General features: G+C 51.5%; 1 protein-coding gene across 1 annotated transcript; it reads left to right on the forward strand.

Moving 5' to 3' along the window:
- Nucleotides 1-3,135: 3,135 nt before the first annotated feature.
- Nucleotides 3,136-34,464, forward strand: ASS1 (argininosuccinate synthase 1). Its single transcript, XM_049774054.1, has 15 exons — nucleotides 3,136-3,197; nucleotides 4,504-4,610; nucleotides 5,180-5,248; nucleotides 6,316-6,504; nucleotides 9,548-9,604; nucleotides 10,852-10,926; nucleotides 13,443-13,513; nucleotides 13,821-13,851; nucleotides 17,920-18,010; nucleotides 20,260-20,344; nucleotides 20,796-20,860; nucleotides 24,752-24,883; nucleotides 28,902-29,058; nucleotides 32,655-32,720; nucleotides 34,183-34,464. Exons 2-15 carry the CDS (start codon nucleotides 4,506-4,508, stop codon nucleotides 34,220-34,222), a joined length of 1,233 nt encoding a protein of 410 aa, XP_049630011.1. The 5' UTR covers nucleotides 3,136-3,197; nucleotides 4,504-4,505; the 3' UTR covers nucleotides 34,223-34,464.
- The last annotated feature ends 36,202 nt before the right edge of the window (nucleotides 34,465-70,666 follow it).

Genomic DNA, 70,666 nt, shown 5'->3' on the forward strand with positions numbered 1-70,666 from the left:
GCAGGCTGGGCAGGAAATGGCCCAGGCAGAGCCGTTGCCTCTGGAGAGGCACCTCAATGCTCCCATCCACGAAGTGGGGCGTCGCCCAGCTCCACAATCTGGCGGCACATCTCCTGCACGAACAAACCTGTTCTTCTCCCCCTACCCCCATTAGATCAAATAGGCCTTTGATCCCTCCACCTGCCCAGGTGACAGGAAGGAGGGGTCGGAGTCCAGCAGACACGGGGTTCCCCCCACAACCCCCCCACATCCGCCTCCCAAATCTCAGTTTCTCCACTCAGCAACTAGTACAGCTCAGGGCTCAGCAAGAGTGTGGAAAGTCTGTGGACAGAGACCTGGGGGTCCATTCACCCCTGTCTAGGACCATCCAACCCATCTTGGGGTACCGGGAGCTGGGGAGACCCACTGCCCTGTCCTATCTGGAGAGGTGGAGGTAGTAAATGCCCCAAATGAGGGATTTTTTTTTTGGTGATTGTTTTGGGGCCACATCTGCAACTACTCTAGGCTCAGTATTGGGGGGCCATGTGGTTTAGGAGGGGTCAAACTCAGGAGTGCAGAACATGCATCTCCCATTGGCGCTTTGACCATGGATGAGAGCCCACAGTTTCTCTTCTAAGTTACTATGAGGGTACAGTACAGGAGCAAAGGAGGTGCTTGATCCAGGGTTGACCCCCAGCATTGTATATGGTCCCCTGAATACCAACAGGCATGGACCCCTGAGCTCCAAGCCAGTAGTCCCTGAGTATCACCATGTGTGGCACGAACCTCCTTCTCCAAAAAATAACTAGGTGAGGGATCCACTCCAGGCAGTATCCCCAATTGTAAGATCCATCCTACCTTCTCATCTATCCTCAGCCCCAACCCCCTCCTCACACACTCCCCTTCTCAGAGCAGAGAGCAGAGAATGTGGTGGGGAAGAACTGGGGTTACCTGTGCCCCCCCCCCCCACTGCTGAGGAGTGTTTGACGTCTGCAGACATCAGGGATGAATCCCAGGCATGACAAGCATTGGGGTGAAGGAGTTCTCCACTCAGAGCCTGGTCCCCCTCCTCCCATGTGCCTTGTTCTTGGGCTTGGGGGTTTAAGGGGTTCTGGCGGTAGGCATTTCCCACAGCTTGGGGTGGGGTCACACATGAGCTCCCTGGGATCCACAGCCCTATGGGCCACACTCTCATCGCCTCTTCCTTCTCTGGCTTCTGGGGGCTTCTTTGATCTCAGGGAAAGAACCGTGGGAACTGGAAAGGGAGGCCCCTCCCATGCCACAGTCCCTGGGGAATAAACCAGTTCCAAGGATATGACACACACAGGGGCCCAGTCATGGTTTGAAGCCCCCCAGGAATGATCCCTGAGCATAGAACCAAGAATAAGTCCTTAGCACTGCCAGGTGTAGCCCCCTACACTACCTGGCTCAGCTTACTGGCTTACTCTGGTTTACTCCTGGCTCTGCATTCGGGGATCTCTCCTGGAGAGGCTCAGGGGACCTATCGGGATGCAAGATATCGAACCCAGGTCTTCTGTGTGCAAGGCAAGTGCCCTGCCCATTGTAGTATCCCTCCAGCCCCCACCTTGACATTTTCATGCCAACCAGACACAACCTTGAGGGGGCCGGAGAGATAGCATAGTGATAAAGGCATTTGCCTTGCACACCGCCAATCCAAGACAAACATGGGTTCGATTCCCAGCATCCTATATGGTCCCCCGAGCCTGCCAGGAGCGATTTCTGAGCACCGCCCCGTGTGACCCCAAAACCAAAAACAAACAAACAAAAATTAAGACACAACCTTTAGCCAAGGCAGCTCCCTTGCATCTAGTCACCCACCACAGAGACTGCTGGAGTGCTGGTGTGTGTGTTCCTGACTTGAATCCGAGCTCAGGAGTGAGGCTGTGGGGGGGGGGGACTTGTCCTCTGGGAAGGAAGTCCCACCCATCAGTCTCCCCCAGCCCCAGATTCTGAAATGAGGGGATTTCTAGAGCATTAGTTCTGGAAGAGTCTTGACAGCGGCACCTCCTGGTCAATTCTGGAACTGCAACCATGCTGTATTGGACGGAAATCAGGGTTTTTGCAAGTACGTCACAAGTATTCTTAGGGCTCAAGAGGGGCCAGTGAGGGTTGATAAAAGTGAATATGAACAGAAGAGACTGTTAGGGAGGAGTCCCAGAGGAGCCTTGGTGTGGTTCTAGCCCTGATAGAGAGCTGGAATGGAGATGATACTGATTTATGGGGGGTATTTTGATTTCTGGAAGGACCAATAAAATAAGGAGCTTTCCCCTCACTCCATACCCACCTACACCAAGAGACAAGCAGCTCAGACTTGTTAAAAGCACATGGTCTTCAGTTAGCCCAAGTTGCTTGCACCAGCTCATGGCCTGGGCATGTCCTTCACTGCTCTGGGCCCCTAGCCACCCTGCCCAGAGGTGGCAATGGCCGCCCCGGGAAGTGGTGAGTCCCTTGTTATCATTTCCAGCAGATGCTCCCCTTTGTGCCCAGGTTGGATGGGCACATTAGCTGCAGCTGGGGACTCTGCTTCCTTTCTTGCCAACCATGACCAGCCACCTGTCTGGGTATCAAGCATCTGCCCACTGTCCCTGGCATTTCTCCTCTGCTGAAGAATGGCAGGACCTGTCCCAGGAGCTGCAGGCACTGTCCTAGCTGTGGACAGCATGGGTGGCCCCAGAATCTGCTCAGTGACCTGGTCCTTCCCCTAGCAGGACAGGTTCTAGGGTAGTAGAATCAGAAGGGTCCCCTCATGTGGGGTTGAAGGGGCGCTGGGTGGGGCAAGCGTAGGGTCCACTGGGCCAAGAGCAGGACGCAGGTTGGTGGACACAGGCAAGGAGTCGTGGAAACAGACTGAGCCCCCACATTTTGCAGGTGAACCTGAAGAATGCCTCATCCAGCCTGCTTTGTCCCAGCAGGTGTTTCTGTTGTTCTCCTCACCCCCTGCAAATTCCTCAGCCTCCTTCCATCTTTGTTGGCTGCATCAGGTCCTTGAAACTTCCCATGGCAGATGCCTGGTTTTCCAGGAATACACCCACATGCTTGTGCATGGCACATGTACACACAACTGCACACATGTACACAGCAGTGAAGCTGAGTTCTGGCTCCCCCTGTGGTGTGCAGGTCACTGAGTAGCTTCCCTTTTGCAGGGTTGGCTGAGTTGTGAAGACTAAGTCCAGGCACCTGATCATCTCCTGTCGCAGGTACCGGAGTTCCCCAGGGTCAGGAAGCTAGGGGGCCCAGTGGGTGGGCCTGTGGGGAGGGCATCAGCCTCCTGGTTCAATTAGTGCTCCCCTGAGTGCTCCCTGCCTGGTGGCAAGTGGGCTCTGACACAACCCTGGGCACAAGGGTGGCAGCTCGTCCTTGCAGGGCTCGGAGCTGGTCATTGAGTGGAAGGGCACTTTTGGATCTGTGGAGGGGTCTATTGAGCTCTTGTCCCTCTCTGTCTCAGTTTCCCCAGAAGTGCTCTGGGGAGGGGCAATCTCTTTTTGGGGGGGGGTTTGGGTCACACCCGGCAGCGCTCAGGGGTTACACCTGGCTCTACACTCAGAAATCGTTCCTGGCAGGCTCGGGGGACCATATGGGATGCCGGGATTCAAACCACTGTCCTGCATGCAAGGCAAATGCTTTACCTCCATGCTATCTCCCCGGCCCCGAGGGACAATCTCTTGACTGAAGGTTTTGTGGTTCTCTCAGAGCTATTGGCATATGCACATCTAGACACCCCACCCCATGTGGGGTGATCTAGGTTCTTCCTCTGACCCCCCCAGTGCAGAACTGGGGGGCTACATGCTAGGAAGGATCCCAGCCTGGAATCAAATAGACATAGATCCTCACAAACGCAAACAAATACATGGCCCCCTCGATACACTCCTGCAGACAAACACCTCTCTAAACGCATAAACCAGAGACCCATACCTGCCCATAGAACCCCAAGGCCCAAACACACAAACATAACACAAGGGCCCCACAGGCCCCCACAAATTACCACAGATGCACACAGACCTGCATACACTCCTGCAGACAAACACCTCTCTAAACGCATAAACCAGAGACCCATACCTGCCCATAGAACCCCAAGGCCCAAACACACAAACATAACACAAGGGCCCCACAGGCCCCCACAAATTACCACAGATGCACACAGACCCACCTAGGCATAGTCTCTGCCCTGTCCCCAGCTCATTCAGGCACACTCTATGGGTTCCCCTGAGTCCTGGGTGGGGGTGAGGGGCAGCCATCTGATTGGCTCTGGACCCATCACTCACTCAGCCTGCGTGACCTTGGAGGGCTGCAGGTGGGGGTTGGACCTGCGCTTCCCCTATAACCCTAAACTCCAGCTTTCTGGAGGCACCCATGGGGCATGGGTGTATGCTTGTGCAAGTTGGGTGCAAGCTGGGGGTGGAGGGCTAGGGGAATGGCAGCTGGAAGAAGTGGTTCTGCTGACCCTGACTTTGATCCTGGCCTGGAATCCCACTGACAGCGCCCCTCACCTTCCTCTGCCCGCAGACATGTCTGGCAAAGGCTCTGTGGTCCTGGCCTACAGCGGTGGCTTGGACACGTCCTGCATCCTCGTGTGGCTGAAGGAGCAAGGCTATGATGTCATCGCCTACCTGGTAGGCCTGGGTGGGGCCCTGCTAATCTCCATTGGGCACCCTGTGCCTCCTTCCTCCCTCCTCCTGAGCTGACCCCCAGGCCTCTGACCTGTCCTCATGTCAACCTGAGTGTCTCCAGAGACACACCTGTACTTGGGTTCTGGAAGGTCCTAGAATTGCTAGAGAACAGCCAGCAGCCAACACGCTCTGGGGACCTGAAGGGCTGGCTGGGTGCCAAGTCAGCCAGGGCACAGGGCAGGCTGGGCCAACTACTCACAGATCATCATTGTCCTAGCTTTGGGGGAGTTGGTGGGGAGAGACAGAGGAGGGAGAAGCTGGAGATGCCAGAATGTAGGCCTGGGAAGGCCAGTGTGGGGTTCACCAGGCAGTGGGGCCAAGGCCGGCCCATAGAAACTGCTTCCCTCTCAGGAAGCTCCCCTGGCTACTCCTATGCCCTTTCTCCTCTTTCTGTGCCCTCGTGCTGAGTGAGAGCTCGTTGGGCATGTGGCTGCCAAGTCCATCCCTGGGGGAGCCTCTTCCCCACCCCTCTATCCCCACAAACCGATGACTGAGCTCTGTTCTGCTTTTAGGCCAACATAGGCCAGAAGGAAGACTTCGAAGAAGCCAGGAAAAAAGCCCTGAAGCTTGGAGCCAAAAAGGTGACACATAGAGGGCAGGGCTGGGCAGAAGTGATTGTGTTATGTTGTTTGGTAGCAACCAGTCAGGGCTCCGTGTGAGGGAACAGGGGCTCAGGATATTCCAGCTAGGGGCTTCTCCAGCTGTACCCAGGGATGCATCGATGCCAGTATAGTGCCAGGTATTGATTTGGGGTCAGCTACATGCAAGGTACATGCCTTCACCTCCCTGGATTATCTTTCCAGTCCCCTGCAATGAGTTCCTTGTTTGGTGGGGGACAGGGGTCAGCATTTCTGCTCCAGAGCTGGTTCTCTGCCTCACTTCAATAAGTCTGGAGTTCATGACCTCCTGCCAGGGATGTGGGTGTCATCTTCCCCCACCACAAACTGGCTTTATCTACCCCATCCCTCATCATCCATCTTGACCCTGCCCAGTTCTTACTCTGTCCATCTTTCCACCTGTTCATTCATCCAAATTTTCACATATGCTCCCATCATTCATCTCCCCACACACCCCTGCACCCTTTATTTCTCTGTCACTATACCCAGGCTTTTATCCAACCTTTCAACAGGACCAGAAAATGCCAGTTTTGCCCACTGCATTGGTTGCATCTAATCTAATGCCACAGTGAAGCTCTGGTGTGGAGGTGGGGTCAACAGTGTGAGCAGCTACCACAGGAAAGTCCTAGAGGCAGTGGACAAGGTCACTCAAAGGCAGTGATCCATTTCCTTCTCTGGGACAGTTTTTTGCCAGATTTCTAAAACATGACCGAGCTTAATAAACAACATGAGGGAGGAAGGGTGGGTGGTCTGTCGAGGCCCAGAGACGAGGGGGATTATCAAAATAGGATCCCCAGAAGTGGGCTGAGAAGAGAGAACAGTGCTAGAAGGGATTTAGAACCAGGTTGGGAGGACAGTGGGCTTGGATTGATTAGCAATGTCTGCTAAGAATGCAGGAATGGGCACCGTGGTACGTGTTGGGTTGATTAGTGTTGTCTGCAACAGACACAGAAGGAAGCAGGAGGGGCAGCCTGCCAGCACTGGTCAGGCTCACCTTGCTGAGGGCCCTGGATTCCCCCATCTATCCACAGGTGTTCATTGAGGATGTCAGTAAGGAGTTCGTGGAGGAGTTCATCTGGCCAGCTGTGCAGTCTAGCGCCCTGTATGAGGACCGCTATCTCCTGGGCACCTCTCTTGCCAGGCCCTGCATCGCCCGTAAGCAAGTAGAGATCGCCAAGCGGGAGGGAGCCAAGTTTGTGTCCCATGGAGCCACGGGAAAGGTGGGTATGGAAAGGAGGGTATGGTCAACTGTGGGTCCCTCAGAACACAGATAGGTGTAAACTGGGGCAGGAGCAGGAGCTGGGAAGAGCAACCCCATGGCTGTGAGCTTGGAGGCATGTCTGCTGCATGTCAGCCATGGAAGGGTTCACCCCAATCAGGACTTGGCAATTAGGACTGAGCAGGCCCGGTCAAGGTCACAGTGGGAAGGTCAGGCAGCGGAATTGAGGCCCAGCTGCATGGCCTTGGGGACATTCTGTCCCTTAGCCAACGCATCCTTTGTCCAAGGGCCAAGTGGGGGTTGGGGGCACCCCAGAGTGAGTGGTCTGCAGTGAGTGGGGGTTCCACATGGGTTTGAGTGGTGTCCCTACTTTAGGCTTCCTGAGTTAGGGGTGTGTGTGTGTGTGTGTGTGTGTGTGTGTGTGTGTGTGTGTGTGTGTGTGTGTGTGTATGTGTGTCTCCTTGGCTTGTGGATGCAGATTTCCAAACTCTGCTATCCCCTGTGTGTGTGTGTGTGTGTGTGTGTATGTGTGTGTGTCTCCTTGGCTTGTGGATGCAGATGTGTGTGTGTGTGTGTCTCTCTCCTTGGCTGTGGATGCAGATTTCCAAACTCTGCTATTCCCTCTTTGTGTGTGTGTGTGTGTGTGTGTGTGTGTGTGTGTCCTTGGCTTGTGGTTGCAGATTTCCAAACTCTGCTATTCTGTGTGTGTGTGTGTCTCCTTGGCTTGTGGATGCAGATTTCCAAACTCTGCTATCCCCTGTGTGTGTGTGTGTGTGTGTGTGTCTCCTTGGCTTGTGGATGCAGATTTCCAAACTCTACTATTCTCTGTCACCAGTCCCTGGACCCCTCCTTTCAGCTAGGGACAACAGGGCAAGGTCTCCCCCCCACAAACCCCAGGACCTGGGGAGTCCCCTGAAAACCCAGGTCCCACTAAGCTCTCAGGAACTGGGGTTCCTCCTCGTGTTTGTAAAACAGGAGTCACCATAGCTGGGGCCTACCCATCCCGAGCCAGCACCGAGGCCCTGTGGGACATGAGGCAGAAAGAACAAGAGACCAGGTCCTAGAGTGCCGGTCCCCCTCACAGATAGTGTCTTGGGAAGCAGAATAGATGAAACCCAAGCCTGTGTCTTCATTGGCCCTTCCCTCGCTGTAGTTTGGTGGGGAACATGGTAATGGACAGGGATGTGGGCGTGGCTAAGTGTGACCATGCCCACATTGGTATCTGTGCATATCCATCCTCAGCTGTGCCCTTATATATTGAGGAGCTGTGGTGGGCTCACCTCGGGGGGAATTTTCTGCACCCCACTGCCCCAGGGAACCTGTACCCTCAGACAGAGAGGAAGAGACATGCCTAGGAAACCATAAGGTGTCAGAAAGCGAAGTCCTAGGTAGCAGGAAGGGTGTATGGGGCAGATGGGCAGATCAGGAGCTGGGCTTAGGCTAAAGGGGGGGTCAATTTTTCCTGAAGATTTCTTGAAGGCCAGCAATCCTCCCACTCTGGGGGTCCATGGGGAACTGTTGTCCATCCTCATGGGCTTAGGCTAGATGTTAATGAATATGCTGACATTGAGAGCAAGGTGTGAGGACACCCCCCCACTCCATGATGGGGTACCCCTACCCTGTGCTGGGGGGATCAGAAAGCTAAGTTGCTGTTGAGCTCCTGGGTTCTAATCCTGCTCTTCATACCAAATCCTGCCCCGCTGTCTCCCACAAATCTCCACTCCCTCTGCTGATGGACTTGATCATGGCTGAGCTGCCCTGCCCTGAAGCAGGAAGCCAGGTGCCTAAACTGTGCACTTCCTAACCTTGGCAACGTGTATGGGCAGTGAGCTCTCCATCTCTGGAGGGGTCCAGGCTGAGGCCCAGAGATCTTGATTGTGCAGGATCTCCTGAGCCTGCTGGCATGGAAGGCGGATGGGTGTGCTCTTGGTTTGGGAGTGCAGGGGGAGCCCAGACAGATGTGCTCCCTTCATAGCTCTCTGGAGTAGCTGCATGTGTGGCTCATAAGCCACCAGAGGGCACCAGAGGTCTGGGTTTGAGCCCTTAGTGGGGGACTGATGGCTAGGGAAGGTGGTGGTTGCTCTCCCTCAGGCGCCCCTACATTTGTTCAATGTCCCACCCTGAGGAGAGCCCTTACATCAGTGATTCTATGATCACTTGGGTCTTGGGGGTGTCACTGTGGCCATACTTAGTTTGGGGGGGGTTCATACTTGCCTGGGGTTCAATGGACAAGCCTTACTCCAGTGCCTCAGTTTCCCTTGTGCAGCCCATCATTCATCCTTAACAAACTCTAGGGACAATTTCTGGCTGGGGAGAGCCAGACCAGGGTGAAGTGGTGGAGGACAATTTGGGGTGTGGATAGGGAAGGGGGTGATAGTATCACAGAACCACTGAGAACTGCCCAGAACTCAGGTGACCTCAATCTCAGGAATCTATACAGAACTTAGCCACCAAAAAGTGGGGACCTGGATGAAAGTAGACTATGGGGGTCCCCATCACCCTCCCCCCTTCGTAAGGCTAGGTCTGGTTCTCTCATTGAGTGCTATGACTATGGGAGCAGGAAGGGGAGGGCAACCGGGCTGGAGGCACAGAAGCTGGGGTTCACTCTCTCCACCCTGCCAGAGAATTTTCCCAATGCATCACCATTATGCCCCCCAGTTTGGGAAAAGGAGCCTAGAGTTCAAACACCATCTGTATGTGAGGGGTGAGGGGCAGAGGAGAGACCCTCCCTCATGCACTACTGGAGGGTGTCATGCACAAGGGAATGAGTAGTCTGGGGTACCCCAAAATACACCCTGCTTGCAACCTTTCTGCAGGAGGCAGCCACATTTTGCTGCATGCACAGGAGGTTGGGGCCAGGTCACCACAGCTGTGTCCACACACAAAACCACACTATCCCCTGGGCTGAGTGGTGTGTACTCCACCGGCAACACCCCTCTCCCATCCCATTGCCAGCCCCCACCCTGCTGCCCGCACAAGCCCATAGGTGGTTTCTATGTCCTCCGATGCTGCAGCCTCTGAAGTTCTCCATTTTCATGTTTCAGGGGAATGATCAGATCCGCTTTGAACTCACCTGCTACTCCCTGGCCCCCCAGATCAAGGTAAGATGGTCGTCTTTTCCCATGAGGAGCTGGGCACTGTGGCCTGAGTTCCCTGGGTAGGAGCAGCTTGATGCATCTAGAAGGTTTCATGGACAGGGACACATGACACTTGTCATGGTGGATGATGCCCTTTGTTCTGCTGGCCAATTGTCCTTCCTGCAAGTATTGTCACAGTCCAATCATCTACTAAACTATTCTTCATCCATATGTCCATCCACCCATCTATTTATTCATCCTTTTGTCTATCCATCCATCTACGCAACTACCCACCCATCCTTCATTGATCTGTCCATCCATCCACCTACCTGTCTAATATATTCATCTGTCTATTGAACTGCCCACCTTTCCTTTATACATTTGTTCAACCATCCGTTTTATACCCACCAACTTCATTCATCAATCTCTTTATCCATCATTCTATCCATCCACCCACCCACTCATCCTTCATCCATCTTGTACACCTGTCTACCTATCTATCCACTACCTATCCATTCACCCACCCTTCCCTCATCTATTCACCCACTTACCCATCAATCCTTCACCTGTCCATTCACTCTTTTTATCCATCCCTCTGTCTCTATCCATCTACCCACCCATCCTTCATCCATCTATCCTCTATCCACCTAGCTATAGTCCATTGAGTCATCTACTTCTCTACCCACTCATTTTTCATCTGTCTATATCTCTCCATCCATCTACTCATCTTTTTTTCCAACTGTCCATCCACCCTTTCACCCTTTGACATTCACCTCCCCAATTATTTACACATCTACTCATCCATCATTCCATGATGGGGGGGGCAGGATCTCTGACTTCTGGGTCTTTATCTTCAGAAACTAAGCTGGGGGTAGCTTAGGGTCAGACCTCTATAGCTAGAAGGAGACCAGAGTACATTGATTGGTTAAGTGGGTTCTCAGGCCTCTCCCACCCTCCATCAACTACATAGCTCTGACCCTCCCCACCCAATTTGACTGTTACCATCACAGAGACCAGAGCTCCACTACCAAACGGGGCTTTTCAGGTGGCTGGCTGAGTCCCAGGTGGTGTTAGGGGAATGAGGGCAATGCTTCAGGGTGCTGGACAGTTCCATGCTGGGTCCTGAGATCCAATGCACCCAAGCCCAGTCATGCAGGGCTCACCAGAGGTGCCCAGGACTACATATGGCAGTGTTGAGAAACTCTGCAAAGGGGGTCAAGAGCAAAGGCTCTAACCCCTGACCCCTGACCCCTGACCCTGGCTCCCTGTAGGTCATAGCCCCCTGGAGGATGCCTGAGTTCTACAACCGCTTCCAGGGCCGAAATGACCTGATGGAGTATGCCAAGGTAAGGGGGTGAACCCAATCCTGCAGCAGCACCTCCCAAAAGGCCAGATCCTCTGGGGATTACTGAGCTCTGTGACCCCCTTTCCCCACCAGCCATCCCTGTGTCCCCAGACCCTTCCCTGGAAACAGGGATGGACATACACAACACATCCTAGGCAAAAAAAAAAAAAAGGGAAAAAAAAGGAGCTGCAACCCTTTTTGAAGTACAAGTTGCAATCAAACACATTCAAAGTTTTCCCTCCAGCGCCTTCCAGCTCCCCAGGACACCTTTTCTTTTTAGCGACTCGATGTCAACCCTTGACAAACAGCCTCAATCAATCAGTCTTGGGGGGGCATTGGGGGGAGGGAAAAGCCGCTTGATGCACGCACCAGAAAATTGCTCAGGGTTTTAAATAGCAGCCCCGAGTGCTGGCTGTGAGCTCTCTGAGTCAAGGTACCCCGGGTGGCGGGGGGAGACGCGGCAGGGCCAGGGCCGGCCCCCGTGCCAGCATCCCATTAAGACCCCGAGTGCGGACCATCTGTTGTTTTATTATTAAGAGGGGAGTTTACAAGAACAAGCCCATATGTTGTCAAACAAATTGTCAGATCTCACAGCTATTAGGGAACTGGCGAGGCTCGGTTGCCTTTTTTTTTTTTTTTGCCCCCCTTTTTTCTGTCTCCTTGAGGAGCTGGAATGTAAAGCGAGGCCTCGCCTTTCCTAATCACGAGTTAGGGACCCTTCCTGCTCCATCAAGGTTCAGGCTGGGACACTCGGCACACCCTCCAACCTCGGGAATCAGCAGCGACTCTTGGGACTTCCCCGCAGCTGCATTTCAGGCTTGCAACTCCCCAGACTTCTGTGTGGCTAATGCCAAATTAGCTGTGAGGAAAGGAAGGTTGGAGAAAGTTTAGAGGGGTCCCCAGTTCTGCCTCTACCCCCCCCAGAGCACATCTGAAGAGTGTTGAGGCTGGCATGAATTCTGCGCCCAGAATAACTGAGCATCTCTGGAGGTTTGGCTCAAAATTCAGAGCCAGGTAAAATGATCCTCCTGAAATGACAGCACAGAGGGGAAGGCATTTGCCTTGCACGTAGCTGACCCAGGTTCAATCCCCGGCATCACATATGATCCCTGGGCTGCACCCATAGAAAATAGGGTGAGGTGGTTGTTTGGTGAGGGGCTCCGGGAAGCCCCACCATTGGCTTTCTGGATCTGTCTCCCTAGAAAAAGGAAGCTGTCCCCCCTATTTAGGGAACCTGCTTGGAATTTTGTTTGTGGGGCCCCTTTTCTATCTGCATCTCCCTGACTTTGAGAGCACAATTCTGATGCCCCAGGTTTGAGAAGCCTCTCACAACGTGATCCCCTCAGCTTGTGTGGGTTAAATACACACAAAAATCAGACCCAACTGGAGCTTTGCTTCCTGTAAAGCGAGTTTTCTGGGCTGAGTCCATAGTATAGCAGAGGATGATTGCCTTGCATATGTCTGACCCGGGTTCGATCCTCAGCATTCCATACGATTCCCCAAGCCTGTCAGGAGTGATCCCTGAGCACAGAATCAGGAGTAACCCCTAAGTTCTACCAGGTGCGACTCAAAAACTAAAAATCTAACAAAATAAAGTGAGTTTTCCTAGAGAAAGCTTGCAGGTGGGGAAGAAGCACTTTTATTTTGCCCCCTTTTTTTTTTTGGAACTTGTGAGTCTGAGGAAGGAAGGACAAGGGGTCTTCTGAGAGGGGGTGAAGATTGGGAAATTAGGCCCTGGGGTGGGGGACTGTCAGGAGCCAAGACTTTGAGCCAACCACCCCAGGCCTGTCTAACCCAGGTGTCCCCATTCCAACAGCTTGTGATTCCACCAGACACCATGGGGCACTGAATGAGCCCCCAAGGATAAGAGGCAAATGCCTCTGGCAGGGAGAGGCCCCCCAGATTTTCAGTCCAAAGCCCAGGCAAGGTAGCTTTGGTGGATCACTCAGGATTCAGCCTCTGGAGCACAGGACCGTGTGCAATGTGCTTGGCAGGGGACAGCCAGACTGGGCTGCTCCTGGATGTTCTTTCCCCAAGGTCAGCTCTGAACCCCAACTTCTGGGTTTTGGGGTACAGTCCCTGGATGACCTTATACATGGCTTTCGGAAAAGCAGGTTTGGGGGCCAGAGATATAGCATAGTGGTAGGGCATTTGCTTTGAATGTGGCCAACCCAGGACAGACCTGGGTTTAATCCCCTGCACAGAATCAGGAGTAACCCCTAAGTTCTACCAGGTGCTCCTGGTCTCCTGAGCCTGCCAAGACTGATTTTTAGAGCGAGGAGCCAGGAGTAACCCCTGAGTGCTGCCTGGTGTGACCCAAATCACCCCCCACAAAAAAAAAAAGAGCAGGTTTGGAGTCTTCCAGAAGGAACCGCCCCGCTCACATGCTGACACCAGGTCTGCGGGTCTGGGTTACAGGGCCCCTTTCCAACCCTAGCTTAGGGTCTCGATGAAATCAGGGCTCCATAGGGGGCATCCCCAGTTCATCTCACTCACCTCATCACCCCTTACCCACAGCAACATGGGATCCCCATTCCTGTTACGCCCAAGAGCCCCTGGAGCATGGACGAGAACTTGATGCACATCAGGTGAGCTGGCCACCCTGAACTGGGGCAGGGGGAATCCAGAAAGACTTCCTTGAAGAGGTAGCAATGCCTCTAGGAGATGGGAAGCCCAATCAGGCTGGCAAAACGCCCCCAGCCCCTGCACCCCCATAGCATTTTATCCAGCTCTTCCTGGCATCCTGTGCATGTCAGAATCAACTCTGGTGGGCCCAGAACATTCCAGTAAGGAAGATGAGACTAGGTGGGGAGGTGACAAGTAGGGCAGAGCTAGAGAGAGCCCTCTGCTTCCCCCCCCCCCCCCACTAATCGGACTCTTCTCTTCTCCCCACAGCTATGAAGCCGGGATCCTGGAGAACCCCAAGGTAAGCCCCATCTTGGGTGGTCCTGGTTAGTATCTTTAGAGCTTAATGTACAATTTCACGGGGGTGGGAGTAGGCTCTGCCCTCCCCACTAATGGGCGCTCTCTTTGGAATGAATGGTGCAAGATGGTGGAACTGTCATGGGCCAGGACACAGTGACACTTGGCGAGGGACTGGCCATACCCACCAGATTCAGCCATCTGCAGGGGTTGTGGGGGTAGATGAGGATCCAGCTCTGTGTGTCCCAGTTAATGCCCCCTCCCATACTGTTAGGGTTTCCCCCTGGGGACCCCCATCCAGGGCAGAGCTGGACAGAGTTGGGACATCGATGCTGCGGGAGAAGCGCCTCTTTGTCCCTAAGGGAATGTGTCCCCTTCCTGGGCCAGGCTGGAGGGGGGCTGGGGTGCCCGAGCAGCTGGGCCGGCTGGTGGGGACAGCGGGGGCTGGGGACAGTCCAAGAAGACCAGCTGGAGGATGCCAGGTGGTTTGGGTGCTGGTGGGGAGAGCTGGAGACACCCCCATCCCTGGGTCCCAGAATGACTCCCCAAGGGACCAGCCATGGGAAGGCTGTGGGGGGGGGGTGACAAACAACAGCAGCGTGTTGCCACCAACCTCGGCCACCTCCTCACTTTCATCTGGGCTGGGAGGGGTGTCCACTATGGATAGAAAACCAAAGGTGGATGCCTGCAGCCCCCCCAGCCCCCCCCAGCCCCCGCTACCCCCTATGCCCCCCACAGCTTCTACAGACTCCCACTAATTCTCACAGTCCCCCACTAACTTCTGCAGTCCCCAAAACCTCCTGTTGCCCCCCCACTACCTCCCACAGCCCTCAAAATCCCTTGCAGTCCCCAATAACCCCCACAGCCCCCATTGCCCCCCTCCCCACACCCACCCCCTCAAACCTTGTCACTCAGGAGCCATTCCCCGGCCCCCCTGGGGCTGATGGCCTGGCGGGGCTGCACTCCTGCTGGCCACGGCCTTTCCAGTTCATGCTCTGCCGACCCTGTGACACTCAGGCCATCACCCCTAATTAAGCCAGTCAGTCAGCACCGCAGAGCTGTGAAGTAGGGTATGCCCGCCCCTGCACCAGGAAACTGTCCCCCAGAAAGCTCTAGAGGAGCCCAAGGTCTCAGGGAGCTGAGGGCAGGGAGGAAATGTGCTTGGGCAGAGCTGGGGTGCCTAGGACACAGGGCAACGCCTCACTGTGGAGGTAACACTGGAGCCGGGTCTCCAGCCCCCCTAAGAATCACCCTGGGTGCTGACAGCATCAAACCATGAAGGCCAGAAAGTGCCAAGAAAGCGGCTCCGTATTGCTCTGCATCCTCAGGTGGGTGACTGAGCTTCTCTGAGCCTCCCAAGTGGCCAGCAAAAATGGGGTCACCTTAGCACCTCCCACCCGGGCCTGTGCGAGGCTCTTAGCCTATCCCTCCTCGAGCAAGACCTCAAAGATTTGGGGTGAAGGGATAAAGCCACAATCTCCCTAGACACCCCCCTTTCCTCCCAGCAAACAGGAAATCAGGACAGGGGCAAACCCCACTGCAGGGTCTTGGCACCTAGAATCCAGCCCAAACTCAGGGACCCTCTTGGCCCACTCCAGACTCAGAGCAAATCCTTCTATTGCTAAAGCTCAGGAGACTTGGTCTTGGGGCTGCTATCTTTAAAGGGAGGGGGCCTTCCCTGGAACCCTAGGGAGATGGAACTTCAGGGAACTGGGAGCCCCCCCATCTCCAAAAAAAAAAAAAACATCCACAAGACCTGGCCGAGGGAGGCTCCCGAGGCAGATGGTGAAGCCATTTTCTGCCTCCGTGAGGGCCGATTGAGAGGCAATGAGGCGGCTAATATGGAGAAAGATAGAAATTTACTTGCTTTAACTTCATTGGGGCCGCGGAGAAAGGGCCCATTCAGCCCCGGCCGCCCTACCTGAGCGGGAATAAAGCGCCCGCGCATCGATCATGCCCAGCAGCGCCCTCCTTCATGGACCATTGGCTGCAATTTCTCCTCCTCGGCTGGCTCTGCCCCCTCCCTTTCTCTCTCCCCTCTCTTTCTGCCCCCCCCAGGGCTCCCCCCAACCCCAGATGACATTGGAAGTGGGCTCTCCCGCTGGGCTGAATAAATAGCTGGTATTGATACTCGGCAACAAACTATTTGTTCTTTTGAGCTGGGCAAAGCCAACTCTCTGGGGGGGCTCAGATCCACCTAGAGACTTATCTCAGACCAGAGTGTATGAGTCCCTCCTTTTCCCTGGGGTTCTGGGCAGTGAGGATGAGCCTAGAGAAGATGGTGGAGACCAGAGGAGAATTGACCCCCACAAGGTAGTTCACTGATGGATGAGGTGCGAAGGAGAAGGGGTTGTGAAGGTTGTGGGTCTCCCCAATGTTAATGCCTGGTATTTCCAACCTGGATTTTAGCAGAGGGTGCCTCAGACTTCTGGGTCTAGGTTGGCTGGCAGCAGGCACTGCCCAGTCCTGGGGATGGAGAATGTCAGCCCTCAAGCTGCTAGTGTGTCTGCTAGGGGGTCCCCGTACCCCTCAAGGCTCTTTTAGGAACCCTTATTGCCCAGTGGTCTAGCCCATGGCAGATAAAGTACCCCATAGAGCCTTTCTCGGGAAGTGGTGTCAGAGGAAGGTTGTGCTGGTCTCAGGCCTCCCCCTGACATGTTCGGAGCTTGTCCAGCTTAAAAACAATTGGGGTAGCTGGGCCAGAGTGATAGCACAGTGAGGGAGGGTGTTTGTCTTACACGCAGCTGACCCGGGTTCTATCCCCAGCATCCCACATAGTCCCCAAGCCTGCCAGGAATGATTCCTGAGCACAGAGCCAGGAGTGAGGCCAACCCCCCCCCCAAATGGGGTAACCCCAATTTCCGGCACTGCCATGTTGGTTCAGGCCAGAGAGATAACACTGGGATAAGCCACTTGCCTTGGCAGCCTGTTGAACCCCAAGTTTAAATTCCAGCACCATCTCAAGCCCCCAAACTCCATTAGGGGTCACTCCTGAGCACAGAGCTGGGAGTAGCTCCTGAGCACTGCTGGGTGTAGCCTTCATCCTTCTCCCCAAATAAAAGAAAAGCTCAGGTCCCTGAATGCCCTTTGCCATCTGGGGGAATCTTGTCCCCTCTTTTACAGATGAGGAAACTGAATTTTGGGGTGAGGCATAGACACTTGCCATCCCCAGTTCTAGGGAATTTGTTTGCAGGATTTGGAGTCTTTCCTAACCCAAAGCAATTCAGAGTGACTGAGGGTCTGCCAGGGGCTCTACTCTCCATCTCTGGGTGACCCACAGAATTTCCAATCTTCCACCTCTCATGTGGGGCACTTGTAGGTGGAAAGGCCCAGGTGGGTAGGCTTAGATATTTGGGGGAACAGGTGGACAGCAGCCTGAGGTGCTCCCAAAAGAGCTCAAGCCATCAGAGCCAAGTCTGGGTCCCAGTTGGGGGGTGCATAGGAGGTGACGGAGGGGGCTACAGATTTGCTACCACCCTTTCCGTCCCCCTTCTCCACCGCTGCCTCCTCAAAAGACATTTTCTCAACGCACCCGAGAAAAAATATACATAAAGGTTGATGCGTTTTCAAATGGGTTTTTGCTTTGCTTCCCTTCGCTCTCCTGGGAGTATTAACCTCACAGACCCCAGGGATGGCTCGGCCCCCCAAGCACCTGCTGGGGTCACGAACAGTCATTAGCTTTGCGGTCAGCACAGCGTCAACCCCAATTCCCGCTGCCGCTCCCGGGAAGCCGGGGAACGCGCGCCCCGAAGTCACTTCTCTTGCCTGACTTGTTCCTCTCCTGCTATTCTGCCTCCAGCTGTGGGGGCGTCGAAGGAAGAGATGAGATCAAGTTGAGGGGAAAAATTGTCTGATTTTCCCAGCCTTTGTTTCCCAGGCCCCTGGCAAGCGGCGCTGGTGGAGAGGGGCGGGGGGTGTGGGGAACCCACACCACCGGACCAGCTGGTGCCCAGCGCCCGCAGCCTGGGGTGCTGCTCAGGGAAGGGCCTGGGGTGTCCAGAAAGGGCGTGGCATGACTTGGCTCTCTGCTCAGCTCCTGACCCCTCACTCCTCCAACCCCCTCGTTCCCCAGAACCAAGCACCTCCAGGCCTGTACACCAAAACCCAAGACCCTGCCAAGGCTCCCAACAACCCTGATGTCCTGGAGATCGAGTTCAAGAAAGGTGAGTGCCCACCTGCCTACCCAAATGCCTTCACCCGTGCCCCAAGGGAGCATGCATTTGTGGGCATGGGACTCTGAGGAAGATACTTGACTCCTCAAGCCTCAGTTTCCCCCTCTGTCCTCTCCCCTCCACAGGGTGGCCTAGGGAAGGCCTTTGAGTTGACTGAAACCTCAGCTAGTCCAAAGGGGAAGCCCAAAGCCCCTCTTCATAATTTCCACCCCTGCCTGGGGTCCCCCATGGTAGGTGGGTCCCCCACTATTTCTTAGCTGTAGCTGCTGTCTCCCTGCCTTTCTGTGGGTCTGGCAGCAGGGACCCCTGTTGTTCTGAAGGGTTGGCCACACAGGCTCAGTGAGTGTGGGGTACAAAAGGGACCCTTCCAGGAAGCAGACAGAAAACCTGGGCGCTCCCTGGAGAAGGAGGAGACAGGGCAGGAGCCAGGAAGACATGTTGAATGTAGACAAGGAGGGAGGTAAGAGCAAGTCACCCCAAGGCAGGGACAGAGGGAGAAACTGAGGCTCACATTCATACTACCCCAAAGCCAGAGTGTCTGTGACATCCAGCCTGTGACTATGGGCCCTGAGGCAAAGACACTGCACTGTGGCCAGAGAAAGGAGGAGAGGAGACCCTTCACAGATTCTCACAGGTGCCCAAGACCCCACAGATACCCACAGACCCCTCAAACCCCCCACAGATCCCACACAGACATCTACAAGCCCCACAAATACCCACAGATCTCATGCACCTCACAAACATTCAGACATCTGCAGACCCAACAATCCCCGCACACACCCCGCAGACCCCCTAGTCCCCCATCCCACCCACACATGCTTTTAGCACATGGTTCTCTCCCTGCTCCCCACTTCACTTCTTCACCCCCTCCCCATTCAAACCCTAGACTTCCCCCCCCCCACTCCCTCAGGGGCTCCGTCCTGGGACTCCCTGAGGGCCACTGTCCCAACCTCCCAACCTCCTGCCTAAGCAGTGGGGGCCCAGGCTGTGCCGCAGCTCCCTAGGCACGGTGGTGGGAGGCAGCGGGAAGCCTTGGGAGGCAGCGGGTCTGGCCGCCCAAGCTGGGAGGGGGGGGCGGAGCTGTCTGAGTGATTTGGGGGCTGTCTGGGCAAGGGAAAGCAACTGGACAGGCGCCCCCCTCCCCGCCCACTCGCCATTCATCCCCGAGTTAATTTATTTGAAGTTTTAATCTAATTATTAACTATTTTAAAGACTAAGAGGCTTTCTAGCCTGCGCCATCAACAATGTCAACGGCTCTGGGGGGCCCAGTGAAGCCAGGCCCGGACCATAATAGGGCCCCGGGTGGGAGAGAAAAGGGAGAGAGAGAGAGGCGGGGACCGGGAGGCGGGGAAGGGGGGGCTCAAGGCTCATTATTGGGCCGACTTACATTTAATAGCAATTTACAACCAAGTCCTCAAGCCCCGGGAAATGGGGGTTAAGAATGGCCGAGAAGGGAGCCGAGCCCCCTAATAAAGACTCAGAGGCTCCTTTGAGACTCCATGGTAATGAGCTAGGCAGATGGGTGCGGGATTAAACCCCAACTCCGAACAGCTTTTCTTTGTCATTGTTACAGCCCCTTGTTAGCCCCTAATACATTTATTGCTCATTTCACACCGCTCCTGAGTAACCCTGGCTATTCAGAGGCCGCCCCCAGCCCCCCCATCTCGGCCCCCCTCAGCCCTGCCCTGCCCCCCTTAGTAGCCTGGTCTCAGGCCTCCTCCACTCCAGTGTCCACAGCTGGTCCAGCACCTTGCTGGTCTGCTACAAGCTGAGTGGACACTGGGGTGCCCCGTCTCGAGGCTGCGGGTCTGGGGTGCGGAGTTGGGGGCGCAGGGTCCACCTGACAGACTGTGACGGGGCGGGGTGGGGTATGCGTGTTGCTGGCTGGTGGGACAGAAGGCCAGGCCGGCCTAAGACAATGGTGGAGCGTGAAATTCAATTAGTTCAGGCCTGGTTCCAATTTCACGTCCCCTAAATGCAAAAGGAGCCGAGAGAATGAGCAGGGTTGGGGGGGGGGGCGTTTTTATCGCCTTTTCCCTTTCATTCCGGGGGGCAGCCCAGCCCCTCCCTAGCAGGCCCCACTGCACGGGAGCTTTCCGAGGACTCATCTGGACCCCATATCTGTCACATCCATTTAAGGCGTTGCAGGACAGAGTGGGGCAGGGTGGGGGGTGGCAGTGAGAGAGACTGGCCGGGCCCCTTGGCTGAGCCTGATCCCTGGGCTCCCTCCCCCATCACAGGGGTCCCCGTGAAGGTCACCAACGTCAAGGACGGGACCAGCCACCGCACATCCTTGGAGCTGTTCATGTACCTGAATGAAGTCGCGTGAGTGTCTATGGGACCCCCAACTGGGATCTGACAGGATTCCCACAAACACCCCATGAGACGCCTATGGGGAATCCTTCTAAGACTCCATGGGACCCCATAAGACTCCTGTAGAGGTCCCCACAAGTACCCCCATTGGGACCCCATGTGACTCCCCATAAAATCCCCATAGTAACCCCGAAACCCTCAAGGGGACTCCCAAAAGACTCCCAAATAGGGCCCCCAAAGGATCCCCACCACAGCCTGAGGTGGTCCCCGAGCTGGTCCCACCAGGCCAGGGATGCTCCTTCGGGGCATCCCTGGAGCCTCCAAGCAGGGTCTGAGAGCAGGTGCTGGGAAAGTTTGTGAAGGGCGTTGAGTTGGTACACCCCGGCCAGACCCCACTAATGACCAGGAGCTGGGACTCTTCCTGCCCTTGGGGCCTCAGTTTCCCTACCTGTCTGTCCCACAGAGGCAAGCATGGTGTGGGCCGCATCGACATCGTGGAGAACCGCTTCATTGGGATGAAGTCCCGAGGTGGGTCTGCCCTGATGCCCACAGCGCCCCTCAGTGCCCCCCATGCACACAGTGCCCACAATTACCCCCAGGAGGCCTGACTTCAGGGTCCTAAAAGCAACAAGGACTTGGAGATGCTGGTCTGCCATCCACAGTGGCTGCCGAGACCAGCCAGGACTCAGTTGTACAGTGCTCTGTTTATTGGCTGGGTGAACTGGCAGGGAACAAGGGTGTATATGGGGGGAGGGGGGCAGAAGGAATGGTTCTCAAGCGCCTGCCTGTCATTTAAACAGCAACAGGGCTCCTGTACCTGTTCTCCCTCCTTTTCCACGGCAATGCATGTGCCCCGTCCTACAGACAGACCGGAGGGTGCCCTGCACCCCAAGATCTTGGAGGAGCTTCTTGACTTTGTTCATCCGCTTATTCATGAGGGAACTTGAGACAGACCAACCCCAAGGAAAGGGGTGTGAGGCCAGAGGCTGGAAACTGAGGTTGGAAATTCCTCCATGGCCTTGACACAGTCTCTAAGCCTCGGTTTCCCCACTGGGAGGCCTGGGGGTGGGGTCACTGTACCACTTTTTTTTTTTTTTGCCTCTTTTCTGCCGGTTGACTCGAGGCTATTCTCCAGAAGCGCCTAATTGAAACTCTTGAAGGCCGAATGGGGAAAATATTTCTAATTAGCTGCTTGCATTTATCTTTCCTTTATTAACAGCTGATTAAACGGCCCTTTGTCTCCTGCCCTTGGATGCAGCACAATGCAGCTGGGGGTTTAGACTAGCACCCTCATCTCACAGATGGGAACCCCACTCAGTCACTGCAGCTTTTCTAGCCCAGGACAAACTGAGGGTAGGCTGGGAGGGGACAGAGCAGGGATACCCAGATCCAGACTGTGTGGGGTGCTGGACTCTGGGCCCCATAGGGCAAGAGCAGCCTCTGTGCACACCCTCCTCTCTGGGAATTGTGTCCTAGGCCCAGGGGTGCATCACAAATAGATCCTGGATGTGCCACAACAGTACACACATTTGCTTTCAGGGCATGTGTGGGTGGCATGACATGGATTGAAAGGGCATCCTGCAGGGATGAGTGAGTGAATGAGAAAAATTCTAGGCACTGCTATCCCAAGAAGTCCTCCTGAAGGAGGGGGCAAGTCCATGAGCACTTCACACAGTAGAGTGTGGAGTCTAGAGAGTAATTAAAGCAAGGTTGGGGCCGGAGAAGTAGCATAGTGGGTAGGGCATTTGCCCTGCAAGCGGCCAACCTAGGTTCAATCCCTGGTATCCCATATAATCCCCCAAGCCCGCCAGGAGTGATTTCTGAGTGCAGAGCCAGGATTGACTCCTGAGTGCCACTGGGTGTGACCCAAACCCCCCCCCCCCCAAAAAAAAAGCAAATCAAGGTAGGTGAGGTGCCAGCACCCCTGGGAAAGCTGTGTGTGTGGACTTTGCAGTCTCCACATGTTGTCCCACGGGAGAAGGGGACGAAACTGGGAGGACAGTAAGCAGCTCTGAGCACAACTGGTTTCCTGGCAGGTCTGATGGCAAAGGTCGCTGGAGCTGGCCTGGGACTGTGCATAGGAAACAGTACCCTGGGAGCTTGGGGTGAGCTGGGCTCAGGCTCAGACATGGTCAGGACACTCCATTCAGAGCAGCCCTCTCCCCCTTCCAGCTCCGTGTGCACACGGGCCGGGCTATTAGTATTGATTGGACAAGCCTTGTCCTTGGATTTGTGAAGGGCTGAGTTTGGGGGTGGGGTGGGACCTTGGGTCTGGGGGCCATGCTGGGTGTCCTGGGCAGGGTCAGCAGCAAATTACAGATGGATTGGCTGGGGCCCTATTGTGTCTCTTTCTGTCCTTGTCACCACATCCTCTTTTTAACACTGGAGGGAGCTAATTAAATGAAGTCAGTGAAATCGGTGTGGAGGTGTGTGGCAGGGGTAGGCTTTGGCCTCACAGCCCTCCTCCCTCTGCCCCCAGCCCTGCCTTCCACCTCTGTCTCCCTCTTTCCCTCCCACAAATCCCCTTCTCCCTTCACCTCCCCTCATTACTGCCCCCCAGTTTCCAGCTGGAAAGGAGTCCCATTTTCACCTATACCTATCCAGGCTCCCCACCTAGGTTCTATTCAGATGGAATGTTCCAGAAATTTGGAAGCCTGGCTAGGTGGGCATGACTACAGCTACAGGTCCCCCCAGCTCTGCCCTGGTGCCCTAGTTGTGCCTAAGAAAGGGGGGTCTCCCACCACAGGCCCCAGCCAGCCTCTCCCAGATCCTGTTTCCCCACAGGGCTGAGCCTTGGTCCAGAAGTCTTCACTAACCCATGCTCGATCTTGGGGCTGCCTTGGAGGGACCCCCCCCCACCTTGTCCACCCACCCACCTAGCCAGCCACAGGGCCTCCTGGACAGTAGGCAGATGACATCAGGGCCTGATGAGGGAGGAAGCCGACATGTCCATCTCTCCCTATCAACGCAGAGATGAAAATAGATGAAAATAGACACCCGGAGCTGTTCTGTGTCACTCAGGCCTTCAGCTGTCACTGAGCCCCCCCCCCCCTTTCCACAGTAGCTTGTGTGCTGTAGGCCCAGCCCCGTGCCCAGAGCCTCTAACACCCACCTTTCTGGCACTGGTGCCTTATTTTTTTCTATCAGTCTCTATTTTTATTTTCCAGGAGAAACACAGAAATTATCTGCACTCTTTACTCCCGTGAGAGGGGAGAGGAGGGCCTCCTAGATCCATCACAATTCACTCCAAATCCTTCTCAGTGCAGGAGCAGATGGGGTCCAGGAAGCCCTTAGATCACCCACTCCTTTCCCCATACTTGGGGTTCTGAGTGGATGCCAGGGAGACTGGTCACCCTAAAGCTGTGGAGTACGATATTGGGGGTCTGCCAGATCATGAAGAGTCCAGGCCACTGTGTCTGGTTGGGGTGAGCAAGTGATGGAAAGGGAAACTTTTTGCCCCTTAAGAGGGACACACAGAAGCCAAGGTCAGCCCCTGACTTGGTACTTCCATGGTTGGCCAGTGACTTGAGTGGTCGACCCCTGATTTTTCCTCCAAGTGAGGTTTTTTATTTTTGTTTTGTTTTGTTTTTGGGTCAACTCCTGGTGATGCTCAGAGGTTACTCCAGGCTCTGTGCTCAGAAATAGCCCCTGGCAGGCTCGGGGGCCCATATGGGATGCTGGGAATCGAACGTCATCAGTCCTGGGTTGGCCAAGTGCAAGGCAAATGACCTAGCGCTATGCTATCTCTCTGGCCCCTGTGCTATCATTCTGGTTCCATGTTTTGTGACGGTTTGTGACAGTTCTGAGGTGCAAAGGAGGAAACTGGGGCTGCCCCACCCCTGATCCTGCTACATCTCCAGGCTTGTTTGTCTCTCTCTCTCTGTCCCTTGTGGTCAGCCAGGCCTGGACTCCAGTGGCTTTTTCTGCAGCCCAAGGTGGCATGCTCGTGGGCATGTGTGTGCGCGTGCTCATACGTGTGCATGCGGACATGTGTGTGTACCACCCCCCCTACCCCCAGCCCTGACTCCCCGGTGAAAGGGAGGAAGGGATATTTGAGGCTCTGGGCTCTACCAAGATCAGTTTAATTACAGGTTTTCAGCCGCGGGCCGGTGGGCATGCCTTGAGGAAGGGGGGTTGCCGTGCCGAAACCCTGTCATTTTCCGGCGTCTGAGGGCCTCTTCAAAGGGGAGCATCTAGGCATTTTCTCCGCAAGCCGCAGAGTGGACCAGCATGAGCGTAATGACAGAAGCAAGCTGGGAGTGAATGGGGCCCACCGGCTTGGTTCCTGTCACATGAGTCATTATTATTTTTCTTCTCTTTTTTTGTGTGTGTCATTTGCTGACAGTTTGGGTTACATGCCTTTCCCTTCTCTCTCTCTCTTTTCTCTCCTTCTCCCCCTGCCTGGAAAAATGGTATTAGGTATCTACGAGACCCCAGCGGGGACCATCCTGTACCACGCTCACTTGGACATTGAGGCCTTCACCATGGACCGTGAAGTACGCAAGATCAAGCAGGGCCTGGGCTTGAAATTCGCCGAACTGGTGTATACGGGTGCGTGACCCCCACAGCCGTCCCCTTCCCACCTGCTCCTGAACCTCCATCCCCACCTCACAGTCCAGGACCTCCACTGCCATCCTGGCCTGAGGTGGACAGTGGAAGATGCAAATGCAAAAGCCAAGGCATGGGCCAGTGGGGAGGGCATTTCCCTGGCACGTGGCCAACCTGGATTCACTCACAGCATCCCATAGGGTCCCCCGAGCCTGCTAGGAGTAACCCTGAACAATACCAGGTGTGGCCCCAAATCCAAAAACCATAGGAAAGATAAAAAGAAAGAGAAAGCCAAAGGACTAGAGAGATAGCACAGCAGTAGGGCATTTGCCTTGCACGCAGGATGGACAGTGGTTCAATTCCCAGCATTCCATATGGTCCCTTGTGCCTTCCAGGAGCGATTTCTGAGCACAGAGCCAGAAGCAACCCCTGAACACTGCTGAGTGTGACCCAAAAACAAAAAAAAAGAAAGATTAAAGCCAAGTCAAGGTAGGAAGAGTGAGGAAGAGGTGCCAGAGCATTCAGAGATGGGCTCCTCGGCTCTCACCTTCATCTGAGGACCCCCAACCCCAGCATGGTCTGCTCGGCCCCTTCAGAGAATGGGGGACCAGCTGCATCTGCAGAGGCAGAAACAAACTTATGCCAGGTCCCGTGAGTTGAGTCAAGGTAGTGTGGCTCAGGTGACAGCACCACAGGCTAGGCAGAGCATGGGCTTTCTGGCTTCACCCCAAACCCACATCCCACATTGGGCAGCACATGGCTTCTTTGGCTGGAGAGTACCCTCCTCACTCTGGGGCATCTCCCAGAAGGCACATTGGTGCCACCTAGGAACCAGGCAGGAAGTCCATGTGGCCCACAGGAGGATCCCTTCTCCCTGGTATCAGAAACCAGATCTCCCTGTCCTAAGCCCACTTTCCCCTTGTGGAACAGGGTCCCCCAAGTCTGACCTCATGCCTGTCTTTGTTTGGTGTAGGCACTACAACCAGTGTTGACTATTGATTATTTTTGAGGGGAGGACACCAGGCAGTGTTCAGGGGTTACTCCTGGCTCTTGGCTCAGAAATCGCTCCTGGCAGGCTCGGGGGACCATATGGGATGCCGGGATTCGATCCACCGTCCTTCTGCATGCAAGGCAAATACCCTACCTCAGGGGTCTCAAACTCAATTTACCTGGGGGCCGCAGGAGGCAAAGTCGGGGTGAGGCAGGGCCGCATAAGGGATTTCACAAAAAAAAAAAAAAGTAAGCAAATAATCTCGAATACTGCGATATTTGAAGGCCAGCAGTGGGCCACAAAATGTTGTACGGAGGGCTGCAAATGGCCCTCGGGCTGTGAGTTTGAAACCTCTGCCCTACCTCCATGATATCTCTCCAGCCCCGAGACTTTTACTTTTTTTTTTTTAGTTTTTGGACCACTCTTGACAGAACTCAGGGTTTACTCCTGACTTTATGCTCAGGGATCACTCATGGGGAGCACTATGGGATGATGGAAATCAAACCCAGGTTGGTCACATATCAGGCAATTGTCGTCCCTGCTGTCCTATTGCTCCAGCACCATAGTGGATAATTTTAGGGGGAAAAAAAATTAGGCAGGATGGGATTGGAGCAAAAGCATAGCAGGTAGGGTATTTTGCTTTGCTTGCAGCTGACCAGGGTTTGGTCCCCAGCATTCCATATGCATCATCACCACCACCACCTCCCCTCGAGCTATCCAGGATTGATTTCTGAGTGCATAGCCAGGAGTAAGCCCTGAGCACCACTGGATATGGTCCCAAAACAAAAAAACCTAGGCAGGAAAACAGTGGGCTGCAATTCGAGTGGGAGGAGTATGCCTCCTCTGCCTATGGTCTGTGACAGGCAAAGTTGAGTAGTTGGGACCACATGACCCATAAGCCTGAAATTCTGGGTATCAGGCCTATCCAATCTGAGCCCCTAAGTCTGAGCTACTGGGAGGGGGTGGCCATAGGTATCCTGGGGGTCAGGGCCCCTGAAAAATCAATTCTAATCATCTCTCCTCTTGCTGGCTTTGCGGAGATTTGGTCTCCATGCAAAGCTCCTCCTCAGGGGAGCTCTGGAGACTCTTGGTATTGGCTGGTGTCATTTCTGCCTCCATTGTCCCCAGCAGCTTTCCCGCCCCAGGTTCGGGCAGGTGTTTAAATGCCATTGTCGCCTGCCGCTTCCTGCTCAGCAGGTCTCTGTGCACGGAGGAGGTTTTGGGTTTCAGAGTCAGTTGCTGAGAGATGGGGGAGTTTCAGGGAAGGGGCAGTGGGGGAGAACCCTAGAATGGCCACTACTGCCCCCACCTGGCCCCTCAGCTGGGGCAGCAGGAAGTGGGGTTGGGGTCCTGCAAGTGGGCGCTTAGAATCTGGACTGAAGGGATTGAAAAGATTTGAACCAAGTGCAGGCTGGCCTTTGAGTGTTATTGTGCGCACCCCAGCAGGGCTGTGGGTGTAGACAGGAAGCTGAGCTTGGGAGAGGGGTGCAGCAGAGATTCTGAGTACTGGGCTGCCATTGGGGTTCAGTCCTGTCCAGATTCCCAAAGGACAAGCTTTGTGAGAAAGTGGGGGGCAAGGCCAGAGGCTGAAAAGCTCTTAAGGCTGCAGGATGGGGGGGTGTCACAGCCCAGAGACAGCTGGCTGCATCCTCCCCTCACCCCCCAGCCCTATGCCTCATCTTCACACCTGGAAGAACTCAGATTCATACCAAGAAAATCAGGAAGCGCTGGGAACAGCACCCTTCACTTCTGTGTTCCCTGGACCAGGGCTGGCCCATTCCCACCCCTCCACAGCAAAGCCACAGGCCCCAGCTGCCTGGAAAATTAAGTGTTGTCAACATGGTAGGAGGTGGGTGGGTCTGCCCCCAACTCCAGCTCCATCTTCATCCAGCCCAAAGACTCTGCTCTGGCCTCCCACCCTGACATAATTTGAGAAATGGGTTTGGGGATATCAGTTCCCCTCCCCAAGAAATCCTGGGCCCCAGGACCCGGTTGAGGCTCAGGACACTCTTTGGGGTATATGGCTATCTCCCTCAAATACAAGGAGTGGCTGGGGCATCCCTGAGCCCAAACCTGAGGGTAGAATGTTCCGGGTTCTGCTCATGAATCTATCCAAAGCCCACTGGAGGGCTGAGTCAGCCTGCATGGGGTCATCAGGGAAACTGAGGCACTGGCCGGTCAGGTAGGCCCATGGCTGAGCTGACTACAGTGTTCTAGGGTGCTGACCCCCTTCCCCACAGAGCGTCTCCTCAGGTGCCCACAAGGTTCAGCTCCAGGCTGACCCGGCCCCTTATCAGGTCATAGATCTGGCGCCATCTGGTTCCTCCAGCTGTCCAGGTGCGCCCACCTTCCTGGGCTCCTTTTCACAGAAACCTGAGCCCCGTCTGACCCTCCCTTACCCACCCACCCAACCCTGTAGGCTGAGTGGAGTGAGACCTGGCCTGGCTACAGGCTCTGGGAATGGGCAGTGCGAGGGTGATTGGGGTGAAGGGGCGCAGTTCTCAGCTCCCTCTTCTTGGGGAGGTCCCCTCCCTGGGCAGATTTTTCTAGGAAGTTCCCTTGGACCCCCACAACTGCGTGACCTTGATGTTCCCATTCTCCAACTCTCACCAGCCTTCCACCTGAAATGAGAGTCTAGTTACTAGACTCTAGTAGTTCTTTTGGCACAGCCAGATACACCCCACTCAGGAACGGGAAATAGATTCCCCGGGGCCTCCTCCCCCAAGTGGCCACTAGGATATGCCTGAGATGCAGCTTCACGCTGTCTCCAGTGCTCCCCACGTGTCCATGTACTGAAGCTGTGGGTGCCCTTCTCTCCTCCTGACCCTTTACGAGGTGATACGTCCCAGGGATAGGGTTGAAAGGAACAAACCCCTCTCTTCACCCACAGCCAGAGCCTGGACCCCCAGCTCCACAGCAAGCAATTGGCTACTGTGCTTGAGTGATGTGCCCTAGTCCTGATCCCCAAAACCCTGTCCACCTGGGCCTGTAAGGTAAGGCCTCACAGGGATCCTGCATTCCCCCCCGCAGGCTTCTGGCACAGCCCGGAGTGCGAGTTCGTCCGAGACTGCATCGCCAAGTCCCAGGAGCGAGTGGAGGGCAAAGTACAAGTGTCCGTGTTCAAGGGCCAAGTGTACATCTTGGGCCGTGAGTCTCCACTGTCGCTCTACAATGAGGAGCTGGTGAGGTGAGTGCGCACAGGCAAGGAGTTTGTTCACAGACCAGGTCCATGTACCTGGGCCTGTCCCCAACACTGCACCCCACTGGACAAGCTAGAATCATAAGGAAGGCCCAGCAGGTGTTGTAAGTGGGGTGCAGAGAAGCTTCCAGAAGGGAGTCAGTCAGTCCTCTTTGAAGAGTAATGGAGTTTCAGGAGCCAACGTCAGGTGCTGATGTTCTGCACCTTGGCAAAGCCCAGAAAGTTCTCGACACTCAGGGCCTAGTGCAAGTGCCCTGGAGGAAGGAGCAGGTAAAATGTTTCAAGAACACACCTGGGGGTGCTCAGGGCTAACTCTTGGCTCTGTGCTCGGCAATCACTTCTGGTGGTGCTCAGGGGATCATATGAGGTGCTGGGGATGAAATCCAGGTTGCCCGCATGCCAGGCAAACGCCCTCCCCTCTGTGTTCTTTCTCAGGCCTCTGGGGGTGTCGAGGAGTAGGTGGGTTTGATTGGTCTGTGGGATGTGGGCTATAGGAGCCCTTAGTGTGGAGAAGTACCCATGTGGATTTCTCAGATAGGGTGATTTGGGTGTTCCCTGAGCTGAGGGAATGTTCTGGAGGAAATGTGGATTCAGATGTGGACACTTTGAACCTGAGTTTCCATTCTAGAGAGACCAGAATTTTCTTGTTCTTGACAATGCCTGCATCTAATTTTGTGGGGGAATGTGGCCTCTGTGCCCCTCTGCCACCAAAGAGACCTCCGGGGAGCTGCAGGTAGAGCTGGGGGGTGGGAGCTAAGTCAAAGGTCAATGCTGGCAGCCCATGCCGATGTGTTTCTTTTCCCCCCTTTAGTTTTTGGGCCACACACAGTAGTATTCAAGGGTTATTCCTGACTGTACTCAGGAACTATTCCTGGCAGGTTCGGGGGATGATATGGGATGCCAAGGATTGAACTTGGGTTAGCTATGTGCAAATGCCCTACCTTCTGTGCCATCACTCTAGCCCCATCCCTAGCCAGTGTAGCCCAGTCAAGAGGGATCTCTTTGGAGGTCTCCTGGCCAGTTAAAGTGGAAGTGGAGGTGACCCCTGGATGCAGACAGCCCACTTTAAGTCCCAGGACAGACTGGCTACCAAGACCAGCTCTGTCCTCTGCCAGCCAGTTGGCTGGGAACTGGAGCCCACCTTTGGCTGGCAGTCGGTGTTATTATTATTATTTTTTCCTTCCTGGCCTTCTCTTTGCCACATTGAACGCCCCCCCCCCTCCTTTCCATCTTTCTAAACACTTTATAAGCCATAAATATAACCGAATCAGTTTAGATCAGTCGGGGTAAATGTCAAATTATCTTCTCTCTTTCTCTCTCTGGCTCTCTCTTCCCTCCCCCTTCAAATCAACAGCCTCTAATAATGTGTCCAACCCCTCATTAAGTCTTACAGTCGCCCTCGGGGAGATTAAATGAATAAAGTAAAAAGGGAACGGGGAAAAAAAGAGAGAAAAGCAAGAGCATTTATTCTCACTGTGTCTCCGACCATTTCCCTTTTCTTTTTGATTTCTACATCGCTGGCTTGAAAGGCCTTGAGTGACAGCCTCGCGGGAACCAGCGAGGAAGCCGCGAGAGGTAGCAGGAGTGGAAATGGCGCGGCGCAGTGGGTAGAAAGTAACGTAATTATAGTGCAGGTCAGACCACTCGAATGAGCAAAAATAAAAGCACAGAGGTTTGCTATAGGCCGTCAGGGGAGGGAAAAAAATCATTGTAAACTCTTTCTCCACCACTACCCCCCCCCCCCCAACATACACCACAATATTTTTTTTTAAAGAGGATTTTGTAGTTCTTCAGAATCACCTAGTCTTTGGCAGCTGCGTTGGGACAAGACAGGGGGATTGGGGTTGAGGGGGATCTCTATGCAGGAGGGTCTTTGGGGAGAGTCAGGGTGAGCGTTTGTTTTGACACATGCCAGATGACCGGAAAAGGGCCAGTGCAGGATATGGTTTGGGGGAGTAGTGGGAGACGATGCAGCCCCGTGCTGAGGTGCCTTTTCCAAAAGGCACCCTGAGGACTGTGCGGAGTGGGGCTGTCCATGCAGGTGGCAGAGAAAGGGGGCCTGCTTAAATTATGCTTAGCACCTCGGCTAGAGATGAGAAAAGTGGTTTTTTAGGGCATTGGGACTTTTGTGAGGTTCAGCTGTGTTTCTGCACTTCCCAAGTCCATGCCCTACTGGTGAGTTTGCTGAAGAACTGGGGTCACCAAGTTCCACCCCTCAGGGGCTTGAGATGTGGAGGGGAGGGTTGGGGTGCCTGGTGCCAGCTCCCAGGCCCTGAAAGGTCAGGGAAAGGGCACGGGGGCGCGGTCCAAGATCTGCAGGATTGTAAAGTGTCCAGGCCACAAAGGGACAGTCAGAGGCAGCGCCTCGGGGCCTGCCCTCCCCTGCCTGCCGATCACCTCCTGAGAAGGGTCCTGAACACTCAGGGCCCCCTCCTTGTCGAGACCGCTTTGTCCTGAGGCTGGGGCTCGAGCTGAGGGAGACAAGGGGTTGATTCAGGGTGGAGGCTATCAGGGGCCCATGAGAAACAGAAGGGGACCCCTCCCCACTTCGAGTCTGGAGGGTGGCTGTGGATTAGAGTTGCAACCAGTGTCCTGAACTTGCCCTCCAAGTGCTCAGCCCCAAAGTAAGGCAAGGGGCAGATGGATGACTGATTGCTTCTGTCTGTACCTCAACCCCTATCCTGGCTCTGTCTCCCCTTTATCCCCAAAGGGCTCTTAGAAGGTCAGAGGTACCTCAGGCACACATGGATGGATGGATGGATGGATGGATGGATGGATGGATGGATGGATGGATGGATGGATGGATGAGTGGGTGGGTGTGGTTGGTGGATGATGGATGGATGGATAGGTGTGATTGGTGGATAGATGGATGGATGGATAAGTGAATGGATGAATACATGTATGAAAGAATGAATGAATGCTGTTAGAATAGGTTTTTAAAGCCAGAATAATAGCACAGTGGGTAGGGTGTTTGACTTGCACTCAGGCCAGTCTAGGTTGAATCCCCAACACCCCATATGGTCCCCTGACCCAGTCAGGAGTAACCCTGAATAAAGAGCCAAGAGTCAGTCTTGAGCACCATTGGGTATGACTCAAAAAGCAGAAAAAGAATAGGTGGATTCATTGCACAATGGATTGTGCATTGGACTTCTTAAAAGCAGAAAAAGAAGAAACAGATTTCCTGGTTTCCAAGATGACTGATAACTGGGAGGGCCCAGAAAGTAAGAGCAGCCCAGTGCCGGGTGGAGAATGGGGATAAGCATCCAAGAAACCGCCCCATTTTGGCCTGTCCTAGGAAGGGGCAGCTATGGGCAAAGAGCCCCATGAGAAGAAGGAGAGTAGCTGACTCTTAGGATCACCCACATGGAAGGATGGGTCAATGGGTCCCTCTCAGAGGCCATCCAGATGGAAGCAGGCTCTTGGACAAATCTCTAATCTCAGGGTGCCTCCTGGTGTTGAAAACCTGAAAGACGTTGTTGGGTGAATCTGAGGTGATTCTGGGGGCATTGAAGGAGCCTGAGTGGTCCTGGCCTGGATGACAAGGCCAGGCCTGGTGGTGCTGACTGCTTCCTCTCTCTTGGCAGCATGAACGTACAGGGAGACTACGAGCCCATTGATGCCACTGGCTTCATCAACATCAACTCTCTCAGGTGAGACTCTGGGGTCCAGAGCTGAGTGTGGGCACCAGAGTGGCAGTTGTCCACATTGGCACAGCCACACTGCTGCTCCTCAGCCCCTCTGCCCTTCTCAGCAGGGCCAACTTGGTGCCTGGGGCCTGCCCTGGGCTGCTGGCACTCCTGCTCACCTTTTCAGCACTTTCAGGGACACAGCCTTTGCCTTCAGGGGGATGGAGCCGATGAGGGTCAACTGGGCATCTTGCTCACATTTGGGGCCCAAGGGATGGCACTTATCATCTGAAATCATTCGAACCCGGAAGCAGATCCATGCCCCAAACAGCAGCTTCCTGTGCCAGATGAGGCCTTCCACACCTCTGGTGTGCCAGAAGGGGGGCGCTCCAGCTGGAGCTGGGCATGGGCATGAGGTCGGGGGTCAGGATGATTCCCACAGCCAGTCATAGACCACTTGTAGGCCATGTCCTCTCACTGGGTCCTGACTCATTCAGATATGAATGTGTAACTCTGGAAGCCAGGCCAGTCTGTGGGTCAGCCGGGGGACACAGTCATACACAGCCCCACATGGTCATAGTCACACAATCATTGTGACACAGTCACAGTCACACAGCCTATAGTCATGTGATACAGCCTTACATAGTCACACACATTCACACAATCTCAGAAAGTCTCACATACAATTACATAAACAGTCTCACACAGTCACACATAGTCAGTCCTGCAGTCACACACAGTCACACATGGTGACAAACACATTTAGTTCCATAGTCCCACAGCTAAAATCCAGGGTTCCCAGTCCAGAAGCCTCCTACTGCCCAATCTCCGGCTGGCCCCCTTCCTTCCCCTGTCCTCTCCTTAGCCACCCTGTCCCCAGAACCAAACCTGAGAGACACCAGATGCCCGGCCCTACCTTTCCACCAGGCCACCAACTTATTTCATCAACTCTAAAAACCTTTTGTTTGTTTGTTTGTTTTTTGGGGGGATCACACCTGGCAGCGCTCAGGAGTTACTCCTGGCTTTATGCTCAAAAGTCGCTCCTGGCAGGCTTGGGGAACCATATAGGATGCCGGGATTCGAACCAGAGTCCATCCTGTTTTAACTGCATGCAAGGCAAATTTGCCTTACCGCTGTGCTATCCCTCCAGCCCCTCTAAAAACCCTTTTAAGTAGTTCAGAACCCGGAACACATGAGCTTTTCCTAGTGGCATCTTCCTTTCTCCCAGTGCCAGTTAAAGGTTTTGCCCCCTCACAACACCAAGCAATGCCCGTGTTCCTCCCTGCCAGGATTAATATCTGACATTCTACACTGATTGGAGGCAGGAGTGGTCAGGGTGGGCAAAGAGACCCAGGAAGGGAGAAGAGGGAGCATCACACCCAACTTCACTAACACTGGGGTTCCCCCACCCCCAGTTCCATAGCGACTGAGTGGCATCAGGTCATTGAGGGCGTCTGCATTGGTCTGTTCTGTATCTGTTTTACAGGCTGAAGGAATTTCATCGTGTCCAGAACAAGGCCAAGTAACTACACCCAGTGATAATGGGTTCTCACTCCCTAGCCCCCCAGCCAGAATTGTTGTGATCCTGTGTAATTGTGACATCCCCAACCTGATGGTCCATTGTGGGGGTGGGGTGGGATGGTGGGTGCCAGACCCCAGCTTTGTTCCCTGATGCCCTCGAGCCTTCAGAACACTAAGGAAGGGTTGGGGTGGGGTGGGGGCGTGCAGCTCCAATGGCAAAGCTGTAAAATGACAATTAAAACCCCCCAGATACATGAGTCTTTTGTTTCTTGATTTCTGCACAGGGCTGGGGGGGGGGGGAGAGATGTGGTGGGCCCCTCCTGTGCTCCAGTCAGGATAATGTGTCTGTGTGTGTGTGTGTGTGTGTGTGTGTGTGTGTGTGTGTGTGTGTGTGTGTGTGTGTTGTCAATCACCCTTTTCTTAGACCAACCTTTGTGCTTCGTGGTTTAAGTGCTTCCGAAGGCCACCTTTTGCCGGAAACCTGTTTTTCTGGAAGAAAGACCCTTCTCTCCTGCAGTGAAAAAGCAAGGACCGTTAAAGCGGTCAGGTCCTAGCCCAGCAGTCTGCCCCCCAACATACACGCGTGCGCACACACACAGACACACACAGACAAACAGACACACACACACACACAGACACACACAACACCAGCCCAGGTGCACAGGAAGAAATGAATACACAGAGGACTTGTTTTAGGAACTTGTCCTTTTCAGAGTTCTGGAAAAGAGCTATGACAGGCCGTATTTGTTTCAAACTTTGCTTAGGCTTTCTTTCTTCTTATTTTTCATTTTATTTATTTATTTATTCAGTTCTTGGGCTACACCCAGTGACATTCAGGGGTTACTCCTGAATCTGCTCAAAAATCACTCCTGGCAGGCTCAGGGGATTATATGGGATGCCAGGATTCGAACCACTGTTCATCCTGGATCAGATGCATGCAAGGCAAACACCCTACTGCTGTGCTATATCTCCAGATCCTCTTTTTTTTTGTTTTTTAACCACACCATAAAGTAGGGGTTGGGGGCTATTCCCCATGGTACTCAGAGGCTCTCCTGGTGGTTCTTGAGGAACTCTTAAATGCCAAAGATCAAATTCAGCACTCCAGGGTTGGGTTGGCTTGGATTGGGTTTTGGATCTGGGGCCATACCCAGCGATGCTCAGCATTTCCTCCTGTCTCTATGCTCAGGAATCACTCTTGGCAGTGTTCAGGGATTAATGACCCCTAGCTCTGCATTCAGAAATTCTGGTGGGCTCAGGGGACTCTGGGATGCCAAGAATCAATCCCAGGTCTGCTTGTGCAAGGCAAATGCCCTCCATGATGCACTTTTTTCTTTTTCTGTCCCCAAAGCCAGTCAAATCTAGGTCCAGAGTGGTAGGTAATTCAGAGAGGAAGGGACTTGCATGTCTTGCATGTAACCACCCATTTGAACCTCAGCACCCAAATGGTCCCTTGGGACTGGAGTGATACACAGCAATAGGGTGTTTGCCTTGCACACAGCTAACCATGGACAGACCCTGGTTCGATTCCTGGCATCCCATATGGTCCTCTGAGCCCTACCAGGAGCTATTTCTAAGCACAGAACCAGGAATAACCCCTGAGCACACCAGGTGTGACCAAACAAACAAACAAAACAACCACAAAATGGTTCCTTGAGAACTGCTATTGGGAGTGATCTGAGCACAGAGCCAGGAGTAAGCCCTGAGCATAGTCAGGTATTACCCCAAAACAAGCGAACCTGCACACATACAAAACAAGCTCAGGTTTCTGGCATGCAGAGCCTATGTTCAGCCTATTGAACTATATTCTGCCCAAATAATAAAGGAGGAGGAAGGAGGAACCCCAAATAAGAAACTCAGACACACTTGGGCTGGAATGATAGTATGCTTTGCACAAGGCCTACCTCCGGAATCCCATATGGTCCCCCTGAGTGCAGAGCACTCAGAGTAACCTCTGAGCACCATAGGGTATGGCTCAAAAACAAACAAAAGAAGGCAAGGTATTTGGGATCAGAGTAATAGCACAGTGGGAAGGGTGTTTGCCTTGCATGAGGCCCACCTGGGTTCAATCCCCAGCATTCCATAGGGTCCCCCAAGCCCACCAGGAATGATTCCTGAGTGCAGAGCCAGGAGTAAGCTTGGACCACTGCAGGGTATGGCTCAAAAATTAAAAACAAAAAAAAACTTACCACCTTTTCTTCATGGTTGGTTCCAGGTGACTTGGGGCCAAAAACTCGCTGTGGGGTACACACTTGCTACAGGGTACAAGAGATCACATGTTTTGTGGTGATGCTGAGATACCAGACACAGAGATGCTAGTATGAGGCCGAGACATGTAGTACAGTGCTGCATCTGAGCTATTTCTTGTCCACTGTGCTCATAGTTCTTTTTAGTTGAATTTTTCTGTTGTATTTGGGGTGTGCTTTGGGTTTGGGGCACACTTGGCAGGGTTGGTCTGGGGCAAAGGTGGGAGGTTTACTCACCTGGCACCAAGGAAAAATTCAGGCTCCATTCCTTTGAAAAGCCATCTCTTTGGTCCTTATAAATTGTTTTTTGCAAAGTTATTTAAGTTAAGCTATTTTTTTGTAGTTTCAGTTTGGGGGGGCCACATCCAGTGGTGTCCAGGGGTGACTCCTAACTCCAAACTCAGAGATCACTCCTGGTGGTACTCGGGGCACTACATGGCATGGCAGAAATGGACCCCATTATTGACCATGTACAATACCATGTACATTGTACAAGGCAAACACCCTCTTTGCTTTATTTGTAGTAGATAAACAAATCAATTAGCTTTTATAGGATGACCTTGTGTTTTGTAAGCGACTAAATTCACTTACTTTTGTAATTATTCTGTACGTTCCTTACAATTTTCTATTTATGTACCTTACAAAGAAGGCGGTTTTATTTTCCCCTTTTCAAAAGGGAAATTTTGTTTATGCTTTGCCTTTTTTCTTGCCTTATTGCATTGTCTAAGGCCATTTGCTGAAAAGAAAGTATAAATAGGGATGCTTACATTAAATTCTGATCTCAGGTGGAAAACATTGAGCATTTTTCCCATTGAATTTGATATTAACTGCAGGGAGTTGTGATTGAGAAAGATTCCTTCCTACTTCTACTTCCTGAGAGTTTTGTTGGCATCTGTTTACCTATGTTTTACTTGAAATAGTGGCGTATAATTGTATGTTTTTATACAATTTGGCCTTTTCTGAGTGATAGCTTAAAAATGGCCTGGAGAGATAGCATGGAGATGGGGTGCTTGCCTTGCATGCAGAAGGCAGGTGGTTGGAATCCCGGCATCCCATATGGTCCCCCGTGCCTGCCAGGAGTGACTTCTGAGTGTAGAGCCAGGAGGAACCCCTGAGCGCTGCTGGGTGTGACCCCCAAAAAATAAGCAAACAAAAAAAATGGCCTCAAAATTCTTTCAGAACCCCCACCTCCTCTATTTTCTAAAAGTGTCTGTAGAGGATTGGTAATATTTCTTTCATAATTGTAGGATATATTTGCCAGTAAAGTTATCTAATGAAAACAAAAATCTAAAACATTCTTGGTGAGATATTTTTTTAATTTTTGTTGGGAAGGAGTTTGGGGTCACACTGATGCTTGGGGGCTGTCTCCATCTCCATCTCTATCTCTATCTCTATCTCTATCCTTCAGACTTGCTCTCCAGGAATTCAAGGTGGTGCCACAGATCAAGTCAGAGTCAGCCCCAAGCAGCCCACCTTCTACACTATCTTTCCAGCCCCTTGGTGGAATATTTTTCCATTTCTTTCATTTATACAAGTCATATAAATTGACTATTTCCTCTTGAGTCAACTTTGGGTAATTACATTTATTGGAACCCCTCTGTGACACTGTTCCCAAATCTCCTGGCAGATGGGACCCTGTAAAGCAACTGTCCTGGGGATTCTCCTTAAGGCAAAAGCTTTGGAGACACTACTCCAGAGATGGAGAGGGACAATACAAAGAGGGAAGCCATCTCCCCATGATCAGTGGTTTCTCTCAAGCTCGTCTCTGAGCCTCTTCCTTCACAGGGAGCTCTAGTTATGGGGATTACCTATCAACCTTACAAGGCCACTTGTATTTTTATTTATTTATTTATCTATTTATTTATTGCTTTTGGGGGCCACACCCCGTGATGCTCAGAAGTTACTCCTGGCTATGCGCTCTGAAATCGCTCCTGGCTTGGGGGACCATATGGGACGCTGGGGGTTTGAACTACTGTCCATCCTAGATTAGCGTGTACAAGGCAAATACCCTACCACTTGAACCACTGCTCTGGACCAGGCTACTTTTATTAACCACTGTGATGCTCCCAAGACATCCCTAAGCTCCAGTGTTTATAAGCTCCTGGTGCCTCGTGTCCCCTGGCTATCTTTCTGCTATATTCTTGACCCTTCACCCTGAACATATTCCAGTTTCTCTTGCCTTATATAAGTATTGTTATAATGGAATAAAGTATCTCTGATCATCAGCCTAGGACCTGTTCTTTCCTTGTGATCAGTTGGGGGCAATATTCTCACTTCCAAACATATCAGGGGTATGGAAATTGACCATTATTGGCTCAGCACAATATCTTTTATGGAATTTGTTCATTTTATGTGGGTTGTTAATTTTATATCCTGTTTATACCCTCCCTGCCTGTTTTTTTTTACCCTGTTTTCTTCTATCCCTTTCCTGTCTGTAACTTCAAAAGTTGATATCCTTTCCCCTTTCACTAAATACTCAGTAAGTTGTGTCCTCTTTCTATCTATTTGTCTGTCTCTCTCTCTCTCTCTTTTTTTTTTATTGCTTTTTGGGTATCACTCAGTGATGCTCAGGGGTTACTCCTGGCTATGCACTCAGAAATCGCTCCTGGTTTGTGGGACCATATGGGAGGCCAGGGATCAAACCTAGGTCTGTCCTGGGTCAGTCTAGTGCAAGACAAATGCCCTAATGCCATCGTTCTGGCTCCTTTTTCTGTCTTTTGATAAAGCTAAACACATCGTTTTGTTTTCTATGAAATGATTTTGTCTACCTACTTTTTAATTAAATTTATTTGTTTTTGACTTGGGCACCACATCTAGTAATGTTCAGAGGTTACTCCAAGCTTTGTGCTCATGAATTACTCCTGGCAATGCTCAGGGGTCTCTATGGGATGCCAAGGATTGAACCTAGGCAAATGCTCTACCCACTGAATTGTCTCTTGGGTCCCTTCTACCTAGTTTTAAAAGTTATGTTTTACTGTTGGTTTTTGGTAATCTGATAATGTGCTGCTTTGGCATGGTTGCCTTAACTTTGTTCTACTTAAGGAATATTGAGCTTGGTCTGTAGATTTATATCAAATTAGGAGCACTTTTGCTCATTTCTCGAAGCTTGTCTCCCTTTCTGTCTGACACCCTGACCAGTAAGTTACTCCTTTGAGATCACTCAGAATAGTGAGTCCCTTCCCTGGGCTCAGTCACTCCTCCTCCTTCTCATCCTCTTCCTCCTTCTTCCCCAGGTCTGTTTCCACTCTGAGCTGCCTTCTATATATTCTTTGCTGCCCTCTTCAAGTTCATTGATGTCTTCTACACTATCTCTTTTCATTCAGTTGGAGGATTTTCTGGATTTGGGGGCCACACCTGATGGTACTCAGGACTTAACTCCTGGCTCTGTGCTCCTGGAAGTGCTCAGGAGACCATATGTGGGTCCAGCGACCAACTTGGGTGAACTGTGTGCAAGACAAATGCCTTAATCTCTATATTCTCTGTCTCTCTGTCTCTCTCTGTCTCCCTCTGTCTCTCTCTGTCTCTCTCTCTGTCTCTGTCTCTCTCTCTCACACACACATACACACACACACACACACACTTTATCCCTCTCTCTCCTCTTGATTTTCCTTACATTCTTGAGCATACATAATTTGCTCAAAATAGCTACTCTAATAACCTTTATTTCTGTCCGTGATTGGTTTGTTCCCATTTTACCTGACATTTCTCTAACTTTGGTTGACACTGTTTACTTCTTTGATAGCTCATATTGGTAAAACTTGGATGCACACACACAGGTGAATATAAACATGTGTCAGCAAACATTACATGCAAATGCTGACCCATGTGAATGCATATGCATGCAATGTGTGCAAGCAAGTAGGCATATGTGCGTTACACATGTGTACAAGTCTGTGCGCACATACATGACACCTACATGTACACACATGAGTGTGGGTGTTGGGTCACATGTGTTTGATGCATCTGAACGTGAATCTCAGACACTATGATGAGTTCCCTCCATGTCTCCATTGTCTCCACACTCAAAGGTCTAGACCTGGGGTTCCAGAAGGCTCCCAACGTGACACTGTCTGAAATGTCAGGATGAAAAGGAGGGACTAAAGCAAGAGCACAGCAGGTAGGATGTTGTCCTTGCATGCGGTTGACACAGGTTCAATCCCTGGCATCCAATAGGGTCCTCCGAGCCTGCCAGGAGTAATTGCTGAATCAGGACTCGTGGTCAGGAATAACCCCTGAGCACCACCGAAGATGGTGCAAAAAAGGGAAGGAAAGTGGGGACTGGCTTTGGCTTTGTGGTCCATCTGCTGCTCCCAGACCTACAGTAGAGAGTTTGATCCTGACACAACTCACCCCAAGCTGACCAGCACTTCTGGCGCCACAACATTGCATGACATTGGCAGGTCACTGCAGCGTGTATGACAAACTAAGTGGATGGCATGTTCTCAGAAAGCCGAGCTTCAGCCTCTTCCCAATATCTGCCCCAGTGTTTTTGCAGGAAGTGTTGTTCTCAGGACTTACTCCTGGCTCTGTGCTCAGGAGTCATTCCTGTTAGGCTCAAATGAATATTGTGTACTGGAGTCCTGCTACATGTGAGGCAAGCACCCTGCCCATTACTGTCTCCCTCCCCCCATCCTCCTTATTTAAAAAAAATATTTGGGGGCCACACTCACCAATGCTCAGGGCTGACTCCTGGCTCTGCACTTAGGAATCACTCCTAGCAGTGCTCTGTTGGCCAATATTTGATTTGAACCTGGGTCAGCTGCATGCAATACATATGCCATCCCTGCTATACTATTGCTTCAGCCCCTATTTATTTTATTATTTTTTTTAATTTAGCTTTTGGGCCACACCTGCCACATTCAGGGGTTAGCGCTGGCTCTGCGTCCAGAAATTACTCCTGGCAGACTCAGGGGATCCTATGGGATGCCAGGAATCAAACTCAGGTCAGCTGCATGCAAGGCAAACACCCTTTCTGCTGTCCTATCCTGTCAGCCATATTTCCTTCTTTTTTGGTTTATGGGTCACACCTGGTAACGCTTAGGGGTAACTTCTGGCTCTGCACTCAGAAATCGCTCCTGACGGGCACGGGGGACCATGTGGGATGCTGAGATTCGAACCACCATCTGTCCTCGATTGGCTGCATGCAAGACAAATGCCCTACTGCTGTGCTATCTCTCTGTCCCTCCTTATTTATTTATTTATTTATTTATTTATTTATTTATTTTGGTTTTTGGGTCACATCCGGCAATGCTCAGGGGTACCTTCTGGCTCTGCACTCAGAAATAGCTCCTGGCAGGCACGGGGGACCATATGGGATGCCGGGATTCAAACCGCAGTCCTTCTGCATGCAAGGCAAATGCTTTACCTCCATGCTATCTCTCTGGGCCCTCTTTATTTATTTTTAATTAAAAAATTTTAATTGACTCACCATGAAATACATGGTTACACAGTCACTCATGATTGAAGACATTCAGTCATGCAATGTCCCAACACCCATACCTGCACCATTGCACCGTTCCCACCACCACCAGAGTCCTTGAAAGCAAAACACACAGGGACTTCGATTCAAGTCCCGGGCACCCCACCTGGTGGGCTGTTTCATGGGATGCGAGAGTACCCTGGGCTGCAACGTGGATCAGGTTGGAGGACCGCGTCACTGAAGCAACCCTCCCGCTCCTGGGCACGCCCCTCGGGTTGGGGAAAGGGCTCACCTGGGGTCAGCACAATCGATACCTCATCTGCGGCTGGCCTAGCGGAAGTGATGGCTATTGGAGCCTGTAATGGGTGTTGTGTAGTGGAAGAGAGCAATCTCCCAGCTGCTGAGGGCTCAGCAGGTGGCCCGCTGTGCTGCTGCGCTGCTGCTACTTTTAAAACTGCAGTCCTGGTTTCCCTGTGGCTTCGGGGGCCAAGCCTCAGCCCTGACCCCAGTTTTGTCCTCTGAGCACAGATGGGAAGAAGACTGGAGGTTTGTCCGGTGAAGCGGTCAGTGCTAGTGCTTGGGCTCTGCCCCAGACTGAACCTGACCCAGGTCAACCCAAACTCAGCTTTGAGGCCTGGCAAGGTTTCCTTGGGGGCCAATTTTTGGGGGTTTCTTTCGGGGGGGGGGGTCACATCTGGTGGCACTCAGGGGTGACTCCTGGCTTTGTACTCAGGAATCACTTCTGCAGGCTCGGGGGACCATATGGGCTGCTGGGATTCGAACCACTGTCTGTCCTGGGTCAGCCGTGTGCAAGGCTATGCTATCTCTCAGGCCCTCCCTAGGGCCAGTTTGATACTGCTTGAAACACCAAGTGGGAGTTGGCCACAGTTCCCACTGTACCCTAATGTCTCACTCCCATTACTTTATCTGACATAGCATTGGAGAAGTGGAGGTTTTGGCTAAAGAGCGCAAGAAAGGGGAGAATCAATTGTGTTCCCTTCCTCCTGCCCTAGAAAATGGGTGCCCTTTCAGTCTTCTTTTCTCTTGCTTCACAGGGCCTGGAGGCCTGACAGGCCATGAACCCCATGACAGTGAGGATTAAACTTATCTTGCTGCAAGCACCAATCGGGGCAGAACACACATAAGTTAGCAGAGCAGCTGTTACAGGCCAGCCAGGCCCTGGGAAACATGAGGACAACCAGCACAGGGTCCCTTCTCTACTTTTTCTTTTTTAATATTGTTCTGGAGCAATAGTACAATGGGGAAGCACTTGTCTTGCATGCAGCCAACCTGGATTTGATCCCCAGCATCCCAGGTTCCCCTGAACACCACCAGGAGTGATTCCTGAGTGCAGAGCCAAAAGTAACTTCTGAGCACCAGCAGGTGTGGCCCAAAATAAACCAAAAACAACAAAATCTTGGGGCTAGAGAGGTATTATGGGGGGAAAGTATACAACTGCATACAATCCCCAGCACCTTATAAGGTCCCAGGCCTTGTCTAAAGTGATCCCTGAGCTCAGAGCCAGGAGTAAGCCCTAAGCACCATTAGATATGACCCTAAAATAAAACAAAAAAAAATGTGTAATTGTGGTTTGGTCTTATGGTCACATCCAGTGGTGCTCTGGAGCTACTCCTGTTTCAGTGCTTAGGGGGTCTTTCCTGAAGGTGCTTGGGGGATCCATGGGCTGAACCCAGAACTCTTGTATACGGAGAAGGATGTAGTGCCAGAACAAATAGCAGAGTTTGCCTTGCATGCAGCTGGCCTGGGTTCTGTCTCTGGCATTCCATAGGGTCCCTCAAGTATGCCAGGAGTAATTTCTGAGTGAAGAGCCAGAGTAACCCCTGACCACCATTGAGTGTGGCCCAAAAACCATAAAAAAAGAAGGGGGGCCGGAGCAATAGTGCACTAGTATGGCGTTTGCCTTGTATACGGATGATCCAGGATGAACTTTGGTTCTATCCCTGGCGTTCCATATGGTGCCCTAAACCAGGAGTGATTCTGAGTACATAGCCAGGAGTAATCCCTGAATGTCCCAGGTGTGTCCCAAAAAGCATAAGGAAATAAAGGGGGTATGTATGTGTGGTTGAGGCAGGACGATCACCCCAACTTTGAGGATCTTGAGTCATTGAAAGCTGGCAGTGGGTTCAGTGGAGGCCCTGGGTTCAATTCCTAGCACTGAAAACAAAAATCCACCTTGTTGGGGTGGTAGGAAAGACCCAGGTAGAAGGCAACAAGGGTCCCCCCAAGCCAGGTTCTGCTCTGGGGACCCAGGCCCCTCTACGGGCTCCTACCCTCCTCCTCAGCTCATACCCAGGACTCAGTGAGACCAATGCCCCTATCATAGCCCGAGGATACCAGAGGACTCCCTAAGGGAAGCTTCTTCCTGGGGACAGGGTCACAGCTCCCCCCTCACCCTCTAACAAGAGGGCTTTGTGTGCTGAACATGCTACCGTCTGTGCGGACACTGAAAGGCTCCTTTATGTGGCTCAGCAGCCCCATCCCCGACTCCTGGGGCCACAGACTCCCAGAGACCTGGGGACAAAGGGGTACCCCAGGGAGCTGCCAATGCTCACCCCCCTCAGAGGAAGACAAGAGCCCGCACCCCTAGGCAGAGCTGTGTTGTCATTAACGGGGCTTTTGTGTCCTGCTACCCAGGGGGAAGGGAGGCAGGTAAAAGGGGGCAGCTGTAACTGGATATGGAAGGGCCCTCCTGTTCCTGGGAACCAGCTCTGGAAAGGGCTTTTCTTTTATTTCTTTAATCTCTCTATCTCTCTCTCTCTCTCTCTCTCTCTCTCTCTCTCTCTCTCTCTGTGGTTTTGGGGCCACACCCGGCTGTGCTCAGAGGTTACTCCTGGCTCTGTGCTCAGAAATTACTCCTAGAGGGGCCAGAGAGATAGAGTGGAGGTAAGGCATTTGCCTCGCATGCAGGACAGTGGTTCGAATCCTGGCATCCCCTATGGTCCCCCAAGCCTGCCAGGAGCGATTTCTGAGTATAGAGCCAGGAGTAACCCTGAGCATTGCCGGGTGTGACCCAAAAATCAGAAAAAAAAAGTGAAGAAGAAGAAGAAGAAGAAGAAGAAGAAGAAGAAGAAGAAGAAGAAGAAGAAGAAGAAGGAGGAGGAGGAGGAGGAGGAGGAGGAGGAGGAGGAGGAGGAGGAGAAGGAGGAGGAGGAGGAGGAGGAGGAGGAGAAGAAGGAGGAGGAGAAAGAGGAAGAGAAGGAGGAAGAAGGAAGAGAAAGAAGAAAAAGAAGAAAAGAAGAAAGAAACAAAAAGAAGAAAGAAGGAGGAGGAAGAGGAAGAGAAAGAAGAAGAGGAAGAAGAGGAAGAAGAAGGAGGAGGAGGAGGAGGAAAAGAGGAGTGGAGGAGGAGGAAGAGGAAGAAGAAGGAAGAAGAGGAAGAAGAAAGAAGAAAGAAGGAAGAAGAAGGAAGGAAGGAAGAGAAAGAAAGAAAGAAAGAAAGAAATAAAGAAAGAAAGAAAGAAAGAAAGAAAGAAAGAAAGAAAGAAAGAAAGAAAGAAAGAAAGAAAGAAAGAAAGAAAGAAAGAAAGAAAGAAAGAAAGAAAGAAAGAGGGGCCGGGTAGGTGGCGCTGGAGGTAAGGTGTCTGCCTTGCAAGCGCTAGCCAAGGAAGGACCGCGGTTCGATCCCCCGGCATCCCATATGGTCCCCCCAAGCCAGGGGCGATTTCTGAGCACATAGCCAGGAGTAACCCCTGAGCGTTTAACGGGTGTGGCCCAAAAACCAAAAAAAAAAAAAGAAAAGAAAGAAAGAAAGGAAGGAAGGAAGGAAGGAAGGAAGGAAGGAAGGAAGGAAGGAAGAAAGAAAGAAAGAAAGAAAGAAAGAAAGAAAGAAAGAAAGAAAGAAAGAAAGAAAGAAAGAAAGAAAGAAAGAAAGAAAGAAAGAAAGAAAGAAAGTAAGAAAGAAAGAAAGAAAGAAAGAAAGAAAGAAAGAAAGAAAGAAAGAAAGAAAGAAAGAAAGAAAGAAAGAAAGAAAAAGAAATTGAAGGAAGGAAGAAAGAAAGAAAGAAAAAGAAAGAAAGAAAGAAAGAAAGAAAGAAAGAAAGAAATAAAGAAAGAAAGAAAAGAAAGAAAGAAAGAAAGAAAGAAAGAAAGAAAGAAAGAAAGAAAGAAAGAAAGAAAGAAAGAAAGAAAGAAAGAAAGAAAGAAAGAAAGAAAGAAAGAAAGAAAGAAAGAAAGAAAGAAAGAAAGAAAAAGAAAAAGAAAAAGAAATTACTCCTAGCAGGCTCAGGAGATGCTATGGGATTCCATGGATGGAAGCCAAGTCAGCTGCATGCAAGGCAAATGCCTTCCCTGCTGTGCTATTGCTCTGACCCTATCTTAGTGTTTGATGTGCCTTTACCTGATTCTAATTATTTGATTCTACACTAAGAAGTCAGTACTGCAGATGGAGAGGTAGAATAAGAATCAAGTTCAAGAGAGACTGGGGGAGGGGATGGAAGTGTGTAGGGTCTATCTGGGAGCCTGGCCGGTGCAGATAAAGGTGGTGGCACCCCAAAGATCTCACGGCAAGAGCATGAACAGCAGCCTTGCTCTGAGCATGGCTCTGAGGAACAAGATTGGTCTTTTTAGCCCAAAAGCGTTTAACGGTGAGAGGCTGTGCTGGAGCCTCAGAACCCAGAGGATCTGTGAGCACCTTCCATCACCATCCCCACTTTACACCCCCAGTGCTGCCCAGATGTAAGAGTTTTGAGTTTGGAGCCATAGCTAAAGGGATAAGGGTATCCTTTAGCTAGGGTCCTTCCCAATAGACTATTTTCCTTTTAGGGGACCCTCCCTTTTTCTATTCAAAAGTTAGTTTGGAGACGCGGAATGATAGCACAGCGGTAGGGCTTTTGCCTTGCACACGACTGACCCAGGACGAACACAGGTTTAACCCCCAGCATCCCATATGGTCCCCCGTGCCTGCTAGGAGCAATTTCTGAGTGCAGAGCCAGGAGTAACCCCTGAGCATCACTGGGTGTGGCCCCAAAACAAAAAAAAAAGTGAGTTTGGGAGGGGCGAAGTAATAACACAGAGGGGAGAGTGTTTGCCTTGCATGAGCTGACCTGGGTTTGATTCTCAGAATCCCATAGGGTCCCTTCCCCCAGCAACTTCCCCATGCCAGGTATAACCCCAAAACAAACAAACAAAAAGCCACAAAGAGACACCAAGACCAAGTGACCTCTGCCAGCTGCTAGCCAGGGAGGGTATGGAGCTCAAGAGACATCTTGATGGTCTGGGAAGGCCCCAAGGTACCTCATCTGACTTACAGGTCAGAGGTTGCCAGATGGATGACCTGCCACTATGAAGCAGGTGAGGAAGGAGAAACCTAGAAATGTTTATTTTCTCTGAAAGTTCCATTCATCACCCCAAGTTCCACTGCTGGCACAGGCTCAATTTCCAGTGACCTGCAGCTCACCAGGTGTGTCTATGGCTTTTGAGAAATACCATTGCTGTACATATAAGGAAACTGAGGCCCAGGGGAAGGAAGGGACTTTGATCAGGCTGAGCCTAAGGAGTCTGGGTGCCTCTCACCCCAGGGCCCGAGGTGGGTTAATGGTTCAGAAAGGCAACTCGACAGCCCTGTGCCCTTTGCTGAAAATGTATTTTCAGCCCAAGCAGGGGAAGTTATGGGGACCCCCAGGAACCTGGCATATGAGGTTTTTCTCCACAACTCCCCACCCAGGTTAAGAGAGCTGGGGTATCAGAGAAGAGGGGGGATTTCAGACTTGCTGTTCCTTCCCCCTGGCACTGTTAACCCTGAGACACTCATGGTATAAGAATGGGGAAACTGAAGCACAGGGTTGCTAAGCCACTTGCCCACCTCCACATGGCAGAGAGGGGCCTGGGACTCGGTCTCCAGAGTCTGGGAATTATAGGGTGCATATCTGGGAAAATCTAGGGTCCCAAGCAGCAGACTGGGGGGGGTGTTTAAGTTCTGTTGTCTCTCTTACCACCTGTGCCCTCTGTTGGGGGAACTTCCTGGAATCCAGACTATCAAATTCTGCTTGCTCCTACCCTGAGCCCCTTCCTGACCCCTCTGGGTTCTTAGCCTTCTCTTTGGGGGACTCCTTTGGATTCTATCTTCCCAGCACTTCAGACCTTCAGGGGGGGTTGTTTTTTGGGTTTGAGGGCCACACCTGGCAGCACTCAAGAGTTACTCCTGGCTCAGAAATCACCCCTGGCAGGCTCAGGGGACCAAATAGGATGCCAGGTATTAAACCCAGATCCATCCTGGGTTGGCTGCATGCAAGGCAAATGTCCTACCTCTGTGCTATCTCTTCGGATCCCCACTTCAGATTTTGTTATGCCTATATATTCCCCACCAAAGCTGTGGCAATGGAATAAAGATAAGAAGAGGGTCAAGGGGCCGGACGGTGGCGCTAAAGGTAAGGTGCCTGCCTTGCCAGCGCTAGCCTTGGACAGACCTCGGTTCGATCCCCTGGCGTCCCATATGGTCCCCCAAGCCAGGAGCAACTTCTGAGCGCATAGCCAGGAGTAACCCCTGAGCGTCACCGGGTGTGGCCCAAAAACCAAAAAAAAAAAAAAAAAAAAAAAGAAGAGGGTCACTTGGCCTCTAAAGTAGCCCAGTTTCTACCTCCCCCCAATCCCACTTCTCAGAGGCTGGACCCCCACAGGGTGTAGACACATAAATGGTACACTAATGGTGAAGGGCTGTGTACCCCACAGAATGACAAAGACTGACTGAGGGGACACTGAGCACCTCGCACTTGGCCTGAGGCAGACCTTCCCCCACCCTGTCGATCTGCCCTGGGAGTCCCCCCATTTACTAAGACTTGTGAAGAACAGGGTCTGGGGGCCATCTCAAGGGTCACCAGGTCGCGGTACTTTCCCATCGATCTATTGTCCTATTCCTGGCTGTAGCCCCTTTGGCCTGCCAGCCTCCCAGGTCCCCAGAGCCATATCAAACTTCAACCTCACCGCTTCCCAGCCAGGCCCCAAGTAGCCCCCCACCCTGGACAGGGCTTGAGAACACCAGCCCCAGGCTCTTTACCAGCTGGACAGCCCAACCCCTGACCTCGGGAGCCGTGTAATGCATCTCCCTGGTTTAGTGAGATCAATGGTGTGTGCAAACCCAGGTGGCCAACTGGGCAGTGAGGCCTCTACCCGGCTGCTCTCTCTGAGAGTCACAAGCCTGAGCCCCTTCATGCACGTATCCCAGTTCAGTTCCTCTCTGGATCACTGGGGAAACTGAGTCTGGGAGCCCTTTTCAGACCCTCTACCTGGCCTGAACTTTTATTTTTATTTTTATTTTTATTTTTTTTGGTTTTTGGGCCATACCCAGCGGTGCTCAGGGGTTACTCCTGGCTCCATGCTCAGAATCACTCCTGGCAGGTTCAGGGGACCAGATGGGAAGCTGGGAATCGAACCCAGGTCAATCCCAGGTTGGCCACATGCAAGGCAAACCTACTGCTGTGCTATCTCTCCAGCCCTCTGGTCTGAACTTCACTGTCTACGGGTGAACGGGCCTGCCAGTTCCAGCTCTTTGAGATGTAATTGTCACCCTGGAAAACGAAGCTTGTTCCTCACATAGACAATCTTCCACACGGGTCCCCCTATGAGCCACTCTTTGTGCCCTATGTGCAGAGCCAGGAGTTAGTCTTGAGCTAAGTACATCATCACAGAACGAAAACCAAACAGAAAGTTACTATGAACACACAGAAGCCTAATACATTGATTCTCCTTCCCCACAAGTCACCTGTTCTGAGAAGAACATCTGAGTTTCACTGGGGGCTTGTTATATTCATTCGTTCATGGCCTGAGATGCTAAGAGGGAATCTCTCCAAGAGCCTCTTGTTCCCTACCTTTCTAAACAGGGCAATCAGCACCATGGCAAGAAGCTTTCTTGTCTTCTTGCCTATCACCAGATGCTGAGCTGCCCAAAGTCTTTCTCTGTCTCTCTGTCTCTATCTCTCTCTCTTTCTCTCTCTCTCTCTCTCTCTCTCTCTCTCTCTCTCTCTCTCTCTCTCTCTCTCTCTCTCTCTCTCTCGTTTTTGGCCACATCCAGTGGCATTCAGGGATTACTTCTGGCTCTGAGCTTAGAAATCTCTCCTGGGGCCGGAGAGATAGCATGGAGGTAAGGCATTTGCCTTTCATGCAAAAGGATGGTGGTTGGAATCCCGGCATCCCATATGGTCCCCTGTGCCTGCCAGGGGCGATTTCTGAGCATAGAGCCAGGAGTAGCCCCTGAGCACTGCCAGGTGTGACCCAAAAACCAAAAAAAGAAAAAAGAAATCTCTCCTGGCAGACGCAGGGAATTATATGGGATGCCAGGGCTCAAACCCGGGTCAGTTCCAGGTCGGCCACTTGCAAGGCAAACTGTGCTATGGCTCCAGCCCTGTCTGTCTGTCTGTCTGTCTGTCTGTCTGTCTGTCTGTCTGTCTGTCTGTCTCCTTCCTCCTATCACTTCCCCAAGTGGGTACCTTGGAAGAAAGGCAGTGGTGGTAGCATCTCCTGTGTTGGGGACAGAGCAATAGCACATCAGGGAGGGCATTTGTTTGCCTTGCACACGGCTATCTCATCTTCTGCAGGCCTGCTTAATTTCTGAGCACATATTCAGGAGTAACCCCTGAATGTGTGGCCCCAGAATCCAAACAAATAAAAATAAATTTCTCCTGTGCCTTCAGAGTCAGGCCAAGAAGGAACCAGAAGTGCACATTGAGCCAACTATGGACAGGAATCACTTACCCAGTAACTGCAAATTTCCGTTTCTGGGTTCCCCTTCTTGATTGCAGCCCCTATGAACAGTAGCAATGTAAGCTCCTCCCATTAAGGACATCAGGGGGACCTGACTCTGGGGGACAACCTTTAGCTAGGATACAGGGTACCCCTCAAAGTGGGAGTGGCTCTGGAAGAGATAGAAGAGATGAGTGATTCTCAGGGGAATGGTGAGAGCAGGTGTTCATGGAGTTGCACCCCATGAATGAAGGAGGTCCTGGGAGATGAAGGGGTGACCTGTTGACCATTCTTTGTTCTTCCTGTTTGTTGGTGGGTGATGTTTCTGAAGCCAGCCCCCACTCCCACTGCAGTGCTTGAAGCTGTTCTCAGCTTAGATCTTGGGGCCTGGGTATCTAGATCTGGAGGTCTAGATCCCCACTGCTGGGGATCTAGCCTTGTGCCTCAGCTGGCAGAAAAATCTTCCAGGTCATAGGGAACAAGCTATAGTCTGTGTCCATGGAGTTTGCTGGGGGTGGGGTGCAAGTAGGTCATAGATGGGGAATAAAATGAGTTTATGCTATGGCAAGGACAGTGGTAAAGGCCAGGAAGGTACATGAGGCAGAGCTGAGAGAGTGACTGGAATCAAAGGTTGAATTTTCATTCCTTTCAATGGTTTTCTTTCTCTTTTTTTCTCTTTTCACTCTATTTCTTTCTCTATCTTCCTTTCTTTCTTTCTTCTTTCTTCTTTTGTTTTTGTTTTTGGGTCACACATAGATGCATTCAGAGATTATTCCTGGTTCTGCACTTAGAAATTTCTCCTAGTCAGTTTAAGGAACCCTATAAGATGGCAGGGATTGAACCCAGGTCAGCCTCATGCAAGGTAAACACCCTAATCACTATTCCATTGCTCTGATGCCCCTTCCTTTTTTTTCTTTATCTCAAGTGCTCAAAGACTTTTCCTGGCTCTGTGTTAAAGAATAAACAAGAAGAAGAAGAAAAAGAAAGGGACCGGAGAGATAGCACAGTGGTAAGGCATTTGCCTTGTAAGCAGCCGATCCAGAACTGACAGAACAGAACAGATTCGATGATTAAAATTCTAGCATCCCAAATGGTCCCTGGAGCCTGCCAGGAGCGATTTCTGAGCACAGAGCCAGGAGTAATCCTTGAGTGCCATTGGGTATGACCCAAAAACCAAAAAAAAAAAAAAAAAAACCTAAAATAAATGGGATTAATAGATATGTACACTCTCCTTCCTTCCTGCCCCCTAGACCTCAAAAGTCAAATAGAAATACTTCTCTAGTAATGGGGACAGAGCAGTAGCACAGTGGTAGGGTGTTTGTCTTGTACATGGCCAACCCAGGATAAAAGGTGGTTTGATTCCCAGCATCCCATATGGTTCCCAGAGCCTACCAGGGGTAATTTCTGAGCACAGAGCCAGGAGTAACCCCTGAGCACCACCAGGTGTGAACCTCAAACCCAAAAATTACCAAAAAAAAAAATTTAAAACGCATTGGAAAGGAGGGAAAACCAAGGAAGAAATAAAAAGATGTCTGAAAAGAAATGAGAAAGAAGACACAGACTTAAAAAAAAAAGAAGAAGGCAGGGGCCAGAGCGATAGCATAGAGGTAAGACATTTGCCTTGCATGCAGAAGGACGGTGGTTTGAATCCCAGCATCCCATATGGTCCCCCGATCCTGCCAGAAGTAGTTTCTGAGCCTAGAGCCATTAGTAACACCTGAGCGCTGCTGGATGTGATTCAAAAACAAAAACAAAAAAAGATGAAGAAGACAGACTATCACACGTATGGGGCACAGCAGAATCAGTAGTAGAAGGAGAGAGGTTCACAGCGTCCAGGTCTATATCAAGGAAGCAGCAGCAGCTCAGATCAGTGACCCTACCTACCAGCCTGAGAAACCAGAGAAAGAACAACCAGTTAATCTCTTTCCTTATTCTAACCACCTCCCTAGAGGTGAGAACTAACCACCTCCCTCCTGTGGCCACAATATCACTCAGTCATTAAACTGTGCATATAAACCATTTAATTTTTAAAGTCAGGGGCCTGAGTGATAGTACTGGGGGGAGGCACTTGCCTTGCATGTGGTCAACTTGGATTCCATCTCTAACATCTTTTTGTTTTGTTTTGTTTGTTTGTTTGTTTTTGGTTTTAGGGTCACATCTGGCAGTGCTCAGGGGCTATTCTTGGCTCTATGATTAGAAATCGCTCCTGACAGGCTCGGGGGACCATATGGGATGCCGGGATTCCAATCACCTTTCTTCTGCATGCAAGGCAAACACCTTGCCGCTGTGCTATCTCTCCAGACCCCATCTCTAATATCTTGTATAGTTCTCTGATTCCTGAGCATAGAGCCAGGACTAAGCCCTGAGCACCACCGGGTGTGGCCCAAAATCAAACACACAAGAAATTAACATTAGAGAAATAGTGGAGAGATAGTGTAGTCTTACAGGTGTTTTTATTATTATTATTATTATTATTATTATTATTATTATTATTACTATTATTATTATTGTTATTTGGTTTGGGGGCTACACCCAGCGGCAGTCAGGAGTTACTACTGACTTTGCACTCAGAAATCGCTCCTGGAAGGCTTGGGGGACTGTATGGGATGCTAGGATTTGAATCACATCTGTCCTGGGTTGGCTGTGTGCAAGGCAAACGCCCTACCGCCATTCTATCTCTCTGGCCCCAGTCTTACTGGTGTTTAGATGCATCCTAACTAACTGGATTTGAATCCTGTCCCAGCAGGGCTCTGAATCACTTTTAAGCGCAGAACCAGTACTTTTGGAGTATGGCCACCACTTCCAAAATTAAAATCACTCGGATGGTAATAATCAGATATAAAGAATGATAGGCCAAGGGCCAGAGAGATAGCATGGAGGTAAGGTGTTTGCCTTTCATGCAGGAGGTCATCGGTTCAAATCCCGGCGTCCCATATGGTCCCCTGTGCCTGCCAGGAGCAATTTCTGAGCCTGGAGCCAGGAATAACCCCTGAGCACTGCCAGGTGTGACCCAAAAACCACCAAAAAAAAAAAAAAGAATGATAGGCCAAACCAAAATCACAATGATTTCATAAGGAAACAAATAATGGGGCTGTGGTGATAGTACAGTGGGGACAATGATTGTCTTGTCCATAGCTAACCTAGATTTGACAGCCTGACATCCCATATGGTCCCCTGAGCACTGCCAGGAGTAATTCTTGAATGAAGTGCTAGGGTGCAGCCCATAAACCTAATTTTCAAAAATAAAGAAGTGAGGTGGGGAGGGAAGTAAAGAGATGCATGGATGGTTGGACAGATACACAGGTGGAGTGAGGGAGAGTGGGTAGGTGGATAATGGGGGACTAGTTATGGATAATGATTGAACAAGCAGATGGACAAACAGATAAACAGATACATGGAAGGACTGATGAGGGACTAGAAAGTTAAAGACAGGTGGGTGAATGAGGAGTGCGTACATAGGCGAATAAATAAATGAATAGGTAGCTAGGTGAATAGAATGATGAACAGATGGAAGGATGGATAAGTAGATGAAAAGATGGGTGAGTGGATGGGTGAATGGGTGAATAAATGGATGGGAGAGTGGACAGATGAATGGAGGATGGATGGGTGGACAGTGAATGTATGGAATGGATGAATGAATAGATGGGTGGATGGATGGATGGGTGGATGGATGGATGGATGGATGGGTGGACAATGAATATATGAATGAATGGGTGGATGAATGGATGGATAGATAAATGGGTAGATGGATGATTGGGGAGGGGAGAGAAAGATAGACAATGCCTTAAATCAAATGCCTTTTGAGGCCTGTAGAGGAAGGAAGTCATAGGTCAAGGGAAATGATTTCAAGCCTTTCTGCCATGACATGTCCCGTTCTCCTTCTCTGTTCATGCCACCGGCCCCTCCAGAGGGACCTACTCCTAGCCTGCTCCTTTCTCCCAAACCTGGACCAGAAGCCCTGGGCAGTGGGTGCTGAGGAGACAGGCTTTTTGTCCCAGCCTCGGCCCAGGTGGGGGCTCCTCTCTCCCTTTCACTGCCATCTCTCAGCCACTCTTGTCCTTGGATCATCTGCGTGATGCGTCTGGCATCTGGGTGCCATTAGGCCGAGGCAGACGCATCTCCTCTCAGTGCACAATAGTCGGGGCTCATTCAGCGCTTCTATTTCACCTGAAGATTCTCGGCAGCCAGAGCCGCCCTTCCCAGCAGAAAGGGCCCCATCTGTCGGGCAGTTCGCTCCAGTCTCTGGCCATTATGCCAGGACTCGCCTGGCCCCTCCGAGCCGGGCTGGAGCGGGAGCGAGAGAGCAAGTGAGCGAGAGAGAGCGGGCTTGTCTGCCTGCCGGCTCCTCCGAGCCCCCTCTTGTCTCTTTATCCTCCTCCCAGGGTCTGAACAGACCTCGCTTCAAAGAGTGCTGTCAGATGTGTGCAAACAAACCCATAAAACCTAATGCACTGGCTCCCTTTGTCTGCGGGACTCTCAGACCCAACATTTCCCACTCAGAAAGCCACTTAAAACACATCAACAGCAACTCCACAAAACAGCCACTTGTTGGCTAATTGTAGAAGGCAACTGCCCGCGGGTTTGGGGGAGGGGTCCCCCGCTGCTCCAAGTGGAACCTAGCCCGGGCCCTTCTCCTCCAGAAAGGCTCTTAGCTGGGCTTCCACACAGTCGCTGGACTGGGGGGTGGGGGAGGAAAAAGGGGGAGAGCTTCCAGGAAAAAAGGAGGCTGGGGCCAGGAGTACTGAATCACTAAGCCTCTACTGAGGTTCCCTCCCCACCAGCTTAACCTAGGGACATTGCTGGCTACCTCTGGACCTTGGTTCCCCCCTCTCCCCCACTACAAGCACTTTATCCCTTGAATGGTTTGGGCTGTGACTTTAGTTGTCTTTGTGTATGTGGGGAGTCATCAAGGTGACCCTCAGATGTGACTCTTGGCTCTGCCCTCAGAAATTACTCCTGGCAGGCTCAGGGACCCTTTGGGATGCTGAGGATTGAACCTGGGTTAGCCTCCTGCAAGGCAAATAAACGCCCACCCCACCATGCTATCGCTCTGTCCCCTGCCAGGAGTAATTCCTGAGCACAAAGCCAGGAGCAAGCCCCAAGCACTGCCAGAAAGGCCTTAACCCCCCAAAAGAAATGTTGGAATGAACTTAAGAAATGATAGGCACAGGTCCTTTCTGGAGTTCAGGTTACAGGGCTTTGATCAGCTGATTTAAGGGGCAGATTAAGTAAACTGAGACCCAAAGGAGAGCCAAACCAGGACCCCCGCAGGGCTAACTAAGGTGGGAGCAGCATAGGCGAGAACAGATGTGCAAAGGTCCTGAGGTTGGGCTGAGTAGGAAAGGCCAGGAGGAGGAAAAGACTGGGAGTTGCTTTAAGATTTCAGAGTGGCTTTTTTCTCTTGGGAGAAAGTGGGTGAATGTAGTGGGGAAAGAAGCATTTATTTCAATTTCTCTCTCTTTTTGTTTTTTAATTTTTTGGGGGTTAACCCAGGCAGCTCTCAGAGGTTACTCCTGGCTCTCCACTCAGAAATTGCCTCCAGCAGGCTCGGGGGACCATATGGGATGCCGGGATTTGAACCATCGTCCTTCTGCATGCAAGGCAAATGCCTTATCGCTGCGCTATCTTTCCAGCCCCTCAATTTCTCTTTTTTCAAAAGCCTCTCCTGGCTTCCCGGTGGACAAACAGCTGGGGGCAGGGGTGCAAAAGGGACATGCAAATCCTCCCTCAAACAGAGAGAGGAAAGAGGCAAGTGTGCATACCCCTGCTCCCATTCCTTAGTAGCAAGGTTCATAAGCCATCCAGCCCCTGGCCACAGCACTGCCTGGAGAGGCAGGGGTTAAGCCCTGCAGCCTTGCAGAAATCAGAGGATTACAGGTTTGCCCATGGCCTGTCCCTTCTGTCACACAGGCGCCCGACGCACCCTACTATCTCTGGGCTCAACTGTCATGCGGTGCACTGGATCAGCACTCCATTAGGGGAGGCCCAGGTGGGCCCCCCAGCTGTCAGGCCGGCTGGCTGTCTCCAACGCTGCCAGTCCTCTCCACCCCGATACCCGCACTAGATACAGCCCTGGACACCGGTCAAGGCTGCACGCAGTCTCCTCCCTGCCCTGCTCCAGAGGTTGGGAGTGCCAGGGCGCAGCTGGCACCCCCTCACCCCACCACTGGGCAGGCAGGCTAAGCAGGGCAGACTTAAAAGCCAGCTCTGCAGCTTCCAGCTCCTGGAGCTCAGATGGTGATGGTCAGACCCTCAGGGCCTGTAGTCTCACATCAGTGTGGGAAGAAGGCGGGATGGGATCCTGCTCGGTGGCTGGGGCAGAGGATGCCCTTGGAGAGAGACTACCCAGCCCTGAGATGCAGCCAGGCCCCATGCACACCCCGTTTTCTCTACCACACCCCTGTCCACAGGCCAGGGCCCTCCAGATTTTCCTTTTCATTTTGCAGGCCTGTCCTTGTACCCTCCAGGTCTGACTTGAACTGGGTCACAGGAACTCACTCTTCCTAGGCTCTTGGTGGCTTCACAGGCAGGCCCTGCTTTTATCTCCAAAAATCATTTTGATTAGCTTGATGTCTTTGGTCGGGTTTTAGGGGGATGAAGGGGTGGAAAGCAACCAATTTGCAAATGTAAAGAACTTAATGGCTTGGTTTTGTTTGTTTGTTTTATTGTTTTTGTTTTTGGACCACTCTCAGCACCACTCAGGGGTTTACTCCTGGCTTTGCGCTCAGAAATCACTCTTGGCAGTCTCTGAGGTTCAGATGGGATACCGGGGATGGAACCCGGGTCAGTCTCAGATTGGCCTCATGCACTGGACTATTGCTCTGGCCCCAACCTCACGTCATGTCTTCTTGTACTGCCCTGGGTCTCGATTTTCCCTTTACCCCTTAAGGACACACACACAACTCTGTCTCTTTGTGCTGCTCCCCATAATCTTCTATCTCTTTGGGGGACTTCCCAGCACCGGATAAGGCGCTGTGACTTTGCTGCACTCATTCATGGAAGGTGGCTGTTGTGTTGTCATTTTTGTTTTGTGTTGGCTTTTGATTTGGGATCCACATCTGGCAATGCTCAAGGATTACACCTGGCTCCACACTGAGAAATTAATCCTGGCAGTGCCAGAGAAGCATAGGGGTTACTGGGGATTGAACCCAGGTTGGCCATGTGCAAGGCAAGAGCCCTTCCTGCTATGCTGTCTCTCCAGCCCGATAGCTATTGTTATTCTGTCTCCCACCAGACAAATGCAAACAATCAGGGCCATCTGGGAGCTTTGGAAACTCACCTTAGGAGCCAAGACTCTTAGGAGACTCTGGGGCAGAGGCCCAGAACTCAGAGCTCTGAGTTCTTGCAAACAATTACCTCCTGCCTGGCCCAGTTCATAGACTGCACAAAGCAACCAGTTGACCATCTCAGTGATATCTAGGGATGGGTGGGACAGGAGGCCCTCACTGGGTCCATCGCAGGCTTGGAAGACTTCCTCCAGGAAGTCTGACTGACTTTAGTTGAGTCTTCCCTGCTCTGCCTGTTGTCATTGGAGGGCTTTCTTTTTTCTTTTTCTTTATTTGGGGGGGAGAGTGGTCACACCTGGCGGTGGCGCTCAGGGGTTACTCCTGGCTCTGTACTCAGAAATCACTTCTGGCAGGCTTGGGGGACCAAATGGGATGATGGGATTCGAACCACTGTTTGTGTGCAAGGCAAACGCCCTACCACTGTGCTATTTCTCCAGCCCAGGCGGGTTTTCTTTCATTTTCAAGTTAAGCATCACTAGGGAGCGCTGTGCTGCTCCTGCCCCAGCCCAGATGCTCAAACCCTGGTTCATTCAGGGACCAACCCAGGTTAGAACTAGGGTTGAAGGGGCCGGCGAGGTGGCGTTAGAGGTAAGGTGTCTGCCTTGCAAGCGCTACCTTAGGACGGACAGCGGTCCCATATGGTCCCCCCAAGCCAGGGGCGATTTCTGAGCACTTAGCCATATGGTCCCCCCAAGCCAGGGGCGATTTCTGAGCGCTTAAGCCAGGAGTAGGAGTAACCCATGAGAGTCAAACGGGTGTGGCCCGAAAACAAAACAAAACAAAAACAAACAAAACAAACAAACAAACAAAAAAAAGAACTAGGGTTGAAGCAGAGGTGCATTAGGGGGTTAAAAGGGAAATTGGACTAAAGGCCTGGGGTCAGGGGAACTAACAGCTGCACAGACTGAGTCCCTGACCAGTCATCATGTCCCATAGTTATTGCTTTGATTCTGTAATTAGGGAGACTCTGACCTTCCGGGACCACCTACATCAAGAGCTTATTCTAGCAGGTCTAAAACTTATTAACACAACATTGTCTCAAAGTGTGTAGAGACAAACAAACTTTGTTGTGAGCTTATCTAAAGGGATTCTTTGTTGGGAGAGGAACCTGAAAGATAGTACAGTGGGTAAGGCACTTGCCTTGCACAAGGCTTGACTAGGCAAGTTTGATTCTCCTCATCCAATAGGATTCCCTGAGCATTGCTAGGAGTGATTCTTGAGTGCAGAGCCAGGAGTAACCCCTGAGCACTGCAGGTGTGGTCCAAAAAGCATTAAATAAACAAATAAATAGGAGCAGGAGTGATAGCATAGCAGTAGGGTGTTTGCTTTGCACGCTGCCGACCCTGGATGGACCGGGGTTCAATCTCTGGCATCCCATATGGTCCCCTGAGCCTGCCAGGAGTGATTTCTGAGTGAAGAGCCAGGAGGAGCCCCTGAACGCCACCGGGTATGGCCCCCCAAATTAAATAGATAAATAAAATAAACAGATAAATAACTAGAAAGCAATTATTCTTTATTTATTTTGAGCCACACCCAGTGACGCTCAGGGGTTACTCCTGGTTATGCATTCAGAAATTGCTCCTGGCTTGAGGGACCATATGGGACACCAGGGGATCAAACCAAGGTCGGTCTTGGGTCAGCCAATCAGTTGCAAGGCAAACACCCTACCACTTGTGGCACTGCTCCGGCCTCTTGTTTGTTTGTTTGTTTTGGAGCCACTCCTGGCAATGTTAGGGGTTACTCCTGACTCTACACTAAGAAATCACTCCTGGTGAGCTTTGGGGACCTATGGGATGCTAGGGATCGAACCCAACTCGACCACGTGCAGGACAAACATCATCCCCACTGTGCTATCTCTCCGGGCCTCATAGAAGGGAAACAAGCACAGAAACAAACACAGGACTGGCCTCAGTGGCTTTTTCAACTCAGCATCAGGTTTCTGGATGTCAAGATTCTGTTTCCTGTCCTTTCTGCTCTCCCCATCATTTTAGCTCTCTTAACCCCTGTTCCCCAACAATCTTTAGTTGGGGTGTTCACATACACCTGGGGGGGAGGTGGGAGGTGGGAGCTGGAGATCAAACTTTCTGTTGTGGCCCCCAGAAGCCCCAGATTATAGACCTGCAGGGACCACACCACATGTGGGCAGCACCTGGGATTTAACTCATGGGTCTCACACATGTGGATTGCACTGAGCTCTAGTTGCCACTGAGCCATTCCACCAGATCAGGAGCATGGGGGAAAGAATGAGTGGGGGGGGTCAAATACACTTTGGTCTCTGCCCCTTGAACCCCACCCAGCCCCAACCTCAACTTTCTTGAGTTGTCAAAGGAAAGGACACAAAGAGGACACAGAGGAGATAGGTAGCTGGGGGAAGAAATTCAAAGAAACAAGAGGGTTGGTGTGTTGGCCTGACGGTATGAATCTAGGAAGCAGGAGACAAACAGGGTCACTCTGAGTGGGGCCAGGAGCACAGGATGATAGTGCAAGGTGGGAGGTGGGGTTCCCTGAGGTGACCAACACAATGTCCCTATACCATTGAGGCACTCAGACTTAGACCAACAACTCACATAGCTCCCTAAAGTGTACATTTGAGACTCAGCCCAAGAAAGAGAGGTGGCTCCCCAAACACACACACATACATTCTACAGGTGGAAGGACTGAGGCCCCAGCAGGGAAGTCAGGTGCCAAGCTGCTAAAGAAACAGAACATCTGGGGTCAGAGCAATAGCATAGTGGGTAGGATGCTTCATGTGGTTGACCCAGGTTCAGTCTCTGGCATCCCATATGATCCCCTGAGTACTGCCAGGAGTAATTCCTGAGCAGTACTGGGTATGGCCCAACCCCCCACCCCATGAAAAGAAAAGGAGAGTGAGAGACAGAAACAGAGAGAGAGAGAGACAGAGAGAGAGAGAGAGAGAGAGAGAGAGAACATTCATGGGGAAGGAGGACTTGAACCCAGTTCCAGCAGCAGCCACAGACACCCCCCACCCCCAGCAGAAGAAGGAAGGAAGGGAGGACCTTGGAGATGGGTCCATGGCATGTGTGTAGGGGTGTCCCCTGTCAAAAAGGTCAGGAAGAATTGCAGAGCTGCAGGGAAGGCCGATGTGAAGATGGAGTGGGGGAAATATGGGGAGGGTGGGTTGGTGCTGGGTCCTGCTGGGGCCCTTGAAATCTGTCAGCTGAGATGCATGGCTTGAACTCTACTGGGAAATGCTGGATGCAGGCTTGACTCCACATGTGAGTCAATGTTGACACGACTTTGCCAACCTCGTGCCGGGTAAAGCCACACACCCTCATTTCTGATCATGTGCTCCTTGAAGTTTTTCTCCGCACTATTCCCAGCATCCCTTTCAAGGGGGAAATCAATGGACTGGCAAGATAGTACAGCTGGGTTCTCTGCCAACATGGGTTTGATTCCTAACACCCTTATATGATCCCAAGCCCTAATCCCTGAGCACAGAGTCTAGTGCCCACTCCTCCCTCCACCACCACCAAGACCAAGATGGAAAACAAATCTCCAGAGCTAGAGAGATTGCTCAAAAGGCAGGGCACATGCATGCTCTGCTTGTGGGCTTTCTCAGCACTGCAGGGGCCAATAAAAATTGTAAGGTGGCAGGGACTGGAGCAATAGCACAGCAGGTAAGGTGTTTGCCTTGCATGTAGCAGACCTGAGTTCGATCCCCAGCATCCCATATGGTCCCCCAAGCCTGCCAGGAGTGATATATATATATATATATATATATATATATATATATATATTTTTTTTTTTGGTTTTTGGGCCACACCCGGTGACGCTCAGGGGTTACTCCTGGCTATGCGCTCAGAAGTCGCTCCTGGCTTGGGGGACCATATGGGACGCCGGGGGATCGAACCGAGGTCCGTCCTAGGCTAGCGCAGGTAAGGCAGGCACCTTACCTTTAGCGCCACCGCCCGGCCCAGGAGTGATATTTTTAAAGCCAGTCAAATTGAGCAGTGGGGGGTTATATACCAACTTTTGTGATACTAACGTTAATAAGTTCTGATAAACCACTGCCATCAGACCAGCCAGCCAGGAGTGATTTTTGAGCACAGAGCCAGGATTAACCTCTGAGCGCCCCAGCACTATGACCCCCATGGTGCATGATTCCCTACACAAGACCCACTCCTGCTGGCACCCCCTCCTGTAGGCTGTTGCATGTCAGGTATATGATCCCTCCAAAATCCTCAGGGCTAAGGGAAGCAGTAAGTGGGGAACAGTAAGTGACCCCCCAAGGTGGTGGAGACTCAGTGGTGCAGAAGGAATGGAAGGGTCCTCAGCTGAGATGTTTCAAAGTAGAAAGATGACAAGAAAGCTCTTTCCCAGTAAGTTGAGGAGATGGGAGGGTCATACTTGAGCAAGGCCAGATCTCAATGTGAATCAATGAGCAAAAAGTGGTTCTAAGGGGCCGGAATGATAGCACAGTGGTAGGATGTTTGCCTTGCACGCAACTGAGCCAGGATGGACATGGGTTCGATGGTCCCCCTTGCTGGGAGCCATTTCTGACCGCATAGCCAGGAGTAACCCCCGAGCATCACCGGGTGTGGCCCAAAAACCAAAAAATAAAAATAAAAAAGTGGTTCTAGACAGGACTACTAGATATCACAGCGAGAAGTATGCTTGCCTTACAAGCCGTTCGACCTGGTTTGATCTTTTGCATCTTGTACGATCCCTCAAGTACTACCAGGAGTAAATTTCTTTTATTTGTTTGTTTTTTTGTTTACATATTTGATTTTTCAGCCACACACAGCAGCACTCAGGGTTACTTCTGGCTCTGCACTCAGAAATCACTCCTGGCAGGCTCGAGGGACCATATGGGATGCTGGGAATCGAACCTGGGTCCATCCTGGTTCAGCCATGTGCAATGCAAAGGCTCTACCTCTGTGCTATCTCTCTGGTCCCAAGGAGTAAATTTCTGAGTGCAGAGTCAGGAGTAACCCCTTAGTGCTGCTGGGTGTGGTTCCAAATCAAAAAAGAAAAGAATGGTTTTAGACAAAGGAAGGGTAGAGGGGCCAATGAGGTAGATGGGGAGGGCCTGGACCCAGAATCAGGAAGGTGGGGAGAAAAGAGGTGAGTACGTAAGTGAGGAAGTCATCCCGGGATGGACAGGTAGATCCACATCCTATTCTCGCCCCCACAAGTAAGGGGGGTGCGCTCAGACCCCACTCCTTAGACTACATTGCTCCGAGAACTTTCTGGAAGCTGGGCAGGCTCTCAGATACAGACTTCTCTGCCTGGCAGAGCATGGGGAGTATGAGTGCCCTTGTGCCAAGCCTGGCTCCCTGGCGTACCAATTTGGAAAATGACAAGTGGAGCCCGAACAGGGAGGATGGGAAGTGGGCTCCTCCTGGGTCTATAGCAGGGTTGGAAATGGCTGAAATGAAAAGAGAGCCTGGGGGAATGGGTGCCCGCTGGGCAGAACGGCCTGGGGAGCTACTGGACCTCCTGGGGGCACCAAGGAGAGAGAGAGAGAGAGAAAAATCCAGCAAGGGGCGGGGGGAGTGAGGAAAAAGACCAGCAATGACAGGATTCTAAGAGGCAAGACAGATGCAAACAGAATTCGGAGATGGGGTGTAGGGAAGCAAAGATGGGGCTTTGTGGGGCAAATCAGAAGCCCCCAACCCTTTTCACTTTTCTTTACATCCCTCTTCTCTCTTCCCCCCTCCCCAAACACAAAAAGAGAGAGAGGAGAGAGCGAGACAGAGAGAGAGAGAGAGAGAGAGAGAGAGAGAGAGAGAGAGAGAGAGAGAGAGAGAGAGAGAGAGAGAGAGAGAGAGAAGGGAAACAAAATATCTACAGTTGTCGAGACAAGAGGAGAAAATAGAGGCAAACATCCGTAATTTTCTCTGTGGGGCTTTGCAGTAATTGAGCCATTTGGATAAAAATAAAGGCAGCAGGCCCCTTAGGTAAGAAGCGCTTTTGCAATCTAAGAAGCTTGAATTATGCGTCTTGTGTCACATGAAATCCCCCCAGCCCCCCTTCCCCTGCGACCCAAACCACTTTCCCTTTTCTTATTATTTTTTTTAAGTACCTTGTCAAATGTTGTCTGTAGAGCAGAGAATTTCAGCTGTCACAACTAATTTCAATTTTTCCACGTGCACGTCCCCCCTTGGGGTCCCGGAGGAGGGGCCTGGCTAAGCCCCCACCCATCCCCCTTGCAGCATCTCGGGCTCTTAGTTATCATTATTAGCGTTTCAAAAGCAGATTTACATCATCGGAGGGTGGAGGGGTGCGGGGGGGGGTGTTTAAGGACTGTGATGGGCTCCTATGGAAGGAGGGCTCTGACTCTGTGTGCTATCATGGCACCCCTCTAATCTCACCACTCAAGTCTCCCTGCCAGCCCCTAAAACTCCCACCCAGCTCTCTGTGAGCCCCTCAGCTACTCATCTATCACCAGCACCCGCCAGGAATGAACTAGATTGCAGACACATAGAGGTTCTTGGGCTTCTCTCAGAATCACCCTATCATGGAAAGTTCCCCCCAAAAAAGGGATTCAGGGGAAAGAAGGCTCCTAGCAGTATCTGGCCTGGTGAGCATTTATCCACAGGGCAACTCAGGGAAGAGAATTTTAGGCAGAGGGAAGGGCCATGGGTTCAATCCCTGGCATCTAGTCTGGTCCTTTGAGCCCACCAGGAGTGATTCTTGAATGTATAGCCAAGACTCAACCCTGAGCATAGCCAGATATGACCCCTCTCCCCCCCAAAAAAAACCCAAAGGCAAACAAAAAGTCCTAAGCTCCAATATCTAAGGATGCAAACAGTATGAGTGTGGTATTCCCAGGTGAGAAGGAGCTAGACTGGAGTAGGGGAGACCCCTCATTCAATATGACTGGTGAGGCCGGAGAGAGAGCATGGAGGCAGGGCGTTTGCCTTGCACACAGGATGGTGGTTTGAATTCCGGCATCCCATATGGTTCCAAAGCCTGCCAGGAGCAATTTCTGAGCATAGAGCCAGGAGTAAACCCTGAGCGCTGCCGGGTGTGACCAAAAACAAACAAACAAACAAACAAAAAACAATATGACTGATGGATGACCGAGAGATAGGTGTTTGCCTTACATGTGGCTGACCCGGTTTGGATGGATCCCCGACATCCACCATCAGATGGAAAGATGCTCCCCTGAGCACCACCAGGAGTAATCTCTGACTAGACAGCCATAAATAGCCCATGAGCACCACTGGGTGGGACCTCCTCCAATAATGTCAAAAGTATTTTTAGATACCAAAGTGATAGTACATAATGTGGTGGGTTTTGATGGTATGTTTGGCCACACCTGGCAATGCTCAGGGGTTATTACTGTTTCTGAATTCAGAAATTACTTATGCCAGGCTTGGGGGACCATATGGGATGCTGGGGATCAAACCTGGATGCATAGAAGGCAAATGCCCACCCACTGTGCTCTATCTTCTGGCCCAGGCTGTGTGTTTTTGTCTTGCTTCCCACCATCCCCTCTTTGGCACCACATTACCTTCCACTCAAACACCGCTAGGGGTCACTCCTGTGCACAGACCAGGAGTCACCAAGAGCACAACCGAGGTGGCCCCGAAACCAAAAAGAATAAAAGAAACAATCCAAAATGGTATGACTGAGGATAATTGTGTAGAGGTGTGTGTGTGTGTGTGTGTGTGTGTGTGTGTGTGTGCGCGTGTGTGCGCGCGCCCAGGAATGACAGATGGGACAACACCAGCCTGAGTTCTGGCATCTCTGCAACCTACAAACCAGCCTAGGAGAAAGCTCAGCAGCAGGAACTGAGATGACCTTGATCTCAGACTCTGGGTTCTGGGGTTGGAGCCTGGACACAGCTGCTGCTGAGAGTCAGTGTTCGGTGCAGTGTCCCAAGTTGGGGGGCCAGAAGCAGGATCAGGACAATGTCTGTCCCTTGCAGCTCAATCTTGCCAGCTTCTTCCTAACCCAGCTGAGTTGACCTTCATGGGACACCCAGGTACAAAATGCTGGCCCACTGCCCAGCAGAAAAGCAACAGCCAGAGGCTGCAGAATGAAGAGAACCCACTGAAGGCGGTGGGTGCTGATTTCAGAAAGGCACTGGGGAAGGGCAGGCAGAGCACGCAGTTTGAACCCATATTTCCCCCCTTCCAAGGTAAATCCTGATGCTTCCCCCTCTCTGGTCCAGCCCAGCTACTCCCAGACTACATTTCCCAGGCAACCTTGCGAGTACCACGTGACAGGGTTCTGGCCAGTAGAATTTGAGGAGGGTCTCACACCTAAAACTCAGGTGCCACGTTCACCATCTCTGGGTCTCTCTATCTGGGTGGAGCAGGGCTGGATCTGGAGTGGGATGTGAGCAGGAAAGGAGCGTGTGTGGTGTCTTCTGTGCCATGCTCTACTCCAGCTCCCACCTGCAGGTGCTCAGGGGTTCCTCCTGGCTCTGTCTGCTCAGGAATCACACATCTGGTGGGCTCCCAATATATGGGATGTTGGGAATCGAACCCAGATCAGCCCCATTCTATCTCTCCATCCCCCAAAATCTATGATTTCTGCTGTTTGGTACAGTCTAGCCAGAGTGTGAACACCTAAGCCTGGCACATATCCACACTGCATGTTCTGTGTTCCTATTCCAGATCTTGCATCTCTAAGCAGGGGGCTCCAGGGTGTCGAATCTCCAGACTGGTGCTTCCTTGTGATGACACAGGATTCACCCTTGTCCTACACAGTATGTGAGAATTTAAGTACCAGATCCCATTACAAAGACATTCCCACCCTCCCCAACCTATAACTGTACCTTAGACTCTGGCTCAGAGTTCTCATGAGGAGTCTAGAACATAGTTCAAGAACTATGCTTCAGAGTCTCTCCCCGGCCTCCCATCCCCTGATTAAGTTCATGACTTCTTCAGGAAGTCAGAGTCATGATAGCACAGTGTGGAGGAGAGTGATTGCTTTGCACGCCTCAAAGCTGGGTTCACTCCCAATATCTCATATGGTTCCCTGAGCCTGCCAGGAGTGATCCCTGAATGCAGGAGTAACCCCTTAAGCACCGTCAGGTGTGGCCCTAAAACCAAAAAAAAAAAAAAAAAATCTCATGGCTTCTTTCTAAATGTCTCCTAGAAGGACCCCAGCAACCTGGCAGCCAGCCCCCACCTTCCTGGCATTTAGAGCTGCGGGTTCTGACCTTGAATGTCTGGAGCCTCAGTTTCCTACTTTGCCACTGCCAGACCCAACCTACTAGTTCTGTAGCTCGAATTGGCTGCTCGACAATGTGTGACATCATGGTTCATCCCACTTCTCATGGCAACAGATTCGAGGGGAAGGCATGAGACTGGAGCCCAAGGAAGCGACGATTGAAATGACACCCCCACCCCCACCCCCAATAGCGGGCAGCGGAGGGACTGACCTGGGCGGCACCATCATGCCCTGAGCAGAGCCCAGTTTGCAAGTCATTCAGCTAGTAAATCGCTTGGCCTGGCGCGCGCGCCTGAAACTGCGCTACCATGAGAGGGAAATTGCCCTAAATGTGAATCCACGGTAAAGGCCCAGGAAGAGATTTATTTATTTTTTTCATGTGAACAGAGAGAGGTAGCTCTTGCGTGCACAATGTTTTCAGCCTGTCTGCCTTTCCAATCACTCCTAAATCATATGTTTTCTTTGGTGCGACTGCTCCAGAGGCCCTCTCCACCGGGCGGGCGCTGGCAGCTAACGCCTGACACTTACAATCCCATCTGCTTTTCATTTGTAATGAATAAAATGGGTTTCAGGCTCCCCCATTCTGGCAGATCACCCCACTACAGACAGCTCCAGGCCACTGGCAGGTACATGGCTGAGCAGTGTCTCCTCTCCTCTCCACTCCCACCAGCAGCTGCCGATGTTATGGATGGACCAGTGGGCATATAGATGGACCAGTGGGCAGTACAAGAGAATCCTGCTTCCTGCGGCCCTGCCCTGGGCTCTCTACATCTTGTTTCCTCCACTTCCTGGCTGTGAAACTTCAGACCAGTTTCTTGTTCTCTCTGAGCCTCTAACCCTCATCCCTGAAAGAGATGGGGAGATCTTTCTTCTTTTTTTTTTTTTTTTTTTTTGGTTTTTGGGCCACACCCGGCGATGCTCAGGGGGTTACTCCTGGCTGTTTGCTCAGAAATAGCTCCTGGCAGGCACGGGGGACCATATGGGACACCGGGATTCGAACCAACCACCTTTGGTCCTGGATCGGCTGCTTGCAAGACAAACGCCGCTGTGCTATCTCTCCGGGCCCGGGAGATCTTTCTTGACCAACCAGTGTTTCTCCGAGTCCTCATTTTCTGAGTAAAGAACCAGCAGGGGTGGGGTGTTTTCCTTTGCTCCTCAGTCTTGCCTCAGTGACTTCAAAAGTCAGTTTCTCATGAGCCAGAGAGATAACACAGAAGGGAGGGTGTCGGCCAGGTTTGATCCTTGTCATCCCATATGGTCCCCATCCCTCTCAGATTGCCAATAATAATTTCTGAACACAGAGCCAGGAATAACTCCTAAGCATCATTGGGTGTGGCCCAAAGACAAGAGAGTGGGGGAGGGAACCTTGAGAGATAGTACAGTGATAAGGCACTTGTTTGTATGTAGCTAATCCCATATGGTTCTCAGAGCATCATCACAATTGTATGGCCCAGAACAGTATACCCCCAAAGAAAGTCTCCAGAACCTGAGAGTTTATATATATATATAAACTGAGCCATATATATATATATATATATATATATATATATATATATATATATATATATATATATATATATATATATATATATATATATAACAGCCCATACCTGGCTGTTTTCAGGTCTTACTACTGGCTCTGTGGTCCAGATCACTCCTGATGGTGCCCAATGGACCATATGTAGTGCTGGGAATTGAACACAGCTTGTTGTTTTACTTTATTCTAGTCTTGACCCAGAGAGTTTTATGTCTGGATTAGTTTAGATGATGTGAAACAGGTAACCCCAAAATTCAGTCATGCAACAGATAAAGAAAAGGAAGATTCTGGGGCCGGAGAGATAACATAGCAGTAAGGCATTTGTCTTGCATGCTGAAAGATGGTGGTTCAAATCCCCACATCCCATATGGTCCCCCGAGCATGCTGGGGGCGATTTCTGAGCATAGAGCCAGGAGTAGCCTCTGGGCGCTGCTGGGTGTGACCCAAAAATAAAAGAAAGAAAAGAAAGAAAGAAAGAAAGAAAGAAAGAAAGAAAGAAAGAAAGAAAGAAAGAAAGAAAGAAAGAAAGAAAAGAAAGAAAGAAAGAAAGAAAGAAAGAAGAAAGAAAGAAAGAAAGAAGAAAGAAAGAAAGAAAGAAAGAAAGAAAGAAAGAAAGAAAGAAAGAAAGAGAAAGAGAGAGAAAGAAAGAAAGAAAGAAAGAAAGAAAGAAAGAAAGAAAGAAAGAAAGAAAGAAAGAAAGAAAGAAAGAAAGAAAGGGAAGATTCCCAAAATATTTTGTGAAATTTGGGTAACCCTGAGGCTGTTATAACACAGAAAATTCAGAAAAAGGAAGGCACAGGGGGAGGCCAGAGATATTATAAGGGTTGAAGTCAGAGAGATAGTACAGTTGGTTGAGGGCTTGCTTTGCAACCTTGGCGGACCTGAGTTCAATTCCCAGCACCCATATGGTGTCCAGACCCCACCAAGAGTGATCCCAAAACAAAAGACCAGGAGTGAGCTCCAGACAGGATGTGGTCCCAAAACAAAACAAAAACATATCATAGAAGGGTTAAATCTGACATGTAGCTGACCAAGGTTCAAACTCCAGCACCACAGAGGGTCCCCTTGCGCTTTCAGGGGTCACTCCTGAGCACAAAACCAGGAATAGCTCCTGAACAGCACCGGTGTGGTCTAAAAGGCCACCCCAAAAAATATCAGGAAAAAAAATCCACAGGTGGCTTCTCTTACTCTCTCAATGCAAAAGCAATATGGAGATACACGCTACTTGATTATTCTGAGTGCCACAGACACAAAACCAGACATGCTACGTCATTTTAAACTCTCTTTGGAGAGGCTGGAGAGAGAGAGCACTGCAGTAGGAAGTCTGCCTTACATCCAGCCTACCCAGGAGGAACAGTGGTTCGAATCCCAGCATCCCATATGGTCCCCTGAGCCTGCCAGGAGTGATTTCTGAGCACAGAGCCAGGAGTAACCCCTGAGTGTCGCTGGGTGTGTCCTAAAAACAAAAACAAACAAACAAATAAAAAAAACTATCTTTGGAAACTTGCTGAATAGAGCAATGAGGAATTCATATTCTTTTTTTTTTTTTTTTTGGATTTTGGGCCACACCCGGCGGTGCTCAGGGGTTACTCCTGGCTGTCTGCTCAGAAATAGCTCCTGGCAGGCACGGGGCACCATATGGGACACCGGGATTCGAACCAACCACCTTTGGTCCTGGATCGGCTGCTTGCAAGGCAAACACCGCTTTGCTATCTCTCCGGGCCCAGGAATTCATATTCTAAAACAACCCCTGACACTGGAGCCATAGAATAACAACTAGGGGGCCCTGAGAGATAGCACAGCGGCGTATGCCTTGCGAGCAGCTGATCCAGGACCAAAGGTGGTTGGTTCAAATCCCAGTGTCCCATATGGTCCCCCGTGCCTGCCAGGAGCTATTTCTGAGCAGACAGCCAGGAGTAACCCCTGAGCACCTCCCGGTGTGGCCCAAAAACCAAAAAAAAAAAAAAAAAAAAGAATAACAACTAGGGAGCTTGCCTTGCACTCAGCCAGCCCAGGTTTGATTCCCTGGAACCATATATTATGGTCAAACCAAACAAACAGAAGTCAAAGTGGAAAAGCTTAGAGTTCCTTGTTACTTTGTGGGCAGAGAATGCTGATTCA

Source organism: Suncus etruscus, chromosome 5 (genome assembly GCF_024139225.1).
Source record: "Suncus etruscus isolate mSunEtr1 chromosome 5, mSunEtr1.pri.cur, whole genome shotgun sequence".
NCBI lineage: Eukaryota > Metazoa > Chordata > Mammalia > Eulipotyphla > Soricidae > Suncus > Suncus etruscus.

Bases quoted from the DNA above. Each gene is read 5' to 3' on its own strand.
- ASS1 (XM_049774054.1), top strand. From the start codon at position 4,506: ATGTCTGGCAAAGGCTCTGTGGTCCTGGCCTACAGCGGTGGCTTGGAC. The intron at 5,249-6,315 runs GTGACACATAGA...ATCTATCCACAG, and splicing joins TGAAGCTTGGAGCCAAAAAG to GTGTTCATTGAGGATGTCAG. The intron at 20,345-20,795 runs GTGAGTGTCTAT...TCTGTCCCACAG, and splicing joins ATGTACCTGAATGAAGTCGC to AGGCAAGCATGGTGTGGGCC.